The 72,089-nt window shown below is 35.4% G+C and overlaps 1 protein-coding gene and 1 pseudogene across 2 annotated transcripts; one reads left to right on the top strand and one right to left on the bottom strand.

The window, feature by feature from the left end:
* The first annotated feature begins 22,131 nt into the window (after positions 1–22,131).
* Positions 22,132–25,209, top strand: LOC136808993 (uncharacterized). Of its 2 annotated transcripts, XM_067065567.1 has the most exons (4): positions 22,132–22,181; positions 22,354–22,824; positions 23,044–23,887; positions 24,825–25,209. In XM_067065567.1, the coding sequence occupies exons 1-3, from the start codon at positions 22,142–22,144 to the stop codon at positions 23,859–23,861; spliced, it is 1,329 nt and encodes a 442-aa protein (XP_066921668.1). In that variant the 5' UTR covers positions 22,132–22,141; the 3' UTR covers positions 23,862–23,887; positions 24,825–25,209. The 2 variants fall into 2 exon arrangements, with proteins under 2 accessions (XP_066921668.1, XP_066921667.1); XM_067065566.1 differs by lacking the exon at positions 24,825–25,209 and having other exon boundaries at positions 23,044–24,141.
* Positions 25,210–42,452: 17,243 nt separating this feature from the next.
* LOC136809009 (uncharacterized) lies at positions 42,453–43,210 on the bottom strand (annotated as a pseudogene).
* Between the last annotated feature and the right edge of the window lie 28,879 nt (positions 43,211–72,089).

The following is a 72,089-nucleotide window of genomic DNA, read 5'->3' as shown; positions in this document are numbered from 1 at the left end:
CGAGTATAGGTGATTTCTTTACCTAACTCGAGATTTTAATCCTTAAAAACAGTGTTTTTCAGCCAGAAACAGCTGTTTTGTCCAGTTTTAGCGCTTTCGGAAGCTCAATATCTCGAGTTAGGTACTGAAATCACCTATACTCGCAATATATCACTAATCTTAATTTTTTGAGAGCTTTCCAAAAATATACAACAGGTCTCCGTTTTCTCAAGTTAAAATTTTCACTAATTTTTCACCCTATGATTTTTGCCCGAGACTGTCGTATTTGTCCGAAAATCACACCAAAGTGTCCGAAAAAAAATTGGCACCTAAGTTATTTTGTTTCCCCTACCCCTTAGCTTTCCAAAAATGTATAACAAGTGCTTTGACTAAAAAAATCGAGCGATTTTACAAATTTCCCCCTACTATATTGTATGTTAGTTTTCTCAGTCATTTTCTTTTTCGTTCTTTCCCGTGCGGACGGTTGGACAGCATTTCGGACTTTAGGCGTCGAACCGGGTTCTGGGCCTACTTTTTGAAAATTTGTGTTTTTTGATACTTGTCGTTTGTCTTGTTCTTGTCCCTTTGAACTTGTTTGTTTTGTCTGTTGTTACTGCGGGTCGGTTCAGGGTTATGGAATCTGGGGGAGGCTGAGTGTGCAATTATGGTTCTGCCCGTCAACGATGTCGAGAGCTTTGCACTTTTTGAAAAAAAAAAATTATTTAAAAGTTTTGCAACGACTTCTTGCTAAAACAGCTAATAGCTAAAAAAAAAAGAAAAAAAAGAATAAAACTTAGAACGAGAAAAGAAAGGAATTTATATGACAAAGGGCACAAAAAGAAAAATATGGAGCGATTTGTAGGATTTGAATGGGAATAAAATTTAGATGAAATTTATTTTAGAAAAATTGGATTTGCTAGATTGACGTAAATTGGGAATACTTGGGCCAGATTGGGACTTGATTAATAAAATTTCGCTGGTAGAAAGTAAAACAAAAAGTATATATATGTCAAGGTGCTGAAAACGCAAAGTTAGATTGCAGTCTTCGACGGGTTATAGTTCGTCATTTTTCAGAATTTTCAAGATTTCAACTCTCTTAAGATTCACTCGTTCGCCAGCTCTTGCGGTGAGCGGTCACGGTGTACGGGGCTTCGAACCGGGTTATAGTCCGATTTTTTAAATTCTTATTCTTTCCCCACTCTTTCCATCTTATTCTTTGAACTGTAAAATGTGTGTGAGAGCCACAGGGTTGGATAGTGGTAATCCAATCCCAGTTCCTTCTCTTCTAGTATGCTTTCTTCAACGTTGTGGCAGAAACGTGTCAAAGGTGTGGCAACTTTGTCTAGTAGAAAGTATACTTCTTTTCTCATTGTAATTTTAGTTTCTTCGGCTGGTTCCGTGTTACGTTTTAGTTTATTTTATATTATTGCGCGCGTTTTATACTTTCAATAAACACATCTTTTTACTATCTTTTATCTGTGGTGGTGTCTAATTAACACTGCTTGGCCTACCTACACAACCCTATTTCCATCATATAGGATGATATTTTCACAAATGGCCGAAATCCTGTGTAGGTCGAAAACTGAGGAACAGATAATGTGTTTTCTTGAAATATTTTTTTGACTCATATTGAGGTACTTCTTTCCATCTTAACTCATATTGAGTTACTTTCTTCCTTAAAGTCATTTTAGATCACTAGTTTTACATTGACGGATTTCTATGTCATCATATTTTCCTTTTCTACTCCAACCTGATTGATTTTCTGTGAATGTTCATTCTAGATTTTTGTTGTATTTGTATTGTCTTTTTGTCTTGTGGGTTTTTGTATTTATTGTTTCCATTTTGAGTAGTTGAAGGTTTTATACTTCTAGACTATATATATATTAAATCAAATCCCTTTTCTTCAGTCTTATCATTATATTATCCAGTGCGCTCTCAAGTGCTGCCATGTCTTCATTTTGTGTTATTTTATTTATGTTTATGTTTCCTTTCGCGGTTTCATACTCATTGCATTCAAACAAGTGTTCTGTGCTATCCCTTTCCTCCTTTTCTTTATATTTACCTTTGAAGTTATCTTTAAGATCTAACATATTCAACCTCAATTTTAGCAGTACTGTTACTTTCTTTTTACTCAAGCTCGTGATATATGTTCTGCAATCTGGATTTCGTTCCTAATGTTATTAGGTTCTTGTTTGCTTTTTCAACGATTTTCGACCTCACGATGTCGTTCCATTCATTCTTGGTACAGCATGCCACATCATCGACTTCAATTTTTAAATCATTTGCGAACAATTTATCTCCCATAACCATGAATTACTTCTATTCAGTTTTCTTTGTTCGTGTAGAATCTTTTTCGTTACACAATGTTTGTCAGACATAGCACTGTTTTCCTTTGATGTAAATCACTTCAGTGTCAAAAATCGTTGAAAAATGCAATTCTAGATATTTTTGTTGTTTTACCTACGATGTTAATCACTTCAGTGTTGATAATCACATACTAATTATAATACTAAAAGATTCAACTTTCAGCAACAAACTTTGTTTTTAATATGATCTGTTATGTCATACATTGGACTTTTGATAAATGCACTGTAAGGATGGAAATTTCAGCAAATCTAGGAGAATTGCCGGAAAGTTCTAATTTTTTTGCTTCAAAAGAGTTGAAAATTCTAGAAAAATGCACTATAAGGATATGAATTTCACCGATTTTTTTCTATTCTGTTTCTTGATTTCTTCACATCACTAGTTGCACTCTTCTTTGCTGATCAGATTGGGCTTTGGGAAATCAATTTGGATATTGCCTCTTGTGTTTTCGCTGATTTCTCTGGTTCCAATACTGTATGGAATTCCTGCGTGTTTCTTCTCGGTTCTTCATGAAGACTTTGGCAACAATGTCCAATTTTTTTCTTGGTCATAACCTGCAAGCTGGGTTTTCACATACATGACGAATTCCTGTCAGAGAACATCTCTTGCTGCCGTAAAATCGAGAGAATCGTCTATATTGACTAAAGTGACAATCCCCCTATATCTACTTTAGGATTGCAAAAATTTATTTTTTTGTGTTTATTGTGTGTATTGCATTGTTTTTGTTTTTTTTATGTCGCTACTTTTTGTAAAGTAGTCGTAATAATAATTATTTCGAAATAATTTTCAGATATTATTTGTAAACTGTTGGCAGAGACAAAGAGTGATGAGGAAAGTTTTCTTGAAGCCTTGGTAATTAGGAGATAAATTGCCCATGATTTCTATATAAATGTATTGGGTGCCAAAGCGCAGTCTTCTTCACCACAGCTCTCACTTCAGTTGTCAATAGGTCTTTAAATTTGTTAACGATGTTAATCACTTCAGTGTTGAAAATCGTATACTAACTCTGTTACCAAAGCCATTTCGAGATATTCTCGCTCGTTTTCCACGATGTTAATCACTTTAATGTTGAAAATCGTATACTAACTCCGATACCAAAGTCATTTCGAGATATTTTCGCTCGTTTTGCTACGATGCTAATCACTTCAGTGTAGCCTGGGAATCCAAGCGTTAAACTTTTTTCACAGTCTAGTTTATGATATTTTTGCTGCTGGTTTAACGCTTGGTGCAGGTAACTCGCCTGCAGGGAGATTTTTCCCTGCAATGCAGGTTCGGCCTGATTGGCCAGCTTTCGGCGTATTACTTAGCAGTACTTTCGCGCGCATTTTGATATTTTCGATGCGCACGCATAATTTATGGAAAAAGCTGACTCTGCAGAAAAAAAGAAAACAAATGAAAATGAAAACATAGACTCATTTCAAAACAAAATGGCTGTTGGCTGGAAGCCTAAATACATGTGGCTGATGTTTTGATGTAGTTTTTAGTAGTTTTGAAAGTCTTTAGAGCTTGTGAAAGAGTTTTTATGGTAAGTTGATTATGTGCGTTTGCCTGGGTTTCCAAAGTTCAGAAAGTCTGTCAACAAGGGTTCATACACAGACTGTTTATAACATTCTGTGTCAGACTAATCTACCTGCACCAAGCTCTATAATTTTAGAACTTTGTGAGGTGAGGTATTTTTTGTTTTTTCTAAAATTATGAGCTTGGATTCCCAGGCTAACTTCAGTGCTGAAAGTCTTATACTATCTCTTTGAAACTAATTTTTTCGAAATCTAAAGATTTTAAAAGAACCATTCCCATTGCATTGAAAAGAAGAAAGATAAACTTAAATTTTGATGGGTCACTTATTAAATTCGATTCATTAGATCAAAAGTTATGCTCAATTGAACGAAAAAGTTATTTTCAGAAAGTGCTCGAAATCGTTAAAAATCGACCTATCAAATTTTTATTTTAAAATTGGCAATCACAATAGCCTTTACATGATAAAGAGCATTTTTCAGTAACTAAACACATAAATTTTGAAACTGAAGGGTCGCAGAGGGTTTAAAATCTTCAACAAAATCACTTTAATTTACTTTTACCGAAATTTTCCTCATATTTTTGGTTCTAGACTGGATAAAGTCTATGTAAGGCTGGATCTACCTCGAAACCCGTATTTGATGTATTTTCATGAATTTTACCAGATTTTTTGGCCTTTTTCAATGAATTTTCTTCATTTCATTGAAATTCAACCTTCCTTTATATTACAAAAGGTCATTTAGACAGCCAATTATCATTTTTAATGATTGAAACGAAAAAACTGATGTATCATGTAATGATGCTTCTGTTTGATTTGATAGGTCGATTTTTAACGTTTTTCAGCACTTTTCGAAAGTAACTTTTCTATTCAATTGAACACAACTTTTGATTTACTGAATCGAATTTAATAAATGATCTATCAAAATTTAAGTCTATCTTTCTTCTTTCCAATGAAATAGAAATGGTTCTTTTAAAATTGTTAGATTTCGAGAAAATTAGTTTCAAAGAGAGAAACTTTTTTGTGGCGCACCCGGTATAAAGTCTGTTTCAATATAATTTGCAACGGAGACAATAGGCTATAACTTTTGATGAAATTCGAATTAAAGTGCTTATCCAGATTTTATTTAGGTTTCTGTTGTTTTTAGACAACAGCTATCGCTAGTATTTGTAATGGTAATGATATGACATTGAGGGAAATTAGGGACTACGAGTTTACCCAGAGTTTCATTTTGAAATAGCTCGCAATAGCACGAACAAAGTGAGATTTACTGCTGTGCAATTGAAAGTTGGAAAGTGTTATGTGCCAATTCATGGACTTTCAGCAGATTATTAACTAATTAACCATTGGTCCTCATCAACTAAGTTCTCTTTGATTTTTCAATATTATAAATATTTTTCAGTCAATGCATCACATCATACAATCATGGACGGAAATGGCAAGACAAAAGTAGAATATAAGCTTCACCCCACCACTCTTTTTTTGCACCAAAATGACACTTTCGTTCTTAAACAAAAATAAAAAGCATGGAATAAAATCATTGGCAGTGGAAGTTTCTTTTTCATAGTGGTAAACAACAGGTTCTCTATAAGATTGAGGTCAGAAGATCTCGCTGGTATCTTGAAAACTTTGATCTTGTGTTTGACTAACGCCATCAAGGAAATCTTGGAATTTTGCCTTGTTAGCCGTCTTGAAGGATCTTGCACGGGGTCAACGCTACTCTGAATTGCTGGCGCCAGACATTCTTTCTTGATCTTTGGACACTTTGCTTCATTGATCGTTACGTGATATTGTTGGACAGCGATCGCACCCATACCATAGTTTATCCAGAGTTTGCATTCCCCTTCAATCTCTCTGACTTAAAGGTTCCCTGCTTGCTGAGGGGGCCCTAGCCATGATCCAATGGTTTGGGTCAAAGCCCATGCCGTACACATTTTAGTTCCTTGACTTTGCGACAAAACTTTACTCGGTTTTCTCTGCCTTAACCCTCTTGCGGGATTATGGTACCCATCGTCCTGTTGCTAATGTTCCCTGCGAACCCGGCTTGAATGGAAATTCTTCTGGAAGTGAAGTACACTATTTACTATTAAGATTATTCATTCGATCTCATTTATTCACTGCCGTGATTTTTCTGTATAAGACTAAGCAATTTTACAGGGCAATTAAATTCAAAAATTGCAAAAATTACAGCTAATAGCATTTTTAGCGTTTCTAATGTTCATTTGGCAAAAAAAAACATTGAAAAGAGAATAAAGTGCTTTCAATATTCAATATTCGAACACAAAGAAAAGAAGTTGAAGCGTAACTTTGTAAGTTTCCAAATATCAAACTGTCTGCCGACAGACTTTAAAGTCGGCTGGAATTAATCAAGCGTTTCGTGGTTAAAACCGGCAACGGAAGCAAGCCATCACCAGAACTGATCACAGCTATTGTCACAAAAACAAAAAAATATACTGGTGGGACTTCAACCAATATATTAGTTGGATAGCTTACTACCATCGCCGATTTTTACAAAGAAATGCTGGATAAATTACAAGAAATTTTGCAACTGTACATTATTGTCCACGCCGTCAGAGGATCTATTGACTTTCCTATGGTGATGCCATCCAGGTGAATGAAGAAATATTCATCCTCAAAAAATGTCAGGGTTAGCATGGCTGATTCGAAGAGTGAGCGTGTTCTCGATTCCATAGTAATTTTTGACGTCTCCTCGAAATAGTACGGTAAGGTTAATATTCCCACAACAGCATATCGATCTGTTGAAAAAGAAAGTTACATTTTATAAAACATTTGTTCAAATTAATCATATTCTTACTTTCAATGATATTTCAATGATCCTATACCTCCCCCCGGTTATTAATTTTTCGATTTTTTTCAACTCCCGGACTGTAGGTCCGTCCCCCCGTTTCTTAATACAAATCTCTAAATTGGATTAACCATTCTTAAACGCAACTATACTATCCAAAGGCTTTTTTGGACCTACCTCCGGCTACCCCGGTGGAGGTCCTATGAATTAACCTGTGTCTGTTCGTCCGTCCGTCCGTCCGTCTGTTAGCAGCTTTTCAATGCCGGAAATATGCCGGAAAAACAGTTTTTTTGGCATTTTCTTGAGATTTTTTCAGTAGTTTTTTCTGAATTTTTGCTCAAAGATGCCTGTTAATGCCCAAAACATGGCCGAGTCCGATTTTTGAGAATTTTTTGTTTTGTTTTTCTGGGTTTTCATTGGACTTTTTCCTTATAATTGGTTGTTTTTTCATTTAAAAATATTATCAATAGCAATGCCCACCATCAAGCATGTTTCAATTTTCAATAAAATTGATTTTTGAAGCCGGAACTACCCTTTTTCGCCGGAAAGACAGTATTTCTTGAATTTCTCAAGCTGTACTTTATATTTTTTATGAAATTTTGCACACTGATGCAAAATGACATTACCTAAAATGTGACGGAGCCCGATTTTCGAAAAACATTTTATTCCGGGCGAAAATGCTGGAAATATGCCGGAAAAACCGTTTTTTTGTCATTCTCTCGAATTTTCATATTTATTTTTTTCTAATTTTTTGCAGAAAGATGCATATTCGCAATGCTCGAAACATTTTTGCGACCAGAACTTTCAATTTTTTCCCTGCAACCCTTCCCTCTCCCCCCATCAACAATCAATGATGAATTTATTGCGTTATGCATTTTCGCTTAAACGCTATATTTTCTGACTGATTTTTTTCATTTTTCTCCTCGCATTGCTCTCTAACTTTCATCATCAGGTAGGTCCATTCGGCATCTAGCAGCTTGTTTGTTTTATGTTTGACGGTAGTTGTGTCAATTTAACAAAAAGTGTGGTAAGGACCATCTGAAATCAGGAGCCCAGAACCTTTGCAATTGCTTGAAACGATAGCAATCCCAAATTTCACTTATTCATCTTTGTTCTGCCAATGACAAAGCATTTTATACGTAGTATCATTTGACAAAAAACATCTTTTCATTTTGTCCTTTATTGGTAAATAATATCTTGGCAGAAAATGAAGAGTATGCACATCGTCACACCACTGTTCGCCCATCATTTCCAAAAGACATTTCTCCTTCATTACCAGGCGATAGTTATCTGTAGGATCTATCAACCATTTCGTGATTGCATTACTATTCTCTTGCGATGCTGTTGTCGTACAATGTTGGTAAATCCTTGGCTGTAGAGGAAGGTTTTAACAATTTAAAAGAAATCTTTAAAAATCTATGTAAAACTCTATCTGATCAAAAGTTGGAAATTGATAATCTTAATGTTAAAGTGACTAGAAACGATCTGAAAATCTCCCAACTTGAGGACAAAGTGGCTGTTCTGGAAGCTTCTGTTGAAGCATTAAAATCCCATGCTGACAATAACGAACAATATTCAAGAAGGCAGTGTCTTCGAATTAATGGTATACCAAAAGCCAGAGAGGATTCTAGTAAGCAATGTGTTGATAAGGTAATCGAGGTATGTAAAGAATCATTGAAAATTGAAATCAAGAAAGAAGATATTGACAGGGCTCATAGAGTTGGCAAAGAACGAAAAACTATGATTGTGAAATTGTTTTCTTTTGGTAAACGCAGTAATATCTATAGAGCAAGAAAAAATGGTGGTGATAAAGTGAAGGTGTACTTAGATTTGACAACTAAAAGGTTAAATCTTCTCGACAAGGCTCGTGAAAAAATCACGCCAGATTGTAATGTTGAATTTGTTTTCGCAGATATAAACTGCAACACTGTGGCTAAAATGAAAGATGGTGGGCCCCGATTCTTTGACAGCGAAGAAAAGTTTGATAAAATGATTGAGTAAATACGCCTTTACGCCTACTGCTTTTTTTTTTTCTTCTTTCACTCAAATAAACACACTCTTTAACCTTTGAAATCAGTTTTTTTTTCTTTTTAGCAAACTTAACTTGATATAATTAATCGCCTTTTTTCCCTATTCTTAACGACTTGTAACAACGTTTCGAGTCCTTTGTTTGATACATTTTCGTGTTTTTTATATCATCTTTTCTGAGATGATTTGCTTTTCAATTGTTTTTGTCATATTTTTATGTTTGAATATAATTAGTGTATCGAGCTTTTATCTCAATAATGGTTCTTTACGCAATATGCACTTCTTTTCTTGTTTTACAACTTTTTTCGGAATTATCTTTTCTTAGAGAGCATCGAGAGCAAATTTCCTATGTCATGTTGTTTGATGGTTGTTGAAAATAAGAGTTTGTCATGGGGCTAAGTCTTAGTCAATACAGAGCATGCATCGGATATTTTATGTTTGAAATATCGTGAGCCTAACCATTCCTTTAGTTTTTCCATCCTACAAAATTTCCTTTTTACACTTATGCTTCTATGCCTTCTTTTGTCCGGAGATATTGAGGTTAATCCTGGGCTGAAGAGGGAAACCACGCTTAGTGTTTGTCATTGGAATCTGAATAGCGTTTGGGTCGAAGATTCTATGGGAGATTTTATTAAGATTAAACAACTTTCTGCATTTCTAAACATTCATAAGTTCGACATAGTCTGCTTGGGTAAAACTTTTCTTAACTCTGAGATAAAAGATGACGATCCTAGGCTGGTTATTGAAAATTATGAGATCAAAAGATGCGACCGTTCCCCCAGTCAGACTTCTGACGAATTCGATGTTTCTCTCGTAAATGGGAAGAGACTATAATAAATATCCAAAATTTTTCTCCTACTGCTTCACTTTTTCTTGGGGATTTAAGAATTCTGATTGGTGGAGCGGTGACGTCACTGATCCTAGAGGTAGAGAAATTCAAAACTTAGCTATCAAGCATGGTCTGCAACAATTAATTGATGGGCCTACTCATCTCCTTGATAATTCAACTTCTTGCATTGATCTAATTTTTTCATCAGCTGATCATTTGATTCTGGATAGTGGTATCCTTCCATCCTTGAACCCTAAGTGCCATCACCAGATAACCTTTTGTAAACTAAATTTTAAAATCCCCTTCGCTCCATCTTACAAACGAAAGGTTTGGGACTTTTCCAAAGCAAATCCCGATCTTTTTCGAAGGGCGGTGGACATGGTTGACTGGGATAGGTTTTTTGAGGGTACTGATATGGATGGCCGGGTCTCCTTCTTGACTGAAACCATCATTAATATCATGTCAAACTTTGTGCCTAATAAAGTCATTACCATCAGGAATAAGGATGCAGTATGGATGACAGCTGAGATAAAGAGAGCCCTACTTGAAAAATCTAAAGTTTATGAGCGGTATGTAAAAAATGGGAGGAGAAAAGAAGACCTCAAAATCCTCCAAGAACATCAATCTAGGTGTAGAAGGGCTGTCAGGGATGCTAAAGATTTTTATTTCTCTCGCTTAGCAAATAACTTCAATGATCCAAACTTGGGGTTCTAAGAAATACTGGTCTATTCTAAATCAATCTCTTCATAGGAGGAAGTCACCAAGGATTCCACCTGTTCGAGATGCCAGCAATAATCTTATTGCTGATGTTCCAACGAAAACAAATATTTTTAATCAATTCTTTGCAAATCAGTGCTCTCTCATAGACACTGATAGTGTATTGCCGCAACACAACTATGTAACTAATCTCAGAATAAACAATATACCTCTCGATCAAGTCAAAATTTTAGCCCTCATTCGGGGACTTAAAACTAACAAAGCGCATGGTTGGGATAACATCTCTATACAGATGGTCTGTGACGAATCCTTGGTTAAACCTCTTATGAAGATCTATCAATATTCTTTAGATTCATGCATTTTTCCATCAAACTGGAAAAAGGCTAATGTTGTTCCTATATTCAAAAATAAAGGGGACAAGAGTGTAGTAAAAAACTATAGACCAGTGTCTCTCCTGCCTATTTTTGGAAAAATCTTTGAAAAGTGTATCTTTGACTCCGTCGACACCTATTTCGAAAACAGCAATCTTTTCACAAATTCCCAGTCTGGCTTCCGCAAGGGTGACTCTTGTGTGTCTCAGCTGTTATCCATAACACACGACATTCTGAATGGTTTTGATGTTGATCCACCTCTAGACACTCGTGGAGTATTCCTTGATATTTCCAAAGCTTTTGACAGAGTTTGGCACGATGGTTTGTTATTCAAACTCAAGTCATATGGTGTTTCTGGCCCCCTTCTTTCATTAATCCAGAATTTTCTTTATGGGAGATCGCAGCGGGTGGTTCTTGATGGTCAGGCTTCTGATTGGACAGAAGTCTTGGCCGATGTACCCCAGGGATCTATTCTCGGACCCCTCTTTTTTTTGATTTACATTAACGACCTCCCTGAGGGAATCCTTTCCATAATCAAAATTTTTGCTGATGACTCGTCCCTGTTTTCACTCATCCTAGATCATATTCGCTGTTCTCAAGAGTTGAACAGTGACATGCAGAAGATAAGTGAGTGGGCTCATCAATGGAAAATGTCCTTCAACCCTGATCCTTCTAAACAGGCAGTTGAAGTGTACTTTACCAGGAGGCTAAATCCACCTGACCCTCCAGAAATTAGGTTCAATAATGCAGCCATTGCAGTTCAGGATCATCAAAAACATCTTGGTCTCATACTCGATCAAAAGCTGGCCTTTGACCGTCACCTTGATGAAAAATTAAAAAAGGCTAATCAAGGTATTGGTCTTATTCGCAGACTTCGCAAGTTTCTACTCAGGGATTCTCTTGTCACTATATACAAAACCTATATTAGACCACACTTAGATTATGGAGATATCGTATATGATCGTCCTGGTAATTCCTCATTCTCTGAAAAACTCGAGTCTGTTCAATATGATGCTTGTCTTGCAATAACCGGATGCTTCAGAGGAACATCTAGAGAAAAAATCTACCTTGAGCTAGGATTTGAAAGCCTGGCAAACTAGAGAGGAGAGGAAGAGCGCAATGCAGGGCGAAGGATAAAACCACCACTCGAGGCACCTTTCTGTAGAACCGAGCGCTATCGTGCCTCTTTCTTTCCTTTTTGCATAAATGAATGGAATAACCTCGGAAATCATATACGGAATCTTCCAACTATTAAGTCTTTTAAGCAAGCAATTCTCCAATTCCTCAGACCCAGTGCTAACTCAGTTTTCAAAGCTAGTGACAACAAGGGCGTGGTTCTCCTTAAAAAATTAAATTAAGGGTTGGTTTCAGTCATCTTCGTGAGCATAAATTCAGGCACAATTTTGCTGACACAGTCGACCTTTTTTGCAACTGTCGACAAAATTCAGTCGAAACAACACAACACTTTTTGGTGCATTGCTCTTGTTATGTTTGACAGCCTTCTTCAACTTGACATAACTTTGTTTCCATTTAATCCCAGAACATTGTGTAGAATACTTCTTTATGGTGATCCCGAATTTAGCGTTGTCCAAAATCATGATATATTGAGCATAACGATAAAATTCATCTGCGATACTGGACGTTTTGGGGGACCGTTATTCTAGTCTTATGCTCCAAGTGCTCTCCTAGCTCTTTTTGTTTATTTTTCTTTTTGTTATCAATTATTTTCTGTAGTTAGTTTTTGTTGTTTTTTTTCTTTTTATATATATTTTCATTTCTTAGTCATTATTGCTCATTTTGTAAGCTCATTTGGGGTTCCTTCCTCCTGGCGGTATGATCTGGTGGTCCTTTTGCGGGAGGATAGGAACCTTTAGATTTGTACTATTTGTTCGTGTTACTATACTATAGATAAATAAAAAAAACATGTCGGTCTTCTGTGACGAGCCCTTTTTTCAAATAGTTCTCTCCATTGTAAGTATAATATCCGACTTTATGCTTGACGATAACTGTTTCTAAGCATTTTGCACCATCTGAATGGGCTGATCCATGATCACATCACGAGTACATTTCGAATACATTTCGTTTGAAACAATGATTATGTTTGTATGGAAAATTTAATACAATTAAAAAAAAACTGAAAAAGGGTTCCTTACAAAATGCTTCTTGTTTTTCTGGGCTGATCTTTCCTTCAGTGCCTGTCTTTTCAGTTCTTTCCTAACAAGATGGAAAAAGTTCTCTACTGGGTTGATGTAAAGGGACCTGTTAGGGATACAAAATAATGTCAGCACAAACGCTTGATTGCTCTTCTGCCGCGACTGAAATTCTAGACGGAACAAATATCTTGTAAGATGCTTTTGGCTTTGGAGCTTGTTACATAAGTTGAATGCAAGAGGAAAAACACATCTTACCACCCTTGCAAACTTGTACCCATTCAGGTGAAACTCAAATTCCTTGCACATCAACACCCTATTGCTGTACGATATTGTTCTCATGAACCTCTCCTGAGCAGAACGGGGGGGGGGGGTCAAGCAGTTGACACAGGAAAAGAAATCAAAATCCAAGGTGGCAGAATGGCATTTTTCATATAGGAATTTCTTTTTTTTACCAGATAGGAGTTGACCTAGGAAAAGTGTCACAAGGTTCTAGATGGCAAATAAGCAGATTCATTACTAATTGAAAATTCTATGTCAAATTTGATTTTTTGGGAGGTAGGATTAAATTTCTCCATGTGAACTCAGCGTTTTTACTAGGTAGAAATAATTGTTTTTTTGTTTATTTCATTCATTCAAGATAAGAATTTTGACATTTTACTATATGGTTTTTGGTTATGCCAAATCTGGGCGATATAGTAATTTTTGGACCTACCTGGAGGTCCTATAAATTACGAATCATAGGAATTTTGTGATTTTTGGTATAAAGGAGCAAAATGGTGATTGCCATAATGTTTACAAAAAAAAAATTATTTAGGGTTTTTTGGTCTTTGTTGAAAATCTGTTCAAAGAAGTAGAATTACAGTTTGCTAAATATGAAAAATCTCTTTTTTCGAAAAACAATTTTTTGCACCAACTTGCTAAATTTTAAATTATTCAGCTTTTGTCTCTACATTGCCTTCATTAAACTTTTATTATTGCCGACCCAAAAAAATATCAGCGTTTTGATTGGTCGAGAGCATCGAGATATTTGCGATATTTCATATTTCTTTAGTCTGGAAATATGACCGCGTTGACTTTTGGGGGACTGGGTAAGCGGCAGGAGAAAAATCAAAACAGAACAGCCGAAAAGAACTGACTTTCGGAGAAATTGACTTGGGAATCAAAGGGGAAAACGCAACAAAAATATGTTCAGATTAACTTTTACTTTGGAGTTCTTCCATAAAAGACACTAAAATCAAATCTGATGAACTAAGAAGTTATAAAACTACTTGACACCACCCAAATATTTTCAACTTTTGGCAAATTTGTCCGTGTGGTAACCAAACAGTTTTTTATCAATGCATACAAAAAAACTTGAGATTCTTGAATGTTTGCCAATAAAATTTCTCATAACATAACAAGGGAAGTGTAATGTCTTTTGTTAAACCAAATGACGAGTGATTTTTATAAAAGTTCTCTCCTAATTCTCGTTCTTGACGAGGTACGTCCTTGACTTTTCAACTCAACAATCATTACATCTTCCTTCTAAAATTCGAAACATTTAGAGCTTGACGATAATCCAAATTGTTTTGCTGTTGAAAAAATGTTGTTCTTTAACCATTATTACAAGCATACATTTCCATCATGGGACTCCTTTCCTCTGCTATTCTTTCCCATGGCCATGTCATCGAAACAAAAACATAGAAAAAGACTGAATGTTATCAATCTGATTAATCCAATGATAAAGGGTTTCTTCTCTATCGAAACAATACTGTACATCATCTGCATTTTGAATTGTCAATGTAGAAACTTTCAAATACATCTCTGAAAAATCTGCAACTCTTCAAAACAAAACTTCTGGATCGAAAATGATCGAAAAGTTTTGTTTTTGTGTGAATATTTTCGGCGGGAAGTTATCGAATGTTTTTGTTCGAATCTAACTTTCGAATTAGATTTTCGAAACTACACAGAAGCAGAAGAAGGCGGAATTAAGTTTTATTAAAACAAAAAGAGGACAATTTTTTTGAGTCGACAATAAATTAGTTATCACATGACTTCTCGTGCAATACTCGAAATTTTACTCGTTCCGAGATTTTACCGATATTTTTCCGAGCCTTACGGAAAAATCTCGGAAATCGTAAAATATTTCTCGTATTGCACTCGAAATCATGCGATAACTGGTACTTATTTTATAAACAGGTAGGTCCATAAAAGTATAGCCTTATAGAAAATTGGCTCAATCTCATGATTTAAGTTTAAGATTTAAACATGTTTGGATTTGGAGCCATTCCCCCCCCCCCACTTCTCAATTTTATAAATGATTAAATTGACAGATAAGAATAGCGTGTTTATAAAACTGGAATATAATTCCTCTTCCTTTGTGTAACTCTACTTCTCCTTTAACAACTTCTAAAGTTTTATTCTACTGTTGGTAGCCCTTTTCGTTTTGCTTTCTTCGGAATCGAATTGACTGATTTATTGCAATTCTGGTCGTATGTCTGGAGACCAAAGTCACATTTTGTGCGAATGGGTAAGATTTATTTCGTCTTTCTTGTTACGTAATCATTTACTTGGTGAAAGCTCAGGAAAGCTCATTCTTTTTCTCATTCCATCTCTCAGCCTGACGATAAAATTCTTTTTCGAAACTCCACTGCATTAGCTAAGTCGATCAGTCCTTTGATTTTCACATCGCCGATCTGCTAGCCATAAATATTTCTTTAAAGATAATTTTGGATCCTCAATAAAAGATTTGTCATCTTTTTTCCACACTGTCTCTCATTTTTTGTCGTCCAAAGTAAATTGTCTACTTTTGGGAAGTAAGTTTCTAGAGCACGATGAACATTTATCTTTTCATTGCGGCTCCGAAAGATCTAATATTCTTGATTTCTGTCGAACCATATAGCCTCTCGCCACGGCAAATTTGTTTTCCGTAGACGGGCGGAAATATCTTTAATGGTCGGAAATATCATTTGATGGTCGGAAATATCCAAAACTCTAAAAATTTGAAAATTTAATGGTCGGAAATATCCCGCGCTTTCAACGTATGTGTACACCCTTTTTCCGATTTTTTGTCAAAAAAAATTTTTTCAGTCAAAGTGGAAGAAAAGTTACTGGATTTCATTTTTGTAAAATCGCGATCTTAAAATCCTTTTTTGATCCAGAGTTATAACCATTCAAATTTCAAAACAAAGTTTTATGATGGATTATTTACTCAAGTAATTGTCTCTTTCGGAAACATCAAAGACAAAAGAGAGAATTCAGCTGATGTTTATTCTCACCTCTATCAGTGTAGACCTAACTCTTCATACAAAAATTACGGGAAACACATATTTGGACTTTGTACCCTATGCTGCACGCCAGCACTTAAGCTGAAGTCCCGGAAAAGCGGGATAAAAATCAGTTTTTTGACATAGAAGATCTTTCAAATTCAGCATGTGAATAGAGCAGTAAAAAATACAACTTTTCTATTTTTCCTTTTTTTTGCAAAATTTTTAGAAATGAAAATAAAAGGATAATGATAATTGAATACTATCCACTGATGATCCGGGGCGCCATCGTAAAGATAGAATCGCTTCGCGTACTCTTCGCTTGAGAAAATGATCGACAGATTAGATTTTTCACCCGCGCGGGAATTCGCGGGCGTTCTGCGAGCGGTCTGCATGCGTTCTCGGCTCAATCCCCAGACCGTGTTAAAAATGGTAGACAGATCTGTGACAGATCATTTCGATGGAAGTTGTTGGAATGTTTACAAGATTCTTGACAGAAAATCTTTTGTTTTATTGTCAATGATGACAGTGCCGTTATTAATTTTGTTAGATCTGATATATTGATGTTTGTAAGTGCACTTTATAGTTTTGATTCCCATTGAAGAATCATATTCTGGTTTTCATGTTATTAGATGCTGTTTTAGAGCTTTAGAGCTACACTGTCTTTTGAAAAGTAATATTTTTGACACATTTCACTGATTACTCAAATAAACAGCAATCATCTCATTAAAAATTTCAAATTTGATGTAGAAAAATTTTTTACCACATCATACTACTTTTAACGAAGTTAAAGTCACCCATAGCATTTAGATATCGACTTCATTCTTTTTTTATGAGATTTCCAAAAGATCAAAATTAAAAAGTGTCTTAGGATTTTATTTCTAACCGAGTTGTTTTTCCTCAATTTACAGATAACTGAAAAAATCACATTTAAATTTATATTTTTATCGATATTTTTACGGAATTTAGGATTTAAAGAGTTAAAGTCAATTCCAAAAAAAATCCCAAGATACTTTTTTAGTTCAATCTATTGGGAACATAGTATCGAACTTATTTTTTCAAAATTCAAAAGCTACGGGTGACTTTAACTTCTTTGAAGTAGGTAAGGTTAAAATTCTTAAGGTTTTAATTATATCCTGCCCGGTTTTTTTTAAATTCAGCTGAAACTTTTACCTATAGAAAGAGAATATTATTGGCTTCCAGAAAATGTATACTTTTGATATATAAAAATTTGTTCTAAAGATATGATCAATTAAAGAGAATGTGTCAAGAAAGGTGTACCTTAAAGATATTAAAGATAACTTTTTAAAAGAGAATTAGAAGTGACACTTTGGTTCGTGGCAAAACAGATTCAAATCCTGAAAGATGTGGTTTCAATTTTTGGTACTCAGAATGTTGCAAAATCCATCCTTGGCGACATATCGATCCTCGACCCGTTGAAAAAAAGTTTGACATTGACATTGGTTTTGAGATAGAGAATGTATCATCATCACTATCTTAACCTGTATATTAGTTCTAAGATTAGTTTACGATTTTCAACACTGAAGTGATTAACATCGTAAGAAACGAGCGAGATTATATTCTTTGATGGCAGTATTAGTACACCATTTTCTACACTGAAGTGGTTAACATCGTTAACTAAAGTGAGAGCTGCAACGAAGAAGGCTTGACAACTCAACTGAGTTGTGATAAATGGAGCTTGAAGTCCATATTTATACCCTCTTGTGATAATTATCATTAATCGTCGGCACCTTGTCTACAAATCTCTTGTGTTATTTTTTCTTAGAGATGAAATCAAAATTACTCATCAATTAGTGATAACTGGTAAACCAATTAGCAACTAACTCCAAAATGTAGGTTCTTCTCGACCTTTATAGTCAACGTATATAAGAACATATGGCTTCGACGGCCAAAATGTTAAGAACAAGTTAAGAACATTTTAAGGTGTTCAGAATTTACCTGTTTTTGCGACATCTTACTTCAAACAGTGGTCAAAACTTGTCCGTTCTTGCACGATCTTGTATATTCTTAACAGCCCTTACTTGGAGCTATTTGAGAACTTATAAGAACTTACAATTCCTTACACGAAATTGCAAAATCTTGCAGGTTCTAGAAAGGTCTTGTACGCATTTGCATAAGTTCTTACAAAACTATGTAAGACCTTAATAAGTATTTTGACCAGGGTAAACTTAGAAGTGGCACTTCAAGATATAACCGAAAACAGGAAAGACGATATCAATTGTATCGTATGCCACATTAACAAAAATAGATTTAACTGTAGACATTTCATAAGGAATTATGTATCTTTCACCCGAATACAAACCCATGCACGATTTGCCGAGAAGAGATAATTTCAAAATCAAAAGTACCGAGCGACCAAACGAACGAACAAACGAACGAACAGGTAGGTAGGTCAAACAAGAAGGTTCTGTTAATAAAAACTAAATATCATCAGTATTAGAATGATTATCGACACTGAAGTGATTAACATCGTAGGAAACAAGCGAGAACATCTTGAAATAGCTTTAATGACAGTATTAGTACACACGAAGATTGTCTGTGTCAAGTTTCTCAAAGATGGTACAGAGGCTTTATGCTGTAGAGATGATTTAGGGAGTGGTAATTATAGCGCATTGTGTTGGCAAAATTGACAATAGCCAAGTGGGGCTTGTGGAAATATTCGCAATTCCTTTCATTCAACTTTTGCGCAATTACATTGTCCGTTAGTCCAACACGGCCATAACCAAAAGGATTGATAAAGTCTGTCAAGAAATCATTCTTGTACGCTACGCCAGGTACTTCTGTTACCATGTTGTCCATTTTTCTTATTTAATGTGTTTTATTTGAATAATTTTTGCTCTAAATAAAAAAAGAAGTGCTATAAAGGTTGTCGAATCCTTGCAACGTCAAAAATACTACTGGTTTAACATTTGTAAATAACATGAAACTCAGTGTCAAGCATGAAAAGAGACAAAAGACATGTATTCTTAAATCACCAATAAAACACTTGTTATACATCGGATCAAAGCTTTTATACTCTCAAAATGATTGTAAACCTACAGTTCTTGTATCGATCTAAGTAGTTTCGCCCTGTGCTCTGGTGTCCAAAAGTTTTTGACGTTAAATAACGGCTCGTCACTTTCCAAGGAGTCAGAACTGGTTTTCCTTGAAGAGCTAGCCTTACCAGAACGTGTACTTATCCAAACCTGTGAGATTTCTTTAGACCCAAGTTGTGACATGTGAGATCGCAGTAAACCTTTTATAATGTCTTCTTTTGAAAAATGCATTCCTCCAAATGCGAAAAAGGAGGTTGCTGTAGTAGCGGGTTGCATATTCTTATTTAAGAATTCCAAATTTTGGAAAATTGACCTAGAAATGCCGAGCCATGTTGTAAAGAGGTAAATGGATGATGCTAAAGCGTTCATCTTTTCAAGTTCTGCGTCTAAAAATTCGTTATCACTTGATAGAAAGGAAAACAATTCGCTTACCGATTTTTCCATTGAATGCTCAGAGTTAAAAGTTTTGGTACTAATTGCAGCACTGGCATACTTCATTTTCTCGTTTGCCATTTTCAACGGACCTTTAGAATCTTTGAAAAAACTTTCAAACTCACGTACTACGTTTGCGTTGTGATAAATGGTATGTGCGAATTGCTCCACAGCCAGATGGGGTTTGTAAAAGTACTCACAATTCTTCTCGGTCAATACAGTCTTGTAAGTCGACATGGGCACAGATGCGTATCCATACGGGTGCATAAATGACTTAGAAAAGCAAGAACCATGTTTGACATTTACACAATCTGTTATTCTGTTGGTCATTGCAATTATGATGATCAAGTCCAAGCCAAATAAACAAATACATTCCGTTCAATCTAAGACATTTTATAGTTTATTGTTCTGATTTTTAGTTATCTGAAAAAAAAACTAATAGTTAAATGTATGTTATACAGAGATAGACAGTTACGTGTACAGTCAGGTAAAAATTCAACAACGGAAGACATTATATTCTTGGTTTAACAAATAACCTAGTTAATATTTTTTAAATAACAAAACCGTATAACGTTGGCCACGTTAAAATAACATGTCTTTGGTGACTAATTTTCTCTTTGGAGGAGGCTGATCTTCCTCGGATTCGTCGCTTGATGTCGTTTCATAATTTCGTCTTGAACTTTGTTTCTGTGGTGGAGGTGGCTGATCTTCTTCAGATGATTCGTCGCTGGATGTCGGTTTTACAAGTTGGTTACGTCTTACACTTTGTTTCTTTGGTGGAGGCTGCTGATCTTCTTCACATTCGTCGCTGGATATCTCTTCGCTACCCGAATTCGATGCCGCCTTTGCCAATGGACTTTGTGGCAGTTTGGGGGTTTGATAACATTGGATCTTAGAAAGGGCCAAGTGGTTACCTAGAAGTCCGTCAAGAACGTCTTGTTGGAAGAAAGCGAGCGATTTAAACACTTTAAAATTCGACGCAGTGCTGTTGCGGTGCATGTTTGCTTCCAGATAATCTAGAAACTCCAATCCAAGTTGTCATAAGATAAAGTGATGCTGCCATTGAATTAGCTCTTTGAATATAAGCATCCAAGAATTCATCATCATCTGTTAAAAATTTGATAACGTCATCTACGGACTTTTGCATGGTGACTTCTCCTTCGAACATCCCTGTGCTGAGTGCGGCACAAGCTTGCAACAGAGTTCCTTCCATTCTGTTCTTTAGTCTCGGAGATTCTTTAGCAGTGGTTTCAACGTCCTGAATAGCCTCAAAATTGTGATGAATTGTGTGAGCTAATTGTTCGAATGCCAAATGCGGTTTGTAGAAAAACTCGCAATTTTGTTGTGACAAAACGTCCATGTAATTTGAAAGTGGGATAGTTGCAAATCCATACGGATGCATAAAATCCTTTGGGAATGATATTCCACATTGCCAAGGTCTGTGACGTGATTGTCCATGATTATTTCAATACTATTAATATTTCTTATGTCCTGAAAAAAATAAATAGCATCTTCACAGCAGAACTTTTCATAGAGACTTTGACAGTTAAAGATCCAGACCTAGATGTACACGCACTAAGACAATGTCAGGCTTTGGCAATAGCTTGACACAATTTAAGATCGTCCACCTTTCTATGTTGATGATAATTGGGAATAGTTGTAAGAAAAACAATCGTAGTCTATGGTTATATTATAAATTAATTCAAAAATCTGTACAATTTCTAAAGCGTCCAAATGGGTCATTTCAAAACAACACGTAACGCCCATGACAGAATCTAACGAATTCATCCACCACTTATCGCTTCCAATAGTTAAAAGTCTGTTACAAAGAATCCCATTAGTCTTTCAACTCATAAGAGCGTTTCAAGACAAGCGTTTCTGAGTCAGCCAGCATGACATTTAAAAATGCAGTCGCTGTCAATAGCATCATGTGTGTATGTCCTCGTTTCTGGCGATTGACCACAAGTCTACAACTCGATGTTGTCCGCAACCTATCTGCCTGTCCCACAAATAAAACTTGTTTACACTTACTCTTTACGTCGAATTTAGGATTCACCATATTCGATAACAGTTAACATCCGTACCACTTTACATCTGGTAATGACTGATCGTCTCTAACCGAAGCTCCCCTTTTTTACCTTCCTGTGACTGATGTTTCTATTTTAAGAAAAATTATTTTGAAACGTAAGCGAAAAATGAAATTTCAAAGGATTTTCATTCATTAACAATGGATGGCTATTTTTAGAAATCTGCACATTCAGCAATTTCCACGTTTGCGGGTTTTTCCCTTTCTTTTGTTCTTCTTGTTTTTTTTCTACACACATAGGCAATTTTCGATCCCCCTTTTCATTTATTCTATTTTTAGATTTTGCAAGATCGGCACTTTTTTACTTTTTTCTCTCCGTTTTTTTCTTCCCTTTTTTCAGTTCATTCATTCGAAATATAAATTTTGCTTAGTAAGCATAATTTTTTTCTTTTTCTTTTTTTTTCTTATTTTCCCATTCATTTTTTTTGCACACGTTTGCATTTGTTTCTTTTTTCTAATTTAATTTTCTATTTTTAGATTGTGCAAGCAGTGCACTTTTTTTCTATAAAAAGGGGATTTTTTTACTCTGAATTCACTTGACGAAAGCTGACAGAGAGGACGGATGTCGACCAACGGAAAAATAACAGTAAATCATTCAAACGGTAAGTGACCTTTCATTAATAAGACAGTCATGTTTCACTTCATATGAACAATTCAAAGATTAATGACACGTTCCTTGCTATGGTGTTGTCATCAAATAATGCGTATTAACTTCACATTTGCTTCACATGGACTTCGATCTTGATTTTTATCCATTTTTTTGTCAATGATCAGGTCCCGTTCGCTTCGCACAAGGACCTCCGGGAACAATCACGGTTATCAAGACGGGAGTAGGGCAACCGACTGAATCATACACTTTACCGCGAACAGATCCGACGATTTCTAACCAAGGACTTTCTTGTCGTGACCTCCTTCAAAGTTTGGTTGACATCATGAGTAAGCAAATCGGTCCTGGGGTTACCTATTACTGGCATTTCAGAAAAGACTTTCAGAAACCCTATGGGCTAGCATTCGATCACAATGTTTTCGATCTAGCCAATATGAAGAAGCAACTACGTACGATGAACTACGAGCTAGCAAATCGACTTGACTATGGCATATCTGAATTTTCGTCCACAATTCACCATAATTTTGACTATGCATCGACACAGGAAACAAACAAATTCATTCCCGAATTCCTTGACCGGGTTTCTGACATTGTGGAAATCACACGGATTCTTGACACGAAGCATAAAGAAACAACTGGTAAGTGACTGACTTAAGTTTAACACGTGTCAGACTCATTTCAATAGTGTTACGCTAATAACGCCTTATACAAGAATGATTTTGAAGACGTGTACTGAATTACATCAAACAGTCCTTTCTGTAAATCAAGTCTGAAACACTAACGAAAATCTTGCGGGTGAAATTAGTCTGATATTTCACTGTCTGCCTACCTATTAAGTTTCTCACTCACCTTTTTAGGTGACGAGAGTAAAGCGATCCGTGACCTGAAGAATTTCATCAAAGACGATGACAAATTTTTCTGGCGTGCTACGGAGGACATATACAAATGGTGTGAAAGCTTATCGTCTATGTGCATTTGGCTGCAAGCTCTCCGACACATCTATCTTGCTCCGCATGATGTAATTTCCAAGTTACACGTCGAAACCAAATGCCCTGAATTTCGCAAACGCAAAACCTACGATTCCTATTTCAAGGATGTGGAAAATCTCTACCGTGAACGAAGAGGAAGACAGATATCTACCGACACTCCTATGAAAGACGGTCGAAAGAGTCTGAATGATCTACTTTTAGAAAAAAAAGCCAAGCAAGCGAAGAGAAAATTGTACCCGGCAAAGAATGGAACCGTCGACGTTAAAAGTGACACAGAAAGTGCAAGTACCGATAGTTCGAGCTCAAGCGAGTCTGAAGATGATAGCAAACTTGCCGAAAAGAGACATGGGGTTATACCGCCGACCCATTCTGTCAGCCAAAGAGAGGTGAGCGACCCGTTAATTCAAGATGGAATCGATGTCCAAGAGGTTGAGGTGGTAACGTCAAGCAACAAGAAGAAACGCAAGTCGAAGTCTAAAGAACCGTCCGTTGTCAGCAACAAGTCAAATGTTGAAGAATCTGGTGATATCGGGGAAAGGAAAGACGTCGAGGCTCTCAGTAAGAAGAAAAAACGCTGGAAATCGAAGGCTGTTACGGTAGAAGACGAACCAGCTGCCGTGGAATCACCTAATGATGCCATCAATGCAACTGATAACAAAAAGAAGAAAAGAAAGTCGAAAAACTAACAATTGTTTATGAGACTCATCACAAGGTGACTACTCTTTATCGTCCATTTACGATTTAACAAACAGTCGCATTGCTAAAGTGAAAGAGAACGTAGAATACAGTTTTGTTTGATGAAGATGAAAGGAAAGTTCTTTGCCTGATAGACAGAACACTGTTCATAGATTGTACCACCGGGTGTCCTGTTTGCATTACACCCTTCATTACGTATTTTTCATTTTTCTAGATTTATACGCGAGTGGAAGTTTAAACTTTTGTTTTACTTGTAGTTCTTTATTTAAGCACGCTCATTTCATTTAGTTGTCTTTAGATGATCTTTTGTTCTCATTAAAGAAACTTACAGTTCTTCCGATGTTACAAACTTTCAATTAACTCTGCGACAAAAGATCAAATGCCCTCGTCTACCTCACAAATCCCCGAGAGCCCTACGAACACTTAGAACTTAGTGACCGAGTGGTCTAAGCGTCCGTGTAGCAAGCATGGGGTGCTGAGTTCGAGCCCATCCCATGGTTACATCATTTTTAACAATTTCACTATATTTCATGTTTTCGAGGGTGTAGAATGCAAAAATGGTGGTCTCCAGTTCTGAAAAAACTTTGAAAAGTTGCTAGAAGCCTTCCGAGGTCGAGTTTTAGGACTAACTGAGAAGGCGCCTGGCTATGGAGAAAAGGGTAGTTAGTTCAACCCCCTCCCGGGCACAACTTTTTTCAATTTCGTTAAATTTTATGTTTTCGAGGATATTAAGTCCGAAAATAGTAATTCTGAGTAATGAAAAAAGCCTGTAAAAACGTCTAGAAAAATCCATCAAACCGAATAAAGATGCAACTCTCTTATTTAAATTTTGGAACTGTTACAGCCTAGCTAGCAAACAATATTACTCATTGAGTGAGAAGTTGGTATGCGTTTTCGTTTTTTATTTACAGATTTGAAAAAATATAAGATGTCTTTTTTTTATTTACAAACAGAAGAATTTTCTATTGGGATCGTCATTCAAGTGGGAGTTAGAAGTCATCCACAAGATTAATGAAGTTGTCCAGCCAATCCTGGTTTTGTTCTTCCTGCATGGTTATTGTTTGGTGAAAAAAGTCTATAGTTATTATTGTCATGGTAATGATCGTGTTCACTTCCAAGCGTACAACATGTTCTGTAATCCACGTGACGGTGATCATAATTGAATTGGTTTATTAATTGCTAAATGATATAAACGAAGTTCAAATTAATCAATTGTAAAATCTGCAAATTTTTACGTTTGCCTAAACTTACTGATAAAAAGCAACCCTTCACATTAACACACTTCCACTCCACTCAGAGTTTTGAGACGTAATGAGAAAAATTTGGAAAAAATTGCTTAGGTCATTGAAATTTTCATACTCAAAGTTAGCAATTTTTTCTTCTTTTTCTTCACCATGTGCACAAAAGTAACACCTGGCAAATTTTTTCTTCGCCGCCTAACTTTTTGTACAATTTGGCGTTTTAAACGAAACCTTTTTTTTTTGAAATCATTGATGAACAAGGAACAGAATGACACCAAACAGTCCTATGTCAAAATAAATATTGACACTTTTATGACATAAGCAATCAAAAAGTAAGCTTTCGTGCCTCATCTGAGGTTATTTCCTCCCTATTGCTTTGGAAACCTAAACGTGTGGCTCAGAGATCGAGAAAACTTACCTTTCCGGATGTGGTGAGCAGGGATACAGGCCTTGATCTTAGCGACCTGGGCACTGCTATGCGCAACCGCGACTCCTGGCGCCAGCGAGTGGAATCCATTGTCTCGACTGCGGTCGAGCAATGATGATGATGATTTGCGGGTTCTTCTTTGTAATCGTTATTCCGACCTTAACATTCGTTTTAAGGATTGTCACATACGTAAACTCGGTGCCACTTCTAATTGTCTTATTCGATTCTGCTACCAAAGATAATATTAATAATGGAAGTCATGATATATTTGTATTTTGCCACTGTTGGGGACATTGACAGAATTTGGGGTTTTCAAGCAATTTCTCCTCCAAGTTCTGCCGTATAAAGGTTTCAGTAGGAGGACAAAGGAAACATGAAACTAACATTTGCAAACCCAACAAGAACATCTCGATTCTAATAAACGATTGATAAATTCTAAATATTGCCAAATCGCGACCTTGTAATGACATATCACAAATGATATATAAAAATAAAACGAACGGTTAACACTGGATGATTGATAATGATAGCAATAAAAACGTTCTCATTATGTCATCAATAGAGAAAATCCAAATATGGTTTCCATAATAAAATGAAAACAGAGCAAAAAGCATGAGTTGATGATGTTGATGTGTGTTGGATCAGTGGCTGTTGATTGCTCTGTGGAGATTATGTATTGTTGAAGTGTGTTGTATTTTTGTTTTAAAATGCTCGATGAGGTTCAACTTTCAGCAACAAACTTTATGTTTTTAATGTGATCCGTTATGTCATAAATTATTGGACTTTTGATAAATGCACTATAAGGGTGGAAATTTCAGCAAATCTAGGAGAAATTACCTGAAAATTCTAACTTTTTTGCTCCAAAAGAGTTGAAAATTTGAGAAGAATGCACTTTATTAAGGTTATGAATCTCACCGATTTATTTCTTGATTTCTTCACATTACTAGTCGCACTCTTCTTTGCTGATCAGATTGGGCTTTGGCTAATCAATATTGATTTTGCCTCTCATTCATACATTTTCATTGATAAGCTGATGGCTTCTCTCTGGCTACATTACTGTATATAGAATTCCTGTGTTCTTTCTCGGTTCTTATAAAGACCTTGGCAACAATGTCCATTTTTTTCTTGGTCATAACTTGCGAGTTGCGTTGCACATGCATGACGAATTCCTGTCAGAGAACACATCTCTTGCTGCCGTAAAATTGAGAGAATTGTTAATCTTGATTAAAGTAAAAATCTCCCTATATCTATTTAAGATCATAATGACCGGCAGAGACTTAAGGTTCCCTTGTTGAGGGGGCCCTAGCCATGGTCCAATGGTTCAGTTTTTAATTCGGATCCCATGCCGTCCAGATACACTGATACATACTTTCTCCGAAAGTCTGCTCATTTTAGTCCCTTGACTTTGCGACAAAACTTTACTCGGTTTTCTCTGCCTTAACCCTTCTTGCAGGATTGATGGTACCCATCGTCCTGTTGCTAATGTTCCCTGGGATACAAAATAATGCCTACACAAATGCTCGATCGTCCTTCGGCTGAGACTGGAATTCTGGACGGAGCAACCATGCTGTAAGATGCGTTTGGCTTTGGGGTTGGAGTTGAATGCAAGAGGAAAAAAAACATCATACCACCCTTGCAAACTTGTAACTATTTAGGTAAAACCCAAATTCCTTGCACATCAACACCCCATTGTTGTACGATATTGTTCCCGTGAACCTCTCCTGAGCAGAGCGGGGGGGGGAGTCAAGCAGTTGACACAGGAAAAAAAATCAAAATCCAAGGTGGTAAAATGGCATTTTTCATACAGGAATTTCTTTTTTACAAGATAGGAGTTGGCGAGGAAAAGTGTCACAAGGTTCTAGATGGGAAATAAGCAAATTATTTTCTAAGTGAAAATTTCATGTCAAATTTGATTTTTTGGGAGGTAGGAATAAATTTCTCCATGTGAATTCAGCGTTTTTACTGGGTAGGAATAATTGTTTTTTCGTATATTTCATTCCTTCAATATAGATTTTTGACATTTTATGGTTATTTTTTTTCGATGCAAAATCTGGGCTTTTACAATATAGTAATGATTTTTTTCAGTGTAGAATCTGGGCTTTTACTATATAGTAATGAATTTTTGGACCTACCTGGAGGTCCTATGAATTATTACCTGTGTTCGTCCGTTCGTCTGTTGCCAACTTTTCTCGCGATTGAATCATAGGAATCTTGTGATTTTTGGTACAAATGTACAAAATGGTAATTACCAAAACGTGACAGAGCTCGATTTACGAAAAAAAAATTTTGTAGATTAGTAATAAATTTATTACAGATTTGCGAAGATTCTTTTTTTAATAGTAGTAAATTTCTCCGTTTAAAATCTGGGCTTTTACCATATACAATTTTACATCAATGAACCAATGGATGAACCAATTCATGGTTATTAAGATCGATCATATCTTTTTGTTTGATTTTATCTCGGGGTAAGACTAGCAATTTCTTCTTGTCGTAAATTATGTAAGCTGGAGTGGCCCTCAAAGACACGTGCTCACGATTGAAGTGTATTTTTTGAAGCGAGAAATGCCGCTTTTACAAGTTGACATTTATTTACATGACAAAAATTTTTACCATTCATGGGAAATAAAAACTCTCGATAATGGCTTCTGATTCTCTGTTTCCAGTGTACTAATAGTGTGTATAGTAGTCTGTATTTCGAGCAATTTTGTTTCAAGTATGCTAATGTTTGTTCCAGGTGTTGTACTGGAAGTGATTGTGTCAAACTGTCCGTGCAATAACTATAAAATAGCCTACTCTACATTTTTTGTTAGTTGTCTTGGAGCTGATTTTTCCTATTAAACGTTCAAATGTATCGCTTCTCCAACTCAATTTTCTCCTCGTTATTATTTTAACATCGTTCTCATCTTCATCAGATTCTTCATCCGTCATAACTTCGCCCGTCATTGCCAATACCATCTCGTGCTTTTTTTCATCTAGCGATTCAATAGTTTTGCCTATCTTCTGAAGACGTTTGCTGGTCTGAAATCTCAAAAGCAAATGAAAGTCAATCAATGCAGGTCTATGAAAAGACAAGCTATCCAAAAAGCCTGAAGAAATGCCAAATTTCATAGGGTTTCTTTTTGGAAAATAACCCTAATTCCACTGTATAATAACCACTTTTATAAATTTCCATAGCTATCCTAACCACAATTAAACAAAATGAGTTCAGTTCCTCGGTAGTTTATGATCATATTGGTTATTTTATTCAAACTTTAAGCTTTCAGCTAATAATAACAATTTCCGTACCTTATGGCGTCTAGGCGATCTACGATTTGCTACCGTATTTGCTTCTAGCTCTTCAGGTGTTAACAGGTCCTTTTCTTTCTCAGTCCTCTTGAGGTAGTTAAAATAACGATTTCAAGCCTCTGAAAAATCAAAATAGGTTAAATCAAGATAGTTCAAATCAAGATTTAAAATTATGTTACCAAGGAAATTGAAAGACAGGGCATTTTCTATTCATTGAGATATTTTGAAAAGAATACAAATAGATATTGCCACAAAATCATTACCGTACGTTTTTGACAATGCAGAGCATTGATGTTTCGGCTCTCTCCGCCGAGGTCGCAATACATTTTCGATTTTCTGTCGAGAGAAAATGATAAAAATTTTACTCTACTTCTTAAACAGGATTATCAAACAGATTGGTTGCACTTTCATCTTTATTTCGAATTGAAAATAATCATTGAAAATCCAAGATGTGTTGAAGATTACAAAAAAAAACATAATAGCAAGAAAAAAATTACTGTATATTTAGTTACTATAAATCACTGTAAATAGTGTTTATATATTTGATCACTTTGTGAATTTTCATCATGAAAAGAACTATTCCATTAATACAATCAGGACATCTTGAAGCAAACATATTTGCGGGTTCTTCTTTGTAATCGTTATTCCGACCCTAACATTCGTTTTAAGGATTGTCACATACGTAAACTCGGTGCCACTTCTAGTTGTCTTATTCGATTCTGCTACCAGAGATAATATTAATAATGGAAGTCATGACTCGGGCAAGTTAAGGCCTGTGCAAAAAATTAACGAATCAAATAATGCGTGACGGCCAGTTGTTCCACCCCCTTTTCGGGAAAAATTTTTGGTTTTTCTCACTCGTCATATGAATGCCTTTTCAAAAAGTCCTGGGCCAAAAATTGTGTTTCAGCCATTTTGGTAAAATTAAGGAAAAACGCTTTTTGCTGACGTCAGCAAAAATATAAACAGCTTATAACTCCTTGAATATTTATCCAAATGAGCTCAATTCTGGTACGAAGGTAGGGTTTATAAATATCTCTCGTTTCCAAAAAAAAGAATTCATGAACCCTACCTACGTACAAATTTGGGCTCATTTCAATAAATATTCCAGGAATTATTGGCATTTTAAGTTTCGACGTCAAAAATATCCGTCATTTCCATGGAAACCAACACAAAAATCCAACAAATCATAAAACTCGCGACGGTCAATTGTTCCACCCCTTTTCTGGAAGAAATTTTTACTGAGTTATGTTCCTCATATTAATACCTTTCCAAAAAGTCCTGGGCCAAAAATTCTGTTTCAGCCATTTTGGGAAAATTAAGGAAAAACACTTTTTGCTGACGTCAGCAAAAATTTAAATTGCTAATAACTCCTGGAATATTTATCCAAATGAACTGAAAGTTGGTACGAAGGTAGAGTTTATAAATATCTTTTATTTCCCAAAGAAAAATTTTCCCAAAAATTGATGACATCAGCATTTTTTTAGGCAAAACGAAAATTGCTGATTCTTGCTGACGTCATCAATTTTTTGAATATTGTTTTTCGGAAATGAAAGACATTTATCCACCCTACCTTTGTACAAAATTTGAGCTCGTTTAAATAAATAGTCCAGGAGATATTAATATTTCAAATTTTTGCTGACGTCAACAAAAAGTGTTTTGCCTTAAATTTCCCAAAATGGCTGAAACAGAATTTTTGGCCCAGGACTTTTTGGAAAGGTATTAATATGAAGAGTGAAAATAAAGAAAAATTTTCCCATAAAAAGGGGTGGAACAACTGGCCGTTACGGCCGTCACGATTTATCGAATTTTTTGCACAGGCCTTAACTTGCCTGAGGATATGTTTGTATTTTGCCACTGTTGGGGACATTGACATAATTTTTGGGTTTTCAATTAATTTCTTCTCCAACCTTCTCCTGCCATATAAATGCTTCGGGCCGGTCACCATCAGGGATTTTGAGATCTTTAATCCCGTCGAAGTCGTCCAATTTGGATTTCATCTTCTTTTGAAAGCTCTTGATATGTTCAATGTTCGAATCATCTTCGAGGAAGTTCATTATGTCTTCGATGGTTTCCTCAGCTGTTTGTGCGACGTACGAAATGTGCGGACGAGACAAGAACGGGTCATTTTGGATTCGGAACGTTCTCATGTCCAGTGCTTTCATACCACTGCCGTACATCTCCATCACATCTTTCGGGAACAGTGCGCTGACAAACAAAAATTGAACAAAAAGAAATATACTCGACAATGAGTTTTCAAAAATACGAATGATATTACTGTATGCGAAACCTTTAAGCAGTTCTTTGCAACAATTTGAGATAAAATTCCAGAATGGCTCATATGTTCGTGATTTCACGTTTATAAGAACTTTGCAGTATTTTTAAACAAGCAAAAATCTTTCATTAATTGGCTTTCTCTTTTTGCAATTTTGTTGTTTTTTTCCAAAAGTTGTGAACCCTCCCTTTGTTTAAGAGGCAGAGCACACAGCAAACCTTTTAGTTTTTCGTTAAAAGATTGAAAACCATTAAAAATGGCAGTCTCCATGTCGACACCTAGCACCTTTAGGTCCTTTAATATTAGGTCGCCGTCATAAATTGGAATGTTGTCCAAATGCGTTTTAAATAGAATGAAATAAATTCTTTACGTTTTAAATGCATTTTAAAGGGCCGTTTGTTTAATTACATCCATTTGAGAAAAGTTTGTTCCTTGGATTAAACGTGATTTAAAAGACTATTGCCGTTGTTCATTGGATATTTAAAGTGCCTTTTAAAAGCGGTTTAAACGAAATTTGTTCCGGCGTTTAAAAAGCGTTCATTCACTCGTTTTTATAGCAGTATAAATGTGTCCGAAATTGTCTTGTATCGTCCGAAATTGTTAACCTACTTTCAAATCGTTCCAAAATCGTACCCAGTTCGAACATTGAAACATATAAAGAAAGATGCAATACGCAATAGTTATTGGACAATTGCGAGTACAATATATTTATATATTTATAGAAATATTTTACGAGTTCCGAGATTTTTCCGTACAATGTTTTCCATATTGTACGAGCAAATGTCTGATAACTGGTTTATCGGTGAGCCAAAAATTTTTGTGTTGGAAAAAAGCGCATGGCAGTTTTGTAGCAAAGTGACGTTAGATTGCTGCTACCGCAACAACATCTTTTTGTCAATTTATATTTTTTACATGTAAAATACAAGATATATTGTACTCTTTTCAACCAATCAGATTGCAGATATTTTTTGGATCGCCGATATAATGTTTTAAGTCATCTGTATATACACATCTTAAATGTAAAATAAATATGAAATAAACTTACAATTAAAAAATATGGAACAAAATACCTGATATAAAAAGGCTCAGAAAATACATAATAAAATATCACTTAAAAACAAAGGATTAATAACTTAAAAAACTTAAAATACACAATTTTCTAAAAAAAAAAATATTAATAAAAGTACACTGTAGAACGTTAGTATGAAACAAATTAACCAGTGTTCAGATTAAGGTTGAATTAACAAAGTATTATATAACACACTGCAAATCTAGACACTTCTTTAAACCCTTTCATGGCAGAACGAGCCTTGGAAAATCAGTTATTAAACTCAAAAGAATGATAAATTTAAGAGTAAAAACAGTTAAGGATAAGAATTTCGAACCACATTGGTTAAAAATTAAAAAAAAAATTAATTTATTCTCTTCCTGGTTCAGGACTGACCTTCCAGGTGCCTCCTCTGGTCAAATAACCGCGTGCTGCGCCACAGGTGGTGGTAATGATATTGCCGTTAACCCTTTCCCGTCAGCAGCCTTGTAATATCATATCACAAATGCTATAGAAAAAAACGAACGGTTAACACTGGTTGATTGATAATAATAGCAATAAAATCATTGTCGACCGCCGAAGGCGGTTAATCTTCCGAGCTGTATACAGGTAAAAAAGTTGGATTCAAAATTTGTCACAACTGTGCTATCCTTTTGAATATTTTAAAATTTGACTCGCCCATTCATGCCTATTCTGCACGTTTTGCAGAGTTTTGTCGGTTAAAGGTTTGAGCAGCTGAGACAAATTTGAGATATTTGTAGAATCGCTGGTTTTCTGAAATGTGTGGCGTTTTACTACGGAGATAAAAAAAGCATTTTTTCAGAGATAACACGATTTTAATCATGAATAGATGAAAAACATGCTGTGACGCCCCGCTAGGGAGATACATGTTAAGTAAATAAAAAACTTAAGTATTTATCAACTTCTGATTCAAACCACAAGTGATTAAACAACTCAAAATATACTAGCTCATCAAAATCACTGATCTCGTCAAGCAACATAGCAGAACTGCCACAGTGGTTTAACTTTTACATGTTTTATTTTTATAAGCATACAAAAATCAGGCTCAGAGATGCTTAGGTTCGAAGCTTAATAAGGCTGAAAAATGCTTGAGGGGATGCTTAAATCTAAAACACAAATTTAGGGAAATACTGAAAATCCGCAAATTTCGGCCAAAATCAGGAAAAAAACATTTTTAACATGCTTAATTTTTCCCCATATATGAGCCTAGATATGCTTATAAGTGTAATGCTTATAAAAAATATCCATATTTTCAAGTTAAATCACGCAAACGAGAGTGTCGAAGTGGATCAGTGTCTAAACCGATGAATTCTTCATCAAATTTAAGGCGGTCGCTATCCAGTGATGTGAGCACTGTTCTAGTATTATTGTCATTATGTCATCAATAGAGAAAAATCATAGGAGGAAAACTTTTCAGAATGATAGCAGATAAGTTTAGGTGAACGATAAAACAATTATTCAACACAATAAATCCGGCTAGTTCGAAACACGGGTTACGGGTCACGGGGTACGGGGCACGGGGCATACAAATTACAGACCGGAAAGAAATATAACGATATCACGATGTATAATTCATAACACGTACTACATAGCACATATAATAGTACTAGTATAGTATGTCTAAAACAATTATACCGGGTGCACCAAAAAAAGTATACAGGTTTGTCGAGATATTCTGAGCTTCAGGATTTAAATTTTTTGTTCATTCTTTTTTTATTGTATAGAGGATGCTCTAACTTGAATTTTGAGCTATTATATATTAAATTTGAAAAAGCAGTTCGAAAGTTATTTCCAAAAAACTAACTTTTTTTCAATGTCGAAATTTCAAAAAATCATTAAAAACAGCAATCACGCTAAAAATAAGACAGAATGACAAAAAAACAATTTCATTGTTTCTTTTATTCTTTTTTCTCTTATCTTATATTTTGCCAACAGTTTGCCCGTCTTATTTGCACGTCATAACATTTCCAACACCATCAAACTCAATGCAGACCCAAGTTCTTTGAACAACTAGTCGAGGAATGGTGATCTATTTTTTCAAAAATTTTCTCACATAGCATAACATCAAAACCTTGGAGATTTCCAAAAAAATTTTTCAACTTTTCCAAAAATATTATCTTACATGGGAATACCTTGTTTTACCATATTCTTAAATTCCGTGACGAGTTTTGATGAACACAGTTGCATTTTTTGGTATTTTTATGTGTAAACAAGGTAAGTGTCAAGAGAAAAGTTTGCTCACTGTTTTTGATGGTTTTTTGAAATTTCGACATTAAAAAAAAGTCAGTATTTTTGAAATAATTTTCGAACTACGTTTTCAAATTTAATGTATAATAGCTCAAAATTCAAGTTAGAGCATCCTCTATACGATCAAAAAAGAATGAACAAAAAAATTAAATCCTGAAGCTCACTATGTCTCGACAAAGTTGTATACTTTTTTTTGGTGCACCCGGTATACGAATAGTATTATTATCAAAATTTTTCAAAAATATGTCACCCAAAAATATTGACAAAGTGATATTGAATGACAAAAATATTGTCAAAATCATAAAATATAAGGCCTCTGAACCAATTTACAGCAAAATCTTTTTTCATACTCAATAGGATGCTAATTATGTGACTAGATATAAATTGACATGTTTTAAAACGATTAAATGCTGCAAGATAGTGGTCATAGACATATGAGTACAATTACGTTATTTTTATTAAAAATTCATAATGGTAGGTGGAAAATATTAACACATTTATAAAGTACCATCTTTTTACGTTATTATCCATTAAAAATTATATTCATACTCAAGGTGATTTTATACGTTTCATAATAATTCTGTTCTCTTTGTTCAAGTCGAAAACAACTGTATTTTTTAATTTTCCAAATGTATATCTGCCATTTTTAAGGATGGGAACACATTTAACGGTACAAGGCGTCTCAAAGGAGATTGTAGTATATTTGCTTAGGTATTCCATTAAATTATTACTGTGTTTCAATTAAGGACTTTTTGAATCCTTGTTCACTAAAAATCGAAAGAAAATAAACGGTCCTTTGAGAGCATCTAATGAGGTCGTTTTCGTTCCTGTCGAAATTATTGTCATTTATAAGAAAATCTTTGAATAAGCGTATTTTACCTAACGTTACTCCGTTTATTTAGGATGAGCATTTTACGGACGAATTAGGACTGTTTTGAAATACGTTCTTCAAAAAAACTGTAGTACATCTCTTTACACCCTGGATATTCTCAGAGTCTCATTTTAAAAGCTTGATTGCTTGAGAAAATTAGGGGGTTTTAGTGGGCTTTGTAGTTCCCATTTATCTATAAGAAATTTATCATCAAGTACCTCCGTTTTAAAGAGCCGAGTATTTTTAGCTGCATTTTTTGAAGTTTCAAGGGGGTGTCTATATGGAGAGAGTCTTTTCGTTTTTACGATTTCATTTTCAAGAAAGACTGGGGGTACAAACGACCGACTCGTTTACTGGATAGAGATTGGTTAAAATGTAAATTTTGTTTAATTATGCTAATTCGAATTCAGAATTTATAAGTGATAGGATGTCCCCGGATTTTTTTTGTTTTGAATACAAATCGGGGTGCTTTTGCTACTTTTTACAAGTTTATGCAATTTTCTTTTCGAATTAGTGAATTCGGTCGAGATTGGTTTTATTTGTATATTGTGCGTGGAAAAGGAATGCCAAAGAAACTTTTATCAAAGAAAATTTGGAAAGACGCTGTAGGAGCTGCTTCTAAACCAAAACGCTTGAGTTTGGTTCCAGATAGAGATGGGTTATTTAATTGTCCTGTAAAGAATTGTGACAGTGAATCGTACCAAACAAAACGAGGTTGCAGGAAGCATGTTTATCAAAGGCACCCATGGTATTATTTTTTTGACGAAAATCCAAATGTAGAGGATGTTTTACCAAAGCCTAAAAAGAACGAAGCGCAGTAGGACTACGGATATACCATCTTTCAATCGAGACTGTTCATTTGACATTTCTTTCAAATCCTGGCTGTGTAGTGCCGTCGGTGGCTCTAAAAGCTATAAACAGTCAAGGCAAGTTAGTTGCAGAGTTTTAAAGTTTTTGAAATTTTGCTGTCAAGATTGCTACCCTGAGTGGGACATACCACTAACCATCGTAGATTATTGTGTCGGTTCAATTTCTTCTATCTCAGACTTTATCGAATACTTAAAAAAGGATTGGTGTGTTGGCTATGCTGGTTTAATAGGATATATGAACTCCTTGTTGCATGTTCTAGATTTTAGGAGAATGAACAGCACAGCACTTAAAGAAACCTATGTGGTATCAGAGATTTATATTGATCGTGTTAAGAAAACGCTGGCTCGAAAAATGCGATGTGAGTGGAACATTTTGCTTAGTGTTGATTATCTGTCTAAGATAGATTGCTGGGCAAGCCTAGAAGATATGCAATCAGTTATTCCTCATCATGCCAAAAGATTTACTCAAATTTTACTTAGTACCTCAACTAAGGACTTTCGTCCATCGTCACACGATCTGTCATTTTGTACTGGGTTTCTCACTGCAGTTATGTTCCTGATGGTAAAAGCTACTAGACCTACTATGACTTTTCAATATCTGACTGTAGAAATGATTGAAAATGTTCGACCAAACAGTGTTCAAAACTATGGAAAAATACGGATTTGACACCTTAATTTTTACAAAACAAGTCTTAGATATTGACAATGGATACATCAAATGTATTAGATCAAGAATGAATCCGACATGTGACTATCTTCTAATTACTAGGAACGGAACGCAACTTTCACGTCTAAGTGACGTCTTTGGAAGGTTAGTTTTTTAAGCTATTAGAAAGTACATCAATCCAACTAGATATCGACAAATCATTGAAACGGAAAGTGCAGCGAAATTGACAGTCGAAGAACAGCATGTTCTCTCCCAAGACCAAAAACATACTTCGTTTGTCGCTTTTGTCAAAAACTTCAATCTAGAGATGTTGCATCGAAAGGGAAACAAGTAATGGAAAATAACTGACGAGACTCCATCAAGAAATGCTCTATCAAAAATTACAGAAATTTTAGATACATCGACTCTTCAAGTCCTGCACTTTAATATCACACAATCAGACTCTGTTACGCAAAACAATCGAACCAAAGTAAAAGGTCAACGCCATAAAAAAGTAGCATTTTCTTCGACAGAAGATAAATTCTTGAAACTAGGAATTCAGAAATACGTGTGTGCATGGTCAAAGATTCTGGCTGATCCTGAATTCTCATTTCATTCGTCAAGACAGGGTGCAACATTATGTCGTAGGGCACAGACTTGTAAATTTACTTAAAATTCTTTTTTAAATCGTGTTTTTCATTTTGAAAATTTCATTGATAATGCTTGAAATAATCTGGAATGTTTCAATTTTAAATCCTCCCTTCTATGCCAGTTTATTAAATATTTTGATATGTTAAGTTGAACAAATTTAACAGTTCCAACAGAGGTCAATACCATTTTTCTTTAAAGTGAAGATCGTTCTATAGACCATTACACCATTTTAGTTCCTCTCTCTATAAGGTAGAGTACCAAAACTTTCCCCGATTTCTTGTGTACCGGTAGTTTTCCAATTCGGGTTATATTTCTGGACCTGTCAAAAGGACCACTGAAGATGGAAATATTACACACTTTACTTGTCCTTTCCTAGAAAATGGCAGATGCACAGAAGAGGAAAGAGGAGGAAATGTTAAAGCAAAATTGTGCCTGTTTTAGCCAATCAACTATGATCAAGCTGTATGGACCAAAGCCAAAAGGTGACCCTTTTGATTTTTTCTTACAAGCTCCGCTCGTTTTCAATTTCGTCCTTTTTTGTGTCTTAAAGGTTAAGTTTTGGACAGAACATGACTTTCATGAGTCCGACGTCATTGTGATATCTTCGGATGAAGAACGAAAAAGTGGAGTAGATGAGAAAATATTGAAAAAGAAAACCAAAAGGACTAGTATGACAGTGGAGGTGGAAGAATTTATAGCAAGGAAAAAGAAAAAGAAAAATTCAAAATAAAAAGAATGTTTCTTGATTATTTAAACCCAATCCAAAATGTTAGAAAAACCGAAGACCATTCTGTAGTCCAGTAGACCACGAGTAGCCCGGTGCTTTTATAAGAGTTTCTATTGGAAGACCGTAAGACCGTCAAATTTAAGATTCCAAAGTCAAAGAGAAAGTAAAAAAGCATCAAAATTTCAAATTCCTAACTCAAATTCGATTTATACTCTTTTGAAAATGAAGACCATTCTGTAGACCAGTAGACCAGGAGTAGCCCGGTGGATTTATGAGAGTTTCTATTGGGAGACCATCAGACCGTCGAATTTGAGATTCCAGAGTCAAAGGGAAGGTAAAAAAGCATCAAAATTTTCAAAGTCCTAACTCAAATTCGATTTATACTCTTTTGAAAATGAAGAACATTCTGTAGACCAGGGGTAGCCCGGTGGATTTATGAGAGTTTCTATGGGGAGACCGTCAGACCGTCGAATTTGGGATGTCAAAACTTTTAAGAATAGATGAGAGATTTGAGTAAGTAGAAAAAATCAATATTCAGTGTATCTTAAAAACGACTTATATAATAGATGAGCTGTATCTCACACCAATTTTCCCACGTATATCTTTGATGGTGTTAACACAGGAAGGATACTTTTTCAAAAATCCAGATATATTGAAGTTTGGACGTTGTTCATTTATAATCAAGAAAAGGCATCTAGCTTTGGATCGGCCATCGTTGGTGGTCGAGGACTTTTCAATGCACCTTCAAAGAGTGAGCAACAGGTCCATTTAACGTCTTGAATTTCAGGTTGTGATGAAGGTATGAACAAACCATACGAACAATACTCGGGTTTGTTGATATCTTCCACCTTGAAGCGTCTTGGTGACTTGATGAAAGTTTTGTCTTTGATGGGACTTTCGACCGCTAAAAAGAGGAAAAACTTTTCTCAATTTGTGGGACCACAAGTTGTTATGTGTTGTCTTAAATTGGGTCAATCAGAGCACCCTTGTTTTCAAAAGTTGGAGATAGTAAATCGTAAATAGTTCACTTACCATCCCGTGTAGGCATTGCATTAACTATAGTTTGTGTTTTCAACGCCGATGATCATTGACGCCATTGACGCCATTGACGTCTTTTGATGAAACTGAAATAACAAAAATTTCTTATTTAAAAATTGAAGCTGCATGAAGAATGAACTAAAGCTAAATTACTTTATACCTGCAAAGCAACATATTTGGATTACAAAGACCATCAAAAAAGTGCTCTTACCGCTTTGTACGAGATTTTCAACAACACTTTCCACAGCGTCTTTGTCGGTCTCTCGTTGTGGGCTGTTGAACCAGTTTTTACGTGCACGTTTCTTTGGGGGCTCTATGTCCGAGTCGACATCCGTTGTGGAAATGAACCCGATAAGAGATTCCGTGTCGAATTGATCTGAGAGAAAATACGAAAAGAACTGTTCACAAATATGCTTCCGCTAAAGTTCATTCATGTTAACGCAATGTCGTACTATCAAGCTTTCAAGATAGACTCGTGTGTAAGCCAATGAGCTGAATAAAATCTGCCATGATTAAATAAGGCCATTTTAGGAAAATTTCAATTGACACATCATTCACATCATCAATGGGCGATTCTGCCAACCCAACAGACTTGTCTTGATCGATTAAACACATTTGGATTCCTTCCAATTGCTTTTCGTCGAGATTTTCTTTTAGAACAGTGGACTCGCATCTAACATTGACTGGCAACGTGTAAGACAAGTCATCCTTGTCAATCATCTCAAGGTTGTTGTTGACCAGGTTCATGATGTATGTTAAGCAATTCATGGCACTATCCTTGATCCATCCAGGGGCTGCAGGGTCAAGAGTACTCAAAGCCCCTGTCTCAAATATTGCCAATCGCCTCTCGACAGACTCTTGATCACACTGAGTGTCGAACTTTGGCTTTTGGTTGCAGGTCAAGAATACACCCGCCTGCATGGTCTGCATGGTCTGCATTCTCGGTGTTTTGAATTTGACAGCTTGGGGGAATCTTCCATTTTGAAAAAGGGTTTTAGCAATGTCAGGTGGTGTCATCTCCTTCGACCACTCATCCACAAACTCTCTCTAATAGAGAAAACAAAAAACATCACTAGAAAAATAATTAATCTAAGGAATCCAACCCTCCAGACAACTAAAAAAGCCGGAATCTTCGATCAGAAATCTTTACCTGATTAAACTATAGATATTCAAAGATCAAATTTTGTCTTCAATAAAATTCTATCAAGTTTCAAAAGCGATCACCTTCAAAATCGACGGTCTACGGTCTTCCAGTACAAACTCTCATAAATCTAACGGCCTACAAACGGTCTGACGGTCTATTCAACGGTCTGACTGTGTATTAGTGCATTTGATCATAATTGAAAAATAGTTTGAAAATTCAAAGAGAATAGGATTCTATCAAGTTTCAAAAGCGATCACCTTTAAAATCAACGGTCTTCAGTCTTCCAGTACAAACTCTCATAAATCTAACGGCCTACAAACGGTCTGACTGTGTATTAGTGCATTTGATCAAAATTGAAAAATAGTTTGAAAATTCAAAGAGAATAGGTTTCTATCAAGTTTCAAAAGCAATCACCTCTAAAGTCTAGGGTCTTCAAGTACAAAGTCTCATAAATCTAACGGCCTACAAACGGTCTGACGGTCTATTCGACGGTCTGACTGTGTATTAGTGCACTTTATCAAAATTGAAAAACAGTTTGAAAATTCAAAGAGAAAAAGATTCTTTCAAGTTTCAAAAGCGATCTCCTTCAAAATCGACGGTCTACGGTCTCCAAGTACAAAGTTTCATAAATCTAATGGCCTACAAACGGTCTGACGGTCTATTCGACGGTCTGACTGTGTATTAGTGCACTTTATCAAAATTGAAAAACTGTTTGAAAATTCAAAGAGAAAAAGATTCTATCAAGTTTCAAAAGCGATCTCCTTCAAAATCGACGGTCTATGGTCTTCAAGTACAAAGTCTCATGAATCTAATGGCCTACAAACGGTCTGACGGTCTATTCGACGGTCTGACTGTGTATTAGTGCATTTTATCAAAATTGAAAAACAGTTTGAAAATTCAAAGAGAAAAAGATTCTTTCAAGTTTCAAAAGCGATCTCCTTCAAAATCGACGGTCTACGGTCTAAGTACAAAATCTCATAAATCTAATGGCCTACAAACGGTCTGACGGTCTATTCGACGGTCTGACTGTGTATTAGTGCACTTTATCAAAATTGAAAAACTGTTTGAAAATTCAAAGAGAAAAAGATTCTTTCAAGTTTCAAAAGCCATCACCTTCAAAATCGACGGTCTACGGCCTTCAAGTACAAAGTCTCATAAATCTAATGGCCTACAAACGGTCTGACGGTCTATTCGACGGTCTGACTGTGTATTAGTGCACTTTATCAAAATTGAAAAACAGTTTGAAAATTCAAAGAGAAAAAGATTCTTTCAAGTTTCAAAAGTGATCTCCTTCAAAATCGACCGTCTACGGTCTTCAAGTAAAAAGTCTCATAAATCTAACGGCCTACAAACGGTCTGACGGTCTATTCGACGGTCTGACTGTGTACTAATCAAAAGGTTTAGACCTATAATAAACAGAAACATTCAAGATACTGGTTTGGGTGGTGATGAACCAACTGAACATGAAGTTTTAGTTGAAGAAGTCATAAACATTTCTGACGATACTGCCCAAAAAGCCAAGGAAGCTGTCGCTGAAGCTGGTGAAAAAGAACGAAATGACAGAGAAGCAGCCATGGAGGTGAGACGTTTAGCCATGGAACATAGAGCTGAAACTGCTGAAAGAAAGAAGACAGACCAAATGAAAGATAAACCACCAAAACGTTCGAGCTCAGATACTGTAGAATTTTTGAGAGAAAAATTGAAATATGATCAAGAAAACCGTCAAAAGGACAGAGAACTTCAAGATAATCAAACAACCATGCAAAATCAACTTTTGGCAAATTTATTGCAATCAAATCAACAGATGATGGCTCAACAAGCCTTACTTATGCAAGAACTTTTGAACCGACAATAAAAAGACTAAACATTGGACACTCAGATACTTTTTTTGCTCGCATCCATTATGAAGAAGGGTATAGAGATTTTATCTTGTGTTTGTATATAGAAAAAAGAAAAAGTTTTTATTTTTTGTAGATTTTTTATCCTTTTATGTAACTTTCTTGAAACTTTTTTGCACACTGGTTGTGTAAAATATTTTTAAAAAAGTAAATTTTACAATGTCAATTACTTTCTGTATGAAAAGTTCGACCAAATTGTTTATTGAAAATAGTCTCTGATGCCAGGTGGATCTATTCCAAATGCTTCTGAAATTTGGTTTCCATACAAACAAGTGCGTGCATTTTGAAGGATTGAGCAAACTATATAAACTTTTCCAACTGGACTCATGCCGATTCTTTGTATTTTTTTGAAGTCAATAAATTTGAAATAGTTTGAAACCAATCCAAACAACCACTCCACAGTCACTCTAACTGTACTCATATCTTTGTTGTAAGCTTTTTGATCTACAGTCAAAGCAGCACCTCTATAAGGAGCTTGCAAATGCACACTAAGTGGATATGCAGGGTCACCATATATACAAAGGGGGGGGGGGGTGTTATTGTACCAAGCATGCTGCTGTAATTGGTTTAGCAATCCCGAATCTGCCAACATGAAGCTATCGTGTCTTCTTCTATCGTATGGCCCTGCTAAATTACCAATCATTCCGTTTGGCAAAGTTACATTTTGAAATTTCAGGGCATGAACCCTTTTGTGACCATTGTAGACTTGCCTCTGGGGTGTTGTTTAGGCCTAGCAATCCTACTTGCAGTTCCATCGACAAAGCCAAAACAGGTTTGCAAAGGAGCTCCTTTCTCGTGAATTGCGTCTGCATATAATTGTAGTTGAGCTGGTGCTAACATGGGTTGGTTCCAATCGTTCAGTCTATGAGCATGCTGGGCATAGATGTGGTCTATCATTGTGTTATAAATTAGACAAGTCTCAGTCATATTTCTACCAAACATAGCGGCCATATCCGAGTAGCGAGTAGGAAAGGCCAATCTCTTTAACATGATACATAAGGCCTCGATATCTTTGCATACAGTCCCTTGAATGCAGGTAACTTTCGCTGGTATGTTGTAAACATCCAAGAGGGTATAAAGATCATTTTTCCCAAAACGAAAATCAATAAAACTCTGCTCATCATCAATCATGCCTATGTCAAATCTTTCATATTTCCAATAAGGATAAATGGCTTTTGATTTATTCGCATCATAAAGCAAAACAAACTCTTCTGCGTCGAAAACGTCTAAAATACCTGATTTAATGCGTTTTTTACACTTTCCGAAAAGTGAATTTTGACTTCAAAAGCTCATAAGTAATGACACAACTAATGGGTTTTATTTAAAAAGTATTAGTTTTAATTTTAAGTTAGGACATATCTACTTTCTAAATATTAAAACTCCAAGCACTTTGGGACATTTTTCGGACTCAAGACGTCGAGAAACGTCCGAACTTTTTCGTGGGTCACCCGGTAGGAAAATACACAAAGGGTTAAGCATGTGAAGGTCCCGGGGAGGGGAGGTACTGGGTTTGCGAGGTGACGGGTACACTCTTTTTTTATATCAGAACCAGTTAATATTTTGGCTGAGGCTCGGCTGTTCTCATTTTTTTGGTACTTTTAGCCTCAAATTGTTCTTATCTTGTTCTTATTTTTGAGGCAAATTTGGGCTATTTTCGGCTTTATACCCTGTTTTTTACCGATCTGACCCTTAATTTGCTTAAAATTCAGCCTTTCCCAGGCTAAGGGTTGTTCTTAAATTGTTCTTATTTTTTAGCACTTTTGAGCCTCATTGTTCTAATAAAATTGTTCTAACTGGTTCTAATAAAAAAGAGAGTGTCCGTAAAAATGCCCGCATCGCAAATTGAAAATCGACCCTTAGAGAAAGAAAATGTTACGTTAAATCCCAAATATTGCAAATATTTAAGACAATTTCTGCTTATTTGAGAGAATATCTTGAGGCTTTTCTCTCAAAAAGAGGATTATGTTTTAAACTTTAATATTGTTTGTCTTAATCAGTTGTGTTCGAAGGTATTTCCATCCTTTCAGGAAAGTGTACATTTTTTACAAGCAACCCCGGTTTTCGACTCAGGGTTTTAGTTACTAGACATATTCAAGATTTGGATTCTGAGCTGAAAGAATATTTGGAACTTCCAAAATTTTTCTTTTTACCTCTTTTTTATCTGAAAGTTCCTCCAGTAGACATTTTGATGTCATTATGATGTCTCTTACTAGGCTTTTTTCAGTTTATGCTCAGTTTCAGGGCTAATTTGCTAGCCAAGTTCCTTAATTCTTTGGCTAGGGCTAGACACCTACGGTTGCTTATAAAAACCGTGTAGTATATCACGTGGAGTGGGGTAGTAAGCGTATGATAGACATTTTTTCCAAAACCTAAGCATGTTCAACGCCATAATCATAAAACATGTAAATGCACTTACAGTAAAAGGATGAAGGACTGGAATATCTTGTGATTGATCAATCAGGTTGTTTGTGTAATCAGTCAACCACTGATCTGTTCGAAGAATAGGGCTGAATTGAATCGTTAACAGCGCTTTACCTTTTCCTTCACTATTAACTGCGGCCATGAGATGCATAAGATGGTACATCCTTCATTGTTATGTGTGTTCTAAAAACATAATTTAATTATATAGAATATCAATGCTATTAAAGTCTATTCCAAAAGTTCTGGCTGTCAGAACGTTCTCAAAGATTGCTCTAAAAGGAAAATAGCTTTAGTAAAAAGTAATACCTCGTTGGAAAGATAATTCTTAGCGGATAATCTTTACACTTTAATAATTTTGAAAAATTTTGAAAATGAAGCTGAAAAATGAAAATGGAAAAAATCTACTTTTTTTCTAATGAACCAAATACGTTAAAATTCAAGCTCCAGGAAGCTCAATTTTAGAGAAAATAGACCAGCTGTGCTGGAAAGTCAGCCTACAAATGATAAGAAAGAATAGAAAATTAGATAGAACTTATAGTGGTATTAAATTCGGATGGAGTGATACCTGCTTTCTCAAGATAAGGAATTTCGAAAGAGAAATGGCGTGATTTGTTTTGCTCTAAAATGATCTTCTATAGCATTAAATTTGACCCTACTAGAAAATCAATAAAATTGTTTTTTTAGCATGTCGAAGACATTTGTCTCTCCCGTCACTCTTTTCTTGTCAAGAAACACATATAAAAAATTTGATTGTGTTTTTCGATAAATTCGTGTTTTGGTTGATTCTCCTTAGAGAGTTGAAATCATTTTCTTTTGTTTTGAAAACGCGCTTAGATTTTGTAAAACATTAGTGCTGCAAGTCCACCTGTTTAGGTCGTTGTTTAAATTTAACTCTGATTATCATTATCTATATTAATTGTCCAAATTTCAAGTACATACAATTTTTCAATCACGAAATAATAGACAATTCTTGATAACAAGGAAAACGAAAAAAAATTTCGATTCCTTGCGATTTCAATATAGCAAGACTCTACTGAATATCATGGTATCAGTTGCACGTACCTCATTTTCTCATCAGCTACCATTGTATTTGGTTGGTGTTCTAAAATATAACCATCCTCTCGACCGTTTTTCATTACTTCACCAACAATTTTGGGAATCCAATTTGTTATCTTCTTTTCATTCTCTTCACTTTTTAAATAAAGATTGTTTTGTCCAGGTCTTTCTAAAAAGAAAAGAACGGTATAGATGGTATAGAACGTGCTAACCACACTGGGCTCAACTTCAGTATTATTTAAACCATTCGTAGGCCCAATTGAAAATAATCACACTACTTGATAATGAAAGTCAAAAATAGAACGGGATAAAAGACGATAAAATTAATGACATTGAAGAGTAGATAGCTAATAAACATTCAGTAATATAACAGTCAAAGGAAAATAAAACCATAATGAAGAGGATAGCTCAAGAAAACCTTAAAGAAACAAGCAACATACTGAATGATGATGAAAATATTCAAATGAAAAAAGTACGAAAAAACGTAAGCTTGAAAACATGAAAATCTTAACAACAACATTTGAAATTAGCAAAAGCTTTTCGGTCTTTCCATCATCAGTGCTATAGAATAGTAAAATTGAAAATCAAAAAAGTTACAAATTTATTCGTCTAAAATCATTAAAAAGTAATAAAAGAAAGCTATTAGAAATGAAAAGAGGCATTCTCAAGGGATATGTGAATGTCTCTTTTCTGTTAAAATCTATGTAATACCATTTCTAAAAAGAATTAAACGAACAGAGTCGAGTTGGTCATTAAGACGTGGTCTCTTAAGGGCAATTAATGCGGCTTCCAGATTTTTTCTTAATTGGGTATTCGTGGGAGCGTTTAAGATTATTTTCCATAAGAATTCGTGGTCAGGGTAGTTTTTGAGATGCTTTGCAGGTTCAGATTTGTGCTCAAAGTTATTATGTTCTGACCAATTGGTTTCAACATTGCGTTGGGTTTTGCCGATATAATTCAATCCACAAGAACACGTGCCTTCGTAAATTTTACACGCTGGGTGTGGATTTTTATCTTTCGAGTTAAATAACTGTTTTACTTTCGTCAGTTTTTGGCCCAAATTTGCCCAAAAGATTTTCTTTTAAAACCTGGGCTCTGTCAGATTTAATATTATACATCATTTTTTAAAAAATCAGAAAAATATTTCCTCAAAGGAATTTCCCCAAATACAAAAATTTGCTTCAGTCACTTTTAAGGGAACCTTGCCCTCTGTCTTTAAGCAAGAATAAGAAAAAAATAATGAAGCAATTTTGTCTAAAAAACCCTATTTTTAGGCAGTTTTTTATGACGTGCCGTTTGTTGCAAAATTCATTTTTGCGGTTTAAAACAAAAACGCATATTTTCGCTTTTGAAACATGATACTTTTTCGCTTTTGAAAATGACTCTTTTTCGCTTTTGAAACATGATTTACCAGAGGCTACGAACGCAGAAATGTTCCTGACCAAGATTTCTTTGGTCATCTAGGGGTGATAATCGGTAGTGATCTGACCTTTAGAAGCCCATATATTCAGTAAAATCAAGAAAGCTAGCATGGTATCCCTAAAATGCGTCCTATCTTTAGGTTTAGGTTTAATGGTAATAACTTCGAGTGGTCATTACTTCGAAAAAAAACAAAAAACGTGAAAAAAGGTTTTAGAGCATGGGATTTGGACCAAAATGGAGGTAATTATGCAAAAGATGAGCATGTCACCCCAAATTTAGCAAAAACATAATATATTTGACGTCAAAAAATCTCGCTGAAATTTTTTAATCCTAAAATGGGAATGACTTCGATTTTGAATGGTCATTACTGAGGGGGCTTGAACCCTAGGGTTAGACGGGAAGAAATTAACCGGAAGTCTCGAAATTTCATAATTCGGCATAATTTTGGTCCCGATTGATCTTGAAATTGTCCCGATCCCCGAGTTCCATTAGGATTAGGTTTCAACCCTCATTTGACGAGAATCCAAGTATGTTGTACGTCCGATGCGTCTTCGATCCCTTGAAATTTTGAAATTAACATTTTTTGTTTTAGGGGACGTTTCCATGAAAATTTATGAAATTAACTCTCTTTCGTCAGTTTTTCTCGTAGAATCTCCTCGTTGAATCAGATTTTTCATATCTTGTCCCAAAAACGTTTTAAACCCCTTAAATGGTCATTAATTCGATGACTATCACTCTAAAAACTGTGTTATATCTCAACTGTGAAGAGATATTTTGGCCTGTCCTTTAGCTAAAATCTAGCACATGGAATGCCATTACACCAGCTTTTGTCATGTTTCGTCAAACGGGCAAGAGAAGGAACGTCAATCATTTTGTCCGAGTGAAATAATGGTCATTGTCGGCAATTCTTTTGAATTGTATAACCGATACAGTTTTCATCTGATTACGACTATATTCCCCATATATGATAAACCAATGGTGTTAAAGATGATGACGGTGATCGGAAGGAACCAGGTGGCCTAAATGATGTGTCAATGATGACAAACCTAAAGTAGCGATTACCGCGATTCGTGTTTGGACTTAGTCATTTTCCGTAATTGTTTTAAAAGGGCCCCCTTAAATTGCCGACCATACCATAAGGAAGACGTGGTCGCGCCAATTCCAGACTATGTTGAAGCAATACCTATTTTAGGTTTACCCCATTTTTTTATCCTAAAGTATCGATTATTGCGATTTACATAAGACTAAATCAAGTTTTCGACGGATGAAGGGCGTTGGAAACAGATTTCCTTGCGGTTCGGCAAAAAGTTTGTGAATAAAGATGATAGCTTTTTTCATTCTCGACCTAGGCTTACTTGAACATAGTATAGTTTTATAAAAAAAAAAGAATTTAATTTTATTAAACTAATGCAAGTTTCAAACATTCATTTTCCGGTATCATTGGTCAAGCGACACGTGGTACGAGGAGGAAGAGCCATTGTTAGAATGTCAAATGGATTGAATGGAAAGTTTCAGCGATGTCAAAGAAAAGACAGCAAACAGACGACAAAGATGAAATCTTTTTTGAACTGTATTAATAAATTGTAGTTTTTTGCTTTCGGATAACGTTTCTCCCTGTCAAAATACTCATACTCGGTATGTACACCTATAGTTCAGGGAAGAGACTGAGGGTTCAGTCTATGAGTGAATTTGTTTCTAACTAGATCGGGACCCCTATTCAGTCCTAACCGAAAGTTAGTTTGATTCTCCAACCTTGAGAAAACGACAAAGAAAAGTACGTTTCACAACGGTGGAGCCAGGCTAACACCTAGGTAGTAGGTGAGATATATAATATATACTGTTCACTTTTCACCCAAGCAAAAGAACAAATGCTCAGAAAACAAATTTGAGTATTTTCAATGTGTGTTGAACCTTCTGGGTTAGATAAGGAGGGGGAAATAGAAAGGAAAGGGTTATATCATAAGAAATTAACATTTATAGTCTAAGCTCATTTGTAACCTTAGCTATAATATCCATTTATCATAAGACCTGAAGGCGCCAAAAATTTAAGTAATCGCTGTAATAGCTACTTTAGGATTTGGATTTTTTTCAAACCTAAAATGGGAATAACTTCCTCTGTTAACTGCCCCTAAGACGTTAGGCGTTCAACGTTCGACCCATGCGCGTTATTCTTACCGTGTTTTATTGTTTTTTCAGCTGGTAGGGTGGTGCTGGCACAGTCAACAACAGCCACAAAAAGGTCTGAAAATAATAGGGAATAACATTAACATTTGATAACTTCGACAGCTCAGAAAAAAGAATCTATGTAAACACAATGCTAATATTCCTTTTTCAGGCCAGTCTCACAATAAAATCTACAAAATAAGTAGATGTATAAAATTTCTTAAATCTACGGACGTCTGTAGAATTACGGCACTCTTTAATATCGACATATAATGTAGAATGTAGATTTCAACTGATTTTGTAGATATTCTAGAACGATTTCACTTTGTGCGCGCTCGAAACTCGAGCTCCAAACCCCTGACCCAAGAACTTTTGTAGTGACGAGTAAACAGTCTAACTGACGAGTTAGGCTAACTGTCTAGATCGCTATTTATCCGATATTACGCTATCCACAACCCCGACCGTTAAGTGAGTCCACCCCAGTGTATTCTTCGCCCTTAATTGTCAGCGCTAAATTACTCATTGTGGTGTATACAATATGGACTCTGTTGTGTAGCAATCTACTAATTTGCCGTAATTCTACAGATGTCTGTAGAAATATGAAATCTACATATTTTGTAGAATAATAATTCTACCCTATATACCCTTCTATACAATATAGACTCTGTTGTGTAGCAATCTACTAATTTGCCGTAATTCTACAGGCGTCTGTAGAAATATAAATCTACATATTTTGTAGAATAATAATTCCATCCGTAAATCTACAGACATCTGTAGAAATTTTAAATTTACACCATCTACGTATTCTGTAGAATTATGTGTGATAATGTGTTGCCTTTTTAATCACTCCTAACAGGTTCGTTACAGTTGATTCGAGCTGAAGCAAAAGATATTCATCTATTTGTTCAAAATTTGAAAAGGTAAAGAAAGTTCCTACTAAAATATATAAAAGAGAATTGGACAAAATATATCTTATTAACCCTTTGTGTGCCGGTACCTTGTTTTTGTACCCCAATCCATTTGCCGAGGGGTAATTTTTTTTAGTAACCTGATTTGCCGATGTCGTATATACCCGACATGCAAATTTTAACTTGTGTTGCCGCATGGCGGATATATACGACAAGGATATTTTATTCCTATTTGCCAATGTCGTATACATCCGACAGGCATATTTTCTTCCTATTTGCCAATGTCGTATACATCCGACAAGCATATTTCCTTCCTATTTGCCAATGTTGTATATATTCGACACGCGTTTTTCATTCCTATTTGCCGATGTCGTATATATACGACATAATCGCAGCTTATCCGCCATTTTAGATAAAATTCGAACGTTTTTCATTTGGCGCGAAATTTTTATTGACTCGTTTGTGGCGCAATGTCAATTATTTACAAAAAGCGATCAAATAAGCTAATTTTCTTTAAAAGTCAATGTGACCTGAGTAAGCAGTAACACAGTATGGATCAAGAAATGACTAAAGAACCAAGAAAGTGAGTAAACTATGTATATTTATTTGTATCTTTAAAAAAGCAGTTTATATCAAAATCATACACACAGTTCAAATAGATGCTTGGAACATTGGGCATGATTTTGATATACTGCTTTTTTTTTAAATAACAACAACAACACCAGCCTTTATCGTCTGTCGTGTGTAGAGTTTTCTGGTCAATTTAATTTTGATTTTTTAAGGTACAATTTTTCTTTTACATTTGATTTTTATTTCAAATCAACTTGTGTTTTATTTAAATGGGCAATGCTTGTTATAATAGAAAACTAATATTTGGATAAAACACTGCTCATAAATAAATTGACTTCGACTCTAAATATCCTTTAGGTCAATTTAGTACTTTGAAACCTTAATTTATTTTGTTTATCTATTTTTTATTCTAGTGCAAAAGTCGTCGCAGCTGCTGCCCTTGATATCATGAGTCAGTCATCTTCTCCATCTTCTTCATCTTCTGATGAAGAAGCTGAACAACATGAACCAGTTATGGCTGAGACCGACAGTGAAATAAGTGAAGCTTCTGAAGACGAGGAGGAAGAATCTGAATCTGATGAAGACGAGAATGAATCGTATGAAGAAATGCAACCCATTGGACGAGGTGGTGCTGGTGTGTTTGTTGGACGTAGAGGTGGTCGCGCTGGAACCAGTCGAGCCCGTACCCGTGCCCCTCGTGGACAAGGTCGTGCTCGCGGACGTGGACGTGGACGTGGTAGAGGTGAAGGTGTGCGTATGCGTGGTGGCAAGAAAGTAAATCCTTGGAAAGAGTGGAATGATGGACCGTTTCAACCAGAAATTCCAATCTTTAATCAAAACGTTGGACCAACTGTTGAGGTACAAGAAAGCGTGAGTGACATTGTCAGTTTATTTCTAACGGATGAATTGATGTCATATATTGTTGTACAAACTAACTTATATGCCAATCAATTTATTGAAAGTGCCGATATTTCAAACCAATCGAGGGTAAATGACTGGAAAGACGTGACCGAAAATGAGCTTAAGAACTACTTTGCCCTATCGATGCTAATGGGAATCCATTCCCTCCCGCAAATTCCGGATTATTGGAGCACTCACCCCTTTTATCATAACCCTGTTTATAATGTCGCGTAATCGTTACCAACTCATCTCAAGATTCATTCATTTTAACGACAACACCAACTACGTCCCAAAAGACCCGAAAAGGGACCGCCTTTTCAAAATCCGACCCCTTTTGAATTACCTGAACACCAAGTTCCAAGAGTTGTATTACCCTTCCCGTGATGTTAGTATTGATGAGCAATTGTTACTCCATAAGGGGAACTTACATTTCAAGCAGTATATCCCTAATAAGAGAGCAAGATTCGGTATAAAATTCTTTTCTTTATGTGACGAGTCTGGCCACGCTCAAGTCGTACCAGCCCAAGAAGAACTTAAAAAGCTTGGAATTAGTGGGCAAGTGGTGGTCCGCCTGATGAACCCCCTTCTAGACAAAGGTCACAGACTTTTTACCGATAATTGGTACACGGGTGTCCCGCTCTTCCAGTATCTTCAAAAGCACCAAACTCCGGCTTGCGGTACCCTTCGAAAGAACAGAGGCGGTTTTCCTAAGGAGTTCACCGCGGGGAAGCTGGAGAAAGGGGAAACTCGCCACTTTGTTAACGACAAGCTGTTGGCACTTCGCTTCCAAGATTCTAAAGAGGTGTTTTTCATCTCCACTATGCATCGTCCCAAATTGGTAACGGTCCCCAAGAAAGCTCGAAACGGCGATAACATCATGAAAGAGCAGCTCGTGGTCGACTATAACCACAAGATGGGATTTGTTTATAAAAATGATGCAGTCACTAGTCAGCACAGCATGGTAAGGAAAGCCTTCAAATGGACGACCAAGTGTGCTTTCCACCTATTGGAGGAAGTGATGTTCAACGCTCACGTCTTTCACCTTCAAACAGCTGCTGATAGAGTCTTGGCTTATACAGACTTCAATTTGATGTTCATCGAAGAAACTTTCGCGAAGATTGACGCTTATAAGGCATTATACTCACACCCAACCACTGGAGCACACGACCCTGAACCCGTTCCCGCCACTAATCCTAACCAACGAAGACTCCCGACTAAACAGTGTGTCCAATGTTACAAATTGGGTATTCGTCGAGAATCACGGTACCAATGCGACACTTGTATTGTTCATCCTGGCTTGTGTGTTTACCCTTGTTTCTGGGAATACCACACCCCTGACGAGGAACAACAACAACAATAAAACACGGGAAAATTAACACATTACACATTTTACGATTTAGGAAGACATTTGTTTTATATATCTTTTATGATTGACTAAAATAAACCTGAAATAAATCTTTTGAGCACTTAATATATACTGTCACTATTACTATTTGGATTTTTTTATGTCGGATATATACGACATTGGCAAAATAAGAAAACCATTTTCCTAAAAGCTGATTTCTCGGCAATAGAGCTCCCTCTTTTTTAAAGGCCTCGGCAATTAGGTAAAAAAATTTGATGTCGGATATATCCGACATCGGCAAGTAGAGTGAAAATTTGCATGTCGGATATATACGACATCGGCACGGAAAGGGTTAAACAAGAATGCTAAAATTTAAAATCCTGAATTATTTTGCTAATCGCTTCTCCGATGACGTGTCGTTAAATTCGAATTTAACTCAACAATAAAACCGGTACTTTAACTAACCAGCCAACGTGGGTTCTGAATTCTTCACATATTCCTTTGTTACATTGAAAGAATCTGAAAAGTAAAGAAAGTGGCTTACTAGTTCGTCCAAGATAAGAGTGTACCCATTTCGGCCTTCATGTGGAAACCATGAAATTTACAGTGGTTGACAGTGGTTTCGAGGTGGCAACAAAAAATTAACAGGCTTTAAAATATAACGAAGAAGTCTTGCAAAATAGCATCCCAAATAGGATTAATTGTAACAGATACAATCATAAACTAACTAACTTATCTCTACTCCGAAGCGGCTTTTTAGAGTGGATTTGACTGTAATTCTTTCTTACTTACCAGCTAACGTATCTCTAGAATTTGAAAAGCTTTGTTTGCCATTTGTTTCATTAGAAAAATCTAAAAAAGTAAGGAAAGTCTCTTAATAAAATATAAGTAGAAGGTTTTGACAAATAGGATTTGCAGAAACAAAATTTCAACAGATACAATCCTAAAATTACTCACTAATCTCTACTCCAAGAACGGACCCTTAGAGTTCATTTGACCTCAACCATTAAAATGTATATTTTACTTACCAACCAACATTTCCTCTGAATTTGAACCATTTGTTGCATTAGGATAATCTGTGAAAGTAAAAAAAGTGGCTTACTAAGTATATGAAAAAATGTTGGACAAAACAATATCTCAAGTGTCTCTTTGTTGCACTTTACAGTTTTTGCTTTATTAGAAGAATCTGAAAAAAGTAGGTGAGAAAAATCATAATATATTCTTTCTTCAACAACAACAAATACAATCCTAAATTTACTCACTAATCGCTACTCCAAGAAAGGATCCTTAAAGTTATTTTGACCTCAACTGTTAAAATGTAACTTTTACTTACCAACCAACATTTTCTCTGAATTCGAACCATTTGCTGCATTAGAAGAATCTGTAAAATTAAAAAAGTGGCTCACTAACTATGTGAAAAAAGATTGGACAAAGTAATATTTCAAGTGTCTCTTTGTTGCTCTTCGAAGTATTTGATTTATTAGAAGAATCTGAAAAAAGTAGATGAGAAATTTTATAATATATTGTTTCCTCGTATGATATCAAAATTAATTGTATAAAATTAGAAATCTGTGAAGAATGTGATTTCAGCATTTACACATGCTATATATTTACCTGTTTGTGACTTATGACCTCTGTCTTGTGTTTCCTCAAGAGGTTCGACAAACTCAATATCATCAGCTTGAGTAAAAAATAGTTTACACAATTTCAAAAGGTCAAAGACTAATTAATGACACAAACAAAATACATAAAAACGTCTGAACAAATGACTTTTTTTATAGACTTTGAATAGAAACAAGCTACATTTTTAATTTGTCCAATGTCTGATGACAGCCTTGTTGATGAAAAATAAAAAACCTTGCAAGAATAAGCACAGAACATGGAATGTGAAATGTTCGCTGCTCGGGAAATCATCAGTAAATTTTGTTAATAATTTTTAGATTTCTACTAATGGCAATCTTTCATTTACATTCTATTAAAATTCGAAGGCAGCTGCCCTTTTAGATCTAAAGATATTTATAACTAAGAAATTTCCAAAAACAGCGAAGAATTCGCAAAATTTGAAGAAACAGTCTAGCTCCCGAAAGTTTCCCGACAAAATGAAAATTCCCTAATAAGGAAATTTTTACATGTATTTGAGCATTTCTCCTGAAAATATGACGTCTTGTCTGACAGAATAAGTTACTTTAGTTCTTATAATCTATATTTAGACTAATTTTTGCTATCGATGATTGGTAATCAAAAAGGACCGTTTTGAAAGAAATTTGTAAAAGGTTTTACGACCACTTAAGCTATTACAGAAAAGTTGACACTCCATCTAACTTTTATTACCTCTATGTAACATTTTAATCATTTTAGTCTAAATAGCAAAAATTTGAAAATCAATATCACTATCATTTTTAAGCACTGAAGATGATTTTTAATCGAAAAGCTTTTGCTCAATTTTAAAAACATTGTTGTTTTTCTTTAAATTTACTTTTGGAATGGCATTTTTATTGATGAATTATTTTCTACAAAAATCGTTTTCAAAATTCTATGATACTGCATTTCAAATTCCTAAAGCGTAATATGATTGTGGTTCAAGTGTGTCAGCTTTTATTTGTTAAAACACCGGTCAGATGCTCCAAATTTGGATCCAAATACTAATGGCAATCTTTCATTTACATTCTATTAAAATTCGAAGGCAGCTGCCCTTTTAGATCTAAAGATATTTATAACTAAGAAATTTCCAAAAACAGCGAAGAATTCGCAAAATTTGAAGAAACAGTCTAGCTCCCGAAAGTTTCCCGACAAAATGAAAATTCCCTAATAAGGAAATTTTTACATGTATTTGAGCATTTCTCCTGAAAATATGACGTCTTGTCTGACAGAATAAGTTACTTTAGTTCTTATAATCTATATTTAGACTAATTTTTGCTATCGATGATTGGTAATCAAAAAGGACCGTTTTGAAAGAAATTTGTAAAAGGTTTTACGACCACTTAAGCTATTACAGAAAAGTTGACACTCCATCTAACTTTTATTACCTCTATGTAACATTTTAATCATTTTAGTCTAAATAGCAAAAATTTGAAAATCAATATCACTATCATTTTTAAGCACTGAAGATGATTTTTAATCGAAAAGCTTTTGCTCAATTTTAAAAACATTGTTGTTTTTCTTTAAATTTACTTTTGGAATGGCATTTTTATTGATGAATTATTTTCTACAAAAATCGTTTTCAAAATTCTATGATACTGCATTTCAAATTCCTAAAGCGTAATATGATTGTGGTTCAAGTGTGTCAGCTTTTATTTGTTAAAACACCGGTCAGATGCTCCAGTAGCTTCCCTTTTTTAAGAAAAGAGGTTGGTCTCGAACCAACTATCAAATTGGTGTCTTAAAACGATAAAAGCTTTCACTAAAATTTTGTTCAAAGTCGATTTGAAAGAAAATACTTGTGGAGAGGCAACAAGATATTTTCAAAGATATGAGATAAACAACCAAGAAAACATAAAACAATTCAAGACTTTTGATTTAGATTAAAGTTGTATGATTAGATTGCTATTCTATGAGCAAAAGTTCTCTACAAACTAGTATCTTAGGTATCACTTTAAAGAGAAAATTAAAAAGAAAGTTGGGGACTAAATGCTTTGGAGTTTCTTGATATAGTTTTTTTTGAAATCTTAACAAAAAGGTTGTTGATGAAAAAAGTACAATATTTACAGTCTTTTATTACCTGAAAATTAAAAGCTCTCAAGATGCTCATAATATTGACAAAAGGCTAAAGAAAACCAATCTTTTCTATCTAAAGTCTTATAATGTAATTTTTTTGCAAACCTTTAAACTTTTAAGTCTAAGTCTAAATAGCAAAAATTTGAAAATCAATATCACTATATCATGGTTGGCAATTTCACATTTATCCAGTAGTTCTGACAATAGTTCTGAAACACATTGCTTGGTTTCTTTTTCCCTTTTTTGTAAAAGCTCGGGAAGAATAATTTTTCCATAGCACATACTGGCTTTCAATACACAATGCACCATGAAAGTCTCGTCATAGTATTGTCTTTCCCAGAATGTGTCCTTCGAAAAGACAACATAAAAGTCACACCATGAACGACTAGTGCACTTCATTTGAAGTTGCATTTGGTAATAATACTCGTGTTCTCGATTAATTGTTATTTTCCCTGAACTTAACTTCTCCAAACAGGTTTGGGGTTGCTCTGCATACTCGGAAGCGGTACTGCCTCGTAATGTCCAGGGACATTTTATTTCTAATAATCCTTGCCAATAAAAACTTCATTTAAGAACGACAACGTCTCATCAACACAGGTTTTGTCAAACACAAACTGTTTATTTACTCTTGTTTCTTTTTTCGAGATTGAGTAGTACGACTGGATTTATACATCCAATCTTTCAGGCATGGGGGGTTTCCAGTTCCTTAATGAAAAAGAAGGGGATGATAAATATATCAAATATATAATATGAGTATAACACCATATATTTTTCATAAGCATAACGTTTATAAGCTTGCTGAGACAATATCAATAAGCTTTGTTTTAAGGTTTATCAGGGGAAAAGTCCTTTTCTCCTCCGGAAATGCAAATTTAGCCTTAAAGACCTTGCGAAAACCACTACGAGCAAACTCGTCATTGTCATCATTATATTCGCGTCCCAGTACACCAGATGTCCATCTGGTTTGGTGGGATCAAAATCAGGTTCGTTCGGATTATTAGAGGATGCATGTCGTGTTGTAATGTTAGAAACGCCACCTCTAATACCTCCCTCTATTTCTTGATATTGATCGATATCTGTTATAAGTTTTACATATGTTTGACATTTTGAGAGATGCTTGCCAACTCAGACCTGGAGCTGTATAAAAGTGTGTCGGATCTAGTTTATAAAATTTCAAATACATCACACAACAAGAAGACGACTGTTAATAGATAAAAATCATGATAGTCTTCGAATGTCTTCATATTCATTTTCTTGAAACTTTTTTGCGAGTGTTTGTAATCTTTCTCACTTATTTTGGTATCGGTTAAGTCGCTATAGAATTTCTCCCAGCTAGGTAGTTCGGTTTGGTCGAAAACTTCCCATGAGCGACAATAAGAATATGAATGCACACCCTTTCTGGTCATAAGTTTTAGTCTATTTTTAAGTAATTTTTGTTGTTCCCTATTAAGTTCTGGTTCATTGTAAGGATTTGTACTCGCCTAAAATGAGCAACAAACAAGAAAGAAAAGATTAATAAAATATTATTAAGAAGTTGTTGTCATAGAGAAGAAATAGCTCTAGAATTGGGATAGATTTAATCTATAGGTGTATGATAATAATAACAATTAAAAGAAAAAGGTACGTACATGTAATATGGTTGTGATCTCTGACCCTCTTTTCCTCCTCTTTGAACTTCTTCTCACAAATGTGACGGAGTTCTTTTGGATTTTCCATTGTTCACTTGTAAGCGGTCTCATTAAGACTTTGTTAGGTAAAAAACTGCGTATCTTAGCTTCCTCGCGTTTCAATGTATCAAGAAAATGTATAGCGCTGTCTGATCCAAAGTGTATTTTCGGTGGTGAATAAAATCTCTTATCTGAGGAAACGGTATGCATTGCGTAGCTGCAAGGAATATGTTGATCGATTTTATTTGTGTAACTTTGATCACTCTCTCTTTGTTCGTCTGGCTGATCAATCTCTAATAGTATTGATTCAAAGTCTGCATAGATACAAAAAGGGATACGTAGCTGGCACTCCTTTTTCTTGAAGTAAAGTAAGTTATGATGATGGAAGTTTAACTCTTTGACAGTTGTAAGAGGCACATCTCTCCTCATGTTACTTTAACAACTCTTCGCTTTGTCGTGCACAGAGACAGTTTTGGCATATAAACTTTTTACCATTATGCTTATTGGTTGAGAACTCATGAGTATTGATAAATCTTTGATTAGTACATAGTGGCTAATTTCTTCGTCGTTATCAACTATATATAATAAGTTCACGTGTCGCCTTTCTTCATCTTTAATCAGTTTCTATTCGGATGGGATAAACCTTTTCATCCTCATTTATCCCAAATACATTAACACTAATGTTGTTTAATCTTTCGAAGCTTTAATTAATTTCATTAATTTAATTAATTTCATTAATTCCGACTGGGTACTTGATTCCATCCATTTTGAGTTTGTTGATATATTTTTTGTACTTTGATGGTCTTTCAGCATGTCTTTCTATATTTTTTTTCGCGGCCAAAATACACCACATGGAACAGCGGTTATCCAAAGTTTGAATGTTTAAAGTTGCTTTCCTATCCTTGATATGCTTTGGTAGAGGGAGATATGATGATTCTCTGAGTGGATCATATTGAACAATTCCTAATAAAATATTCTTCAATCATAATAAGTATGTAGAAGAGTCTTGAAAATTTTACTGGTTAATATAGCGGAATAGAAAATGTTTCTGCATGAAACTCATGAAGAAACTAAAAGGTAAATAGTTTTATACCGAAATACCGTTTTTTATTGATAAAAATATCGAAGTACCGACAAAAAAACAGGCAATTTACCGATACCGGTAGAAAATGAAATACCGCAATCCCGTCGTTTTTTCTCGAAATACCGATTTACCGGGGGTAAAAGGCCCAATACCGTCATACCGTAAAAGTGAACCCCCCCCAAATGGTCTTAATGAATGTGAAGTTGTGACCCAATAAACTACATTTTATTTTATTTTATAATTACATTTGTATTCAGTATCGGGCACCTTTCGCTACACTTAACCTTTGGGGGCTGTATTTTGAGACATATTTGCTTATTTTATACACTTTAGGTGATCTACTGTTTTATCCGATGTAATTAGATTTCTGTTTTATTTATTTTAGACTATTTCTCTGAAAAACCCAGAAGGGAGTTCTAGTCGATTTTTTCGTTTTTTATACTTCAATCTACGTCTGCGTGCATATTCCCTTGCGAATTTTCTTTTACTATCTAATTGTTCAATTTTAGCCATTTCTTTTGTATTATTACTGCGGTATTATTATGCAGGTTCATAGGAATATATTTTTTATTATTGTATCTAGGGAATTTCATTCGAATATAATTTTTATGTACATAGTTATAGCTTTTAAATTGTTTTTATTAATTACGTTTTTGTGAAATTTCTAGCTTCCATTATAAAAAGGATATCATTTTTTGTTGAGCTATATGCTGATGAAGTGACGAAAGATGACGAAAATTTCTACCATTTCTATCATTTTTTATGTTTTACAAATATGCTGCTTTAACATTTGTGACCCCCAAGCGATTTGGAGTACATTAAAAATGAGACCGGTATTGGTGCGGTCATGCTTCTGCCGCTTTTGGACTGGTTAATTGTGCGACTAAAAGTTGAAAAAAGCGGCCAGACGACCGCACAGTACCGTATGGTCCGTGCGGACAAAGTGCCGACGAAAGCGGACGATGGTGCGGTCCCCGCCGTTTGTTTATATTTCTTTTGATTGCCGTAAGAATTTCAGCCTCGAGTTCAAACAAGCAAAACAATAAAAACAAAATGTCCGCACCATGATCGCACTGAATACCGCACTCATTCTAATGGTGCTCTTTAGTGACCGATCAAGTGCGTTTGAATGGAATTTCTAGGAAAGATTTTTGGATAATTTCTGGTAGATACAAAGGTATCATTTTACCGCACGGTAATCTTTTCGCCGCTTTTTTGCCGCACATTTTATCGATCTGTCCGCATCAAGACCATGTTCAGTCAGAACTCGGCCAGCACTTTCACTATAGAATCATCAATAAACTTAAGTAGTTTCAATGCCTTTGACTTCTTTTTAACTCCTTAAAAGAAGTCAAAGGCATTGAAACTACTTTTAAGTTTATTGATGATTCTACTAGTGAAAGTGAAAAAGAACAGGGGAAAGTAATTCAAGTCTTTCAGACTCATTTTATTCGCTCGAGATTGAAGATGATGAAAAGGTTTCAGACTCAGGCCAGGACAGCGAAGAAGAGAAAGAGGAGTTTTTTTGCACCAGACAAGCTTAAGCCTTATGAGGTATCCGATATTCTAGTAAAGGAAGGCATAAGGCCAAGAACAGTCCTTCTGCATATTGCTAATGTACGCGATAAGAATGGTAACCGAGACTTTAAAGCCTGGGTTATAGGTCACTCCACAAAATTTGTGAATGAATTAATATCGACAACATGGGAAATGGAAGAGGCCGGTGCAATTCTTGAGCAAAGAAAGATAACGTGCATGGAAATTCTTAATGATGCTTTTCAAGGGCCATGCGGTGAAACTTGTATCCAACACGAGTGGCTGAGATGTGCAGTCAGCATCTTACAGTCAATTTCCGTAAATGTTTAAGTTTTTGCTGCTGCAATTTGTAATGCGCTTAAAAATGAATCGTAAAAGAGGTTACGCACGGAGAACAAGTCTCGTGTTCGAAAAGCGAAAGGATCCTATAGACGCCTCAACCCCACACTAGTTATGTAAGAAGAGGTGAAGGCTATCAGTGCGCTGCTCAAAAGAATATCGTACTCTTTTTCCGAAAATTCCATACCCCAAAGAAATTCCGAAAATCCAAAATTCCATAAATCTAAAAATTACAACTTATAACGGATCAAAACTCAAAATACTGCGAATCTTGTGATGAGGACGTCATTTCGGCCCTAAATGTCGTCACCGAAAGGGTAATAAATTTTTAATTTTACTAAAATAAAATCGATTTCTAATTGATCCGATGGATTCTATCGATGATTACCAATCCAATGAAGACTCAATAAGTAATAGTTATCGCATGACTTTGAGTGCAAAATATTTTACGAGCGAGGCGAGCCTTTTTATTAAACGTAAAATTTAATAGATTTAGTCTATTTACAGAAAGTTAAAGGAAACAAAAACTTCCGAGTTAAAAAAAAGAAAAATAACTCGGATAGTTAGAGGAAGCACAATTTCCCGAGTTAGAAAATCAAAAATAACTCGGAAAGCTAAAGAAAGCAAAAATTCCAAAGTTAAAAAATGAAAAATAACTTCCGGGTCTCTAGATAATTTCGAATAAAAATGAAGTAAGATTTTTTCAGATTCGAATTTAAGATTCGAACGAAAACATTCGACTGAAGTTCCCGTCGAAATTATGCACATCAAAATAAAGAAAATTTTTAAAAGAATTTCAAGTTTTTATTGCATACATTGATAAAAAGAATTGTTTGGTTTTCACAAAACGAACGAAAGTACCGAAAGCTGAATTTATTTGCTTTGGATCCTGTCACGTGTGTGTCGAGTAGTTTTGCAATAATTTCTATATATTTCATCAGTTTTAATTTCACTTACTTTTTGGAAAGAATTGAGTAAGAGCTCATCAAAAATTTCTTTTAATGTTTTTCCATTATTTATTCCGAGTGTTCAGTTCTTTTCAGCTGTTTTGTTTTGATTTTCTCACGCTGCTTACCCAAATGTTAACCAATTTTTATTTAGAGTCGTCTTAAGGCCTCATAACACCTCTCTCTCATTGCATTCTTAATAAATTTTCCGATCCAAAGAGGGGTTAGCCATTTCCAAACTCCTTTCCAATCTCGAGTTATCGCGTTTTTTTGGTTTTGATGACGTCATCAGCTGAAATGGCTAAAAATTCAGTCAAATTTGAAAGTCCTTTTCAAGTCTCATAAATCCTCCCATCTTATACCCCCATAAAATTCCCGATAGATCGAGGGTTCAACGACCTCCAAACTCCTCTTCAAACACGAGATATCGCATTCTGAAGTTTTTCCCAAACCCGTGACGTCATTGGGTCCCTTTACCCCTAATGTTATCAACAGTCAATTCGCGAATTTTGAAATTTTTGCAGTCAACAGGTGCTTTATGCCCCAAGGGTCTCAAAAAAACAAAAAACGTCAATTTTTTCCAAGGGAAAGTGGGCTTTTAAATTTGCGAAAGATTGACACTGCACGACTTCTTCTTAAAAACGCTAATTTTCACGAAATTTTCAAAGCTGAAACATTCCAGAGGCTAAACATGGTGGAATAGCAGCTAGACGAAAAAAATCGTGAAAAAAACTGAATTTAATTTTTTGGGCCCGCATATCATTGAAATTTTGCTTACGCGCATGTGTTTGCCAAAAGAGTCGCACTCCGCTCGCTAACGCTCGCTCCGTGCGTAATGAAAGGGGCAAGGGAAACAATGTTTTGATTGTTGGTCCATCAACTTGTGGTAACTCGTTCTTGCTCACCCCTTTGCAATTGGTTTACGACGCGTTTGCGTCAAACACAAAATATGCGTGGGTTAGCTTGGAAGACAAAGAAGTTGCCCTTCAAATGATTTCAGATGGTCTGCGGAGTGTATTGATTGGAAGGAATTTTTACTTTTATTGGAGGGAGACACCATGAATTTACCCCGCCCAAAAATACATTTGCAACAGACCTCAACATAGAAAGGTCAAATTCTGTACCCTTTTTTTCTACAAGTATCCGACCGTTTGAATATGTCAACAAAGGAAACTCAAAAGACCCTGGAGAGACTGCCATGATGGACACACGGTGGCAATTCTTTACTTTCACCAAAAAAGTTGAGAATCCCAGAATTGTTTTACCCTGTCGTCGCTGCTTTGCGGATTTAATCTTCAAGGTCAGGAACTTGATTCTTAAACAAGGTTTAAACACTGTTTGTATTAAAATTTTTTAAACCGAAACACAATATAATTTTTAGATTATAACTTTGCGTTAACTTTTTTGTTATTGTTTTAATATGCGAAACACGATATAATTTTTAGATTATAACTTTGCATAGATTCTTTTGTTATTGTTTTGATATGCGAAACACGATATCATTCTTAGATTATAACTTTTTTGTGATTGTTTTGATATGCGAAACACGATATAAAGTTTGCATTATAACTTTGCATTAACTTTTTTGTTATTCTTTTGATATGCGAAACCGATATAATTTTTGGATTATAATTTTTGGATTATAACTTCACGGTGTCTTTTGGATCGGGTTTTCATAGTCAGTCAATTTCACGCATAATCTTTGGATCGCTTTTAGATTTTCATAATCGAAAGCGGTATTTTCATAATTAAAAGCGGTATTATTTTACAATCGTGAACAAATTTTGAAACTTGAGTAAGACATATATGCCATATATTTCTTTTATTTTACAATGGTAAAAGTGGAAATCCAACACGACCCAACTTTTTCTATTAAAGAATATAGTCTATACTCTTTAATAGAAAAAGTTGTGTCGTGTCGGGTTGTGTTGGGTTTCAACCTATACCAGCCTAATTCAGACAAAAGAGGTTGGGTCGTGTCCACAAAAATTGGGGTCATGTTGAAAGTTGGGTTGTGTCAGATTTTTTTTTCAGTTTCCTAGCCTAAGACATGCAGTCAATAAATGAAAACAGTTTTATGTTATGAAATAGTATATAAATACCTGTATTTTTCATTAGTATTATGTACGACGTCCTCTTCCTTGAATCACTTTGATTATACGCCTTGAGCATTGTGTCAATTATGCGATCAATTTTAGTTTTGTCAAACGATATCATTGTGTGTTTAACTCTTTTGGTGAACACTTCCTTACTTTCCTTTTTGATATTGCTATCCAACGCTTGCTTCTGAAGAACTTGATTAACCTGGTTAAAGAAATTCTCGATGGGGTTTAAGTCCGGTGAACGCGGTTGAATGCAAAATGCCATTGACTTGACTTTCTCGTATGCTGTCATTGCCTTCTTGAATTTCTGTCGCGGGAAGTTGTCCATGAGGAATCTGCGGGTTATAGGGTTGGAACTCTTTAAAAATGCCGTATCGAAATGGTCTGCGACGATGGTTGCTATCTTTTCAGCTGTGGTGCTTCCAAAGTACGGTTCCCACAAAACCACGCCTGCACCATAACTGATGGCTACTATAAAATTAACATTCACCACACGGGCCTTGCTACATTTTCTGGTCAGTCTAAATTCTAATCCTTCGTTGCGCTTTCTCCATTGACATGCCCTGGGTGCTGTGGCTTGGTCTTGTGGGTTTGTTTTGTACTGGAAACCCTTGGCGTCCAAGTAAAATGATATCCCCCTTCTCCAAAAGTCCAAAAGTCCAATCCAAGTTTCCTACGTCTGATAGTTTTGCAAAACTTAAGTTTTTTTCAAGTCTGCTAAAGTAAGCAAACCCTTACGACGGCCCTGAAGGTATCAATAGCCTCCCTGATTTAAAATTCTTCTCACAGTCCTGTTTGATAAGTGTGTTACTCTAGCCTGGATATCCAGCCCGTAAACTTTTTTTGATTTTGATATTTCTTATGTTTACGGTCTGGTTTACCTAGATCGTCTGCATTCTCATCTGAGGATGATTATGCGGATATTCTGATTGGTTGGTCCAAGCGAATCAGAGATCTGAATGGTGGCGCCATTATAAGAAATTATGCGAGGCGACTTGAAGTGTTCGCCTAAGTATTTGGATGGACCGCGCGGGCGATCAGCAAGGCGCGTACGCTGCTTTGCAAATCTCCCTGATTTTTCTTTTTCGAAGCAAATAACAATAGAATAGCTAATTATCTCCCTTGGGTGTTTGACCACGCATCCAAATAAAAATACCAATAATGGTAGGGAAGAAGTGCGAAGATCAAAACATGGGAATTTTTAGATGTTCTGGTTGTTTTCTTCTCGATTACTTGCTTAGATATTCTTGTTTTAATCTTCTTAATGACTTGGTTGCATCGTGTATAGAACTAAAGGTATATCTTTATTTTGCTTCAATTCTTCTTTTTTGTTTGCCAATTTTGTATTGCTGATATGGGTTGGATTTTGAAAAAAAAATTTCTCCAAAGATCACTTTGCACTTTCTGTCTAACAGACTTTCCACCACACTGTCTATATTTTATGGTCAAGGCTGCCATTCTAAATTGACTTATCACTGCTGGGGTACCATCTTGAAATTATGCATGTCATTATGTGCATATATTTATTTGCAGCCATGGGATTCATGCAGCAAAATCTGTCAACAGGGGTTTACCTGATTTCTAGGTGAACCAAGCTCTATAATTTTAGAACTTTGTCTGGCTGAGGTAAAACTTATTTTTTCTAAAATTTTGAGCTTGGATATCCAGGCTAGTGTTACTCCCGCAATAACTTTAATTCTTCCTGAAGTGAAGTTGGCACCTTCTGTTCTTCTTAAAATATTCACGGTTCGGACTATGGCCCGTCTGTCTTGATCTGTGGCTTTGCTCAGGCAACCACCGGCATTTTTCTTCCTTGCGGTTTAATCGCCAATCCGTCTCTTAGCATGTCTCTGTACAGTTCTTCTGTTGTACATGTTGGGAACATTTTATGAATTTCTGTGATAATCGCACCAGCCTTTTCTTAGATTTAATGAAGGGCTCATTTCACAAGAGTGAACCCGTGTGACCCTTGCATTGTTATTCTTTCTTTTTAAATTGTTTATTTTTATAGTTTTTCTCTGTAAATAGAAAAATATAAACAAACATTTCGGAACAAAGTTAGATACCTCATCCCAAGCCTTTTTTCACCCCAACACACCTAATAATTCAGCCCCAGACCCCAAAATTATCAAAATAATAATCAAAACATACATAAGAAACAAGCCTTCTCAATCAAAACAAACCACCGTCCCGCGTAAACATCACTCTTGAACAAAAACCCGCACACGACAAAGTCTTCAAAAATTTCAGACAATCGTGGACACTGCTGTCCGACTACTCATTTCCCCATGTTGAGTCCCGGCAATAAAAATTGCAAGTTCCACCAACTTCACATCAACACTGAAGATGGGGGGAGGGGGTGGACAAATAGTTATGTTCAGGATTGTAGCTCGTTATTTTAACTTGAAAACACTCGAGTTTGTCAACGAGGTGAATTTTCTGGTCTGTAAAATTTATCAAATTTTGCGATTTTCATAATGAAGAGTATTGAGCTCAAATTTAAACGTATAAACAAGTTCAGAATATTGTGTAATTAATTTGATGTGAAAATATAACCTTAACCGCTTCGGTCCGCAATTTATCTGGCTTTCAAGAAAATCTAAAATGGCTTTTTCATAGCCAATACAATCGCTGCATTCGCAGGTTTAGTTGGACCCATTAGTCTGCTAAAGAAAATTCATTGGATTCGAGGAAACACCACAATTACAGACCAGGCAAATAATTTACGTAATGCCCTCTACAAGCCACTTAGCCTGGATATTCAGGCTGTAAATTATTTCACAGTCTAGTTTTAGATATTTTATGTTCTGATTTACAGCCTGGTCTCCCTAGAGCGATTTGCATTCTCTTTAAGAGAATGCAGTCCGCTTGCTTGCGCTCACTTCGCTAAAACCGTAAGGGCCAATCTACACGGTGTTGAGCAATTCTAAAGCAAAAATAGGATAGTCCTCCAGCTGCTAGTGAAGATAGGGCTTTCTGTTACACGAAAACATGAAAAAGAAGAAAACAGAGGCAAGTTCATTTTCCAAGAAAACATGGTTGGTCATGATAATGCATGCAAACTTTTTAATGGACTTTGGTGTAATCTTTGGATGTTTTTAATAGTTTTAGACCTTGTAAGACTGCTTTTTATTAATTTCTGTTTTGCTGCCCTGGGTTGGCTAGGAAACATGGGTTTTCACTTTCATTCTCTAGGGAGACCAAGCTCTATAATTTAAGAACTTTGTATGTTGAGGTAAATTTTGTTTTTTCTTAAATTTTGAGCTTGGATATCCAGGCTACAAGCCACTGTGATTGGGCGATCGGGAAAAAGACGCGGAATCTGATTGGCGTAGAAAAAAATTTTTAAGAAGGAGGCGGGGAAGAAAAGACAGGCGAAATATCCCACAATGAATTTTAAAAATCAAGAAACTTGCAAAAATTGAAAGGAAAGAAATGAATTTTATTCTTCTTGTGAAATATTTTATAGTTCATTCATAGGACAGGGTCTTCGTAGACCATAATATAGCATTTTCATATTAAAAAATGAAAGAGCCTTAGCTCATCTGTAGAAAAATTAAATATCTAAAGAAGTGAGGTGAGTGAAGGGATTTTTTTTAGCATTTGCCAGCAAATAATAATGAGCTGAGTCAGGCTGGATTCTCCATGAATTTCGACCAATTTTGAGGTGGTAGAAGTTTCACAACTCCTTCTTCAGTTGACAGTGAGAGAATTCTCTTGCTCTTGTCATCTGCGACTTGAATAATATCAAGGATCCACAATTAATAAAAGTTAACTAAGCTTTGTTTTATTGCAGTTGAGCTAGCTCCAGGCCAGCACGCATTTCAAATTCAAAAACATCTCAAAACTGAAGAAAGCTCGGTTTTTTCTTCTTCGCTCTTAAATTGCACTACCATCATCATCTAAATCTAAAGCTTTTTGGAGAATAATATAAAGAATTGTAAACAACAAAGATGTGAATAAAAATCAAAACTGAAGGTAGAACTGTGGGCAAAAATAATGCCCTCCCAATAAATGCAGTAAAAATTACTAAGAAGTGTTTCCTGATTATAAATCATAATTCTTTGAAAGAAAATACATTTTGACTCCCTGATTCATGAAAAGAATTTACAACATTTAGAAAAAGAAAATATCAGAGTCTCCCCCCTCTCAGAAAGAAGATTTTAATGATTTCGAAAGATCAAGAGACAAATAACATTTTCCAGACTGTCCAGATTGAACGTACTTACTAAAATAAATTGTTTCAAAACATTCGAAAACATTTGTGCGCTCGTGTGAACACTCAAAAACATTCGATTTTCAAAGCGCTGTTTACATTTGAAAATTCGAATGTATTTTTGGCGTAAAGCTCTGTTTAGACTTAAACACGGAAAAAACTACAGACTCGCAAATTTCACCTCGTTGATTTCCTCTAGCAGAGAAGCGCAAAAAAACGTATGGTCGCGTTTCCTATTTCACCAGGAGACGTTTCTTTATAAAACCAGCGAATGATTGACTGCGATGTAGGTGAAACTTCGATATTTTGGTAGATAGCTGTCTTTCCAATTATATGGATGGCTGACGCTGTATCGCATCCATTTAATGCATGAGTAAACAGCAGATATTGGCAAAACCTTTCGTATTTTGTTGTAGTATCAGTTATCCTGTAATACTGTCTTTGTTGTCCTTTCTTTCTTGTCATATCTCCAAGAAAGATCTCTTTAAGGTGGTGGTACACTTAAAACCTTTAAAAACACCAAAGGTCAAGATCTAGTTATCCTAAAACATTGAAAACGAGCCATCCCCTCTGTCTACCTTTAGTTTACAACATTGCAAAGTTTCAAGGCGAGAGCGTTTTCCAAAAGGCTGTTATATTCACTCTGAAAGGCTATATTAATTTTCCTTTTCTGCTGACTCAGCAATTTTTGGATTTTCGACTTTTTTTGGAAATTGTTTTTTCCCCACTTTTTATGTTAATGTATCATTTCAAAGTGTTAAAACAATAAAAATCGACTTAAGACCCACAGTGGAGTACAAGATTGGAAAGTTTCAGCTAATTTGGAGTCATTTATCACTCTCAAATTTTTCACGTTTTGCCAAGGTCAGCACAAATATGTGGTCAGTATTTGCGTTTTTTCGATTTTGCTACATTTTTACGACTTCAGGCGTCACTTAAGGTGGTGGTGCACTTAAAACCCCGTTTTTCAAGTTTGGTCTTAAAAGACTTCTTGTTTGTTAATCTTTGCTTTCAGGGTTTTCTTAGTCATTTGGGAATTCTCCGCTGCGCCACAAGGGTTTATTAGGCGCGTTGGTTTAAAGGGAAATTAGACAAGGCTCGCCATTAGTGCTCGCCATTTGGGATCATAGTGACTTTGAGGACTTTTACTATTCTGTTCAGGTTATCGAAAAGTTTGAAGGCACAGGTAGAACAGAGAAGAATGCTATTGATCCTAAAATTAGTTCCATGAGAAAGAAGAGAGAAGACTATTGGAAAAAAAACTCTTAAAAAAGTTTATCCCTTTGGTCTAAATGATCGTGTTGGTGATGATTTTATGAGAGATCAAGCTAGTGACAAAATTGCTTTGAAATTTCCTCCTTTAAAACGTACTTTTGAGAGGGGTGATAGAAGACTTAAGCGCTATAGTAACATCAAATTTGTTCGCGAAAATTTTTTAAAACGTTTAGAAAATGTTCTTGAAAATGACATAAAGAGTGCATTGAATTTCATCCGCATTACTCTTTCTAAAAAATCTGATCTTAGACGTTTGGGTGATGCAATCACTGATTTGCTCCACTCTAAACCCTTAGACTTCAATTTTTTCACAGTGGTATAGCGCAGCACTAGATATTATCGATTGTCGCTTGTTTAAACCATCTCTAGTCAAAAAGAAACGTAGAGCTTTGTCAAATTTTATCCGCATCCATTTTACTAACAAAGGAATAGAATCAGTAAATCTTTCTTCTATTTTACACCATAAAGATGTTTTAGAGGCTATACCATCGATTGCAAAGTCATTTAAACCTCCTACAGTAGTATATTCTTTGGATGCTCCAATCAGCTCGAAGATTTTCAACTTCAATAAATTTGTTACTTCCGTTGATGTTGACCATTTTCTCCAAGATCCTTCTATACCTCCTTGTGACTGTGATGATTCACCATTCAAAGATAACCATCACGGACACATTGTTACAGGTGACCTTAGACTCATTGAAAATAATAGACTTGGAAAATTATTTACAAAAGGACCAAAGTATCGAGAGAGTAAATTGATTGATTGGAACTCTACTCAAGGGAAGTTGATCTCATCAGTGAGAGATTATGCTAAGGCTTGGTGTGATAAGCACAAGTTGGATATTAGGATTTTACCACCTTGGATTGCAGTTACATCTGAAAAAATTTAAGCGAAGGTCTCTTCACTGAGAGATAAAAATTCTTTTGTGAGAAACATTCCAGTCTTGAAATCTGAGACATGTTTGAAAGCTCTAGAAAATTTACATAAAAGATTTGTCATCGTTCCTACTGATAAAGCATCCAGTAACATCGCTCTAGTCTGCAAAAGGTTTTATGCACAAGTTTTGGTTTTTGAACTAGGTTTTGACAATGAAACATCAACACCAATGCATTAGACTTGTTTGAAAAAGATTGCAAGAAACTTAAAGATTCTTTTAATCTCCAAGTTTTGGAAGAAAGTCGGAAATTACCAAACATTTACTGGACACCAAAATTGCATAAAAACCCCTTGAAGTTTAGGTTCATAATCGCACGATGGGTTATTTTTTCTTATTTGGCACGCCCTCAAAGAGAGCAATTAATCGTTAATTGCATCCTGTAGAGAACAATTAATCGTTAATCACACTCTCCAATGCTGCGCCAATGTTTACAAAATTAATTTTAATGTTTTTTTCTTACATTTTTTTTGCATCGAACGTTTTAATTGCAATCGAAATTTATTTTATGAGAAAGAAAATCAATAAACAACAATAAAAGAAAGACATAAAGAGAAGAGAAAAATATAAAACTCTTAGTGCAATTTCTGTAATTTACTTTCCTAAAACTGGGAAAAAGTAGTGAAAGCCATTGTGCGATTAGCTCGTAATCACATAATAACTCGTACAATTCGAAAATTGCACTCGTGATTTTTCTGTTTCGAATTTTCCTCGTCCTTGCGGACTCGGAAAATTAATAACAAAAAAAATCACTCGTGCAATTATATTCGAATTGCACTCGTTATCATGTGATTACATATACTTATTACAGCCCCAAATTGTTCAATCAAACCACTTTCTCAAGCAATTACTAAAATCTTTAGACTCTTTTATCGTCAGGTAGAAACTTATAACGCAAAATGTTTCTATTTTTCAAATGTTAAAACTTTCTGGGTCATTCAAAACAATGAGCAAGTATTGAATTGTATGTATTAAGAGACTTAATCAACGTAACTCTTTAAGATCAATGTCTATCTTTGACTTTTCTACCCTTTATACTAAGATCCCTCATGAAAAAATTTTAGATGTAATGAACCAAATTACAGACTTCTGCTTTCAAGGTGGTTTGCACGAGTTACTTTCTTTGTCTAAATCTAGGGCTAGCTGGGTTGTCAAAAATAATCGGTCTAGGGTGAAATTTACAAAACCGCTCTTTAAAGTGGCACTTGAATAGCTCATGAGCAATTGCTA

This window comes from Clytia hemisphaerica, unplaced genomic scaffold (assembly GCF_902728285.1).
Source record: "Clytia hemisphaerica strain Z4C2 unplaced genomic scaffold, Clytia hemisphaerica genome assembly, whole genome shotgun sequence".
NCBI classification, from domain to species: domain Eukaryota; kingdom Metazoa; phylum Cnidaria; class Hydrozoa; order Leptothecata; family Clytiidae; genus Clytia; species Clytia hemisphaerica.
The sequence above is the reverse complement of the archived record's forward strand: the minus strand, read 5'-3'. Positions and strand labels throughout refer to the sequence as shown.

What these genes read in the sequence shown, in the direction of transcription:
- LOC136808993 (XM_067065567.1), top strand. Translation starts at nt 22,142, where the DNA reads ATGTCGACCAACGGAAAAATAACAGTAAATCATTCAAACG. An exon ending in AACAGTAAATCATTCAAACG is followed by an intron (nt 22,182 to 22,353) that starts GTAAGTGACCTT and finishes GTCAATGATCAG; the next exon opens with GTCCCGTTCGCTTCGCACAA. An exon ending in GAAGCATAAAGAAACAACTG is followed by an intron (nt 22,825 to 23,043) that starts GTAAGTGACTGA and finishes TCACCTTTTTAG; the next exon opens with GTGACGAGAGTAAAGCGATC.